Source organism: Vicia villosa, linkage group LG7 (genome assembly GCF_029867415.1).
Source record: "Vicia villosa cultivar HV-30 ecotype Madison, WI linkage group LG7, Vvil1.0, whole genome shotgun sequence".
Taxonomy (NCBI): Eukaryota; Viridiplantae; Streptophyta; class Magnoliopsida; order Fabales; family Fabaceae; genus Vicia; species Vicia villosa.
In genome coordinates, this window is record NC_081186.1 from 1598605 (window position 1) to 1670693 (window position 72089).

The following is a 72089-nucleotide window of genomic DNA, read 5'->3' on the forward strand; positions in this document are numbered from 1 at the left end:
ATCATCACCAGTCCGGCTCCATTTCTATACTCCTCAGATAAAGCTGTCTCGTGGAGTTATGACGCTAATGTTTATGTCCATGGAGTTAAACAAGACACCTTGACTGAAGAGGCCGTGAATTTTACTAATCCAGCTGTTGATAATATCGTGGGGACTAGTAAGATTACAAGAAGTGAAAGGATCTTTTCACCAGAAATTTCTCCAAATGTTGCTTCTAACCCAGTCCAGGTCCCAGTTCCTAATCAAGATATCAACGCTCGAGGCAAAGAGCCACTAGTTGAACCAGTTCAAGTACCTGTGGAAGTCACCGTTGAAGATCCTTCGAGGCAAGAAATGGAGGAAATATTGAAAATCATCTGCAAAAGTGATTACAATATTGTCGAACAACTGGGGCACACGGCTTCAAAGATTTCAATGTTGTCTCTGCTAAAGTATTCAGAAGATCATGCCAAGGCCCTGATGAAGTTCTTGAAAGCTGCACATGTACCACAGGAGATTTCAGTCGATCAATTTGAAAATTTTGTTGCCAGTCTAACGGTGGATAACGGTCTCGGTTTCTCTGATGTTGATTTAACCCCTGCTAGGAAAAATCACAATAAAGCCCTGCACATCTCTATTGAATGTAACGGCATCACTTTGTCTCATGTGTTGGTAGACAATGGTTCCTCGTTGAATGTGTTACCAAAAGTAGTACTGGAAAAACTTGACTTCGAAGGAGTTGTGTTACAACCAAGCGATGTTGTGGTAAGAGCCTTCGACGGGTCAACAAGAACAGTATACGGAGAAGTTAAACTCCCAATCAGAGTGGGCTCTCAGATCTTTGATTCTACCTTTTACGTGATGGAAATTCATCCAGCATACTCCTGTTTACTAGGACGTGCTTGGATACATGGGGCAAGCGCTGTAACTTCTACCCTGCATCAGAAGTTAAAATATCCTATAAAAGGCAAGGTCATCACAGTTTATGGCGAAGAAGAATATGTGGTTAGTCACCTGAGTAACTCCAAGTATGTTGAGATGGATGGCGAATTCATCGAAACCCCCTGCCAATCTTTTGAGGTGGTCCCTCCAGCTATCTCTACTGCCAAACATATCTCTGCTACTCCTGCTACAAAAATAACTCCGACAATGGCTTCTCTCAAAGATGCTAAAGCTGTGATCGAAGAGGGTGGTTGCACAGTATGGGGACAACTCCTTTATGTGCCTTACAAGTTCGATAAGCTAGGTCTGGGCTATGCTAATGAAACTCAGAAAAATGATCAAAGTCCTCGTTCTGGAGGATTAATGTCACATTTCATCAGCCAAGGAGTGAATGCTATTGAAGACGATGGAGTGATTTTGAACCATATTATTCAGCAATATCCAAATGAAGTTCCACCTGTTTCCAAGGAAGTTTGGGATACTTTGGGAGAACCAAGCGGCAGGTATGATTTTCTAGTGAAGTACACTGCTCCTCAGAGTTCTTTTATTGCCATTGAAGACATCGTCCCAACTGGATGGGGTGATCAGTTTGGAGATTGCAAAAGTTTCACAAGTTCCATTATTGAGCAACACCAAAGTCCACCTAGTCCAAAAGAAGTCTGGGATACGCTGGGAGAACCAAGTGGTAAGTATGACTTTATGGTGAAGTATTCCGCTCCCCTGAGCTCGCAAGTCGCTATTGAAGACATCACCCCAACTGGATGGGACAACCATTTCGAAGATAATATGACGCTCACAAGCCCTGTCACTCCTGAAGAATTCTGGGAAACACCAAATGACGAGAATGATTTTCTGACGGAGTACACTACTCCCCAGAATGCACAAGTCTCTATCAAAGATATCATCCCAACTGGATGGGACAATCTTATCGAGTATCTCTCTCAGCCAACAGAGGTACCTCAGCCTGGGCTCTCATATCCAGCAGAGCATCTTCCTCATCCTGAAGGATCAACACCTCATCTCGTCACCAAAGAAGTCAATGCTGTGGAAGACGAAGAAGACAACTGCAACTGCAACTGGAGCAACTGGATATTCCCTACTCACAACAATGGATTGAACAACTGGGAAGCTGAAGATGTTATCTCCTTTGATCAGGAGTAAATACAATTTCCTGTTTTCGTTGTCTATATGTTCAAAAATAAAAATGGTTCCTGTACTATCGAACCATGAACTTAAAAGCCAAGTGCCTTTCCCGAAGCACACTGGTCCTATTTATAAGGGTTTGTCATACCATGATCATGTTCATTCAATAAAATCATGGGACGTTTCAAATTTTGTGATCCTTTTTGTTTCTTTCTTTACTTTATTCAGTTTCAAATAGCTATGTGTTCTTACACACACCCACATAATAAATGCAGATTCACATTCACTCTGGATCCTGTTGATAACGATCCTGCTATTGCCAGTCATGACTTTGAAAATCCAATCTACCAAATTGAGGACGAAAGTGAGGAAGATTGTGAAGTACCTAGGGAACTTGCAAGGCTGTTAGAACAAGAAGAAAAGACTATACAGCCGCATGAAGAGCCAATTGAAGTTATCAACCTGGGCAGTGACGAAGAAAAGAAAGAAGTCAAGATAGAGGCTGATCTAGAAGACAGTGTCAAGCAAAGACTGATTCAAATGTTACAAGACTACGTTGAGATATTCGCTTGGTCCTATGAAGATATGCCTGGCCTCGACACGGATATTGTGGTCCATCGCCTGCCGATCAAAGAAGGGAGCACTCCAGTTAAGCAGAAACTACGGAGAAGTAGGCCCGACATGTCCAAGAAGATTAAAGACGAGGTTGAAAAGCAATTCAACGCCGGTTTTCTAAAAGTTGTGAGTTATCCTCCATGGATAGCTAACATCGTGCCTGTGCCTAAAAAAGACGGAAAAGTCAGAATGTGTGTAGACTACAGAGATCTGAATCGGGCAAGCCCTAAAGATGATTTCCCTTTACCTCACATTGATGTACTGGTTGACAATACTGCACAATGCAAGGTATTTTCCTTTATGGACGGATTCTCAGGTTACAATCAAATCAAGATGGCACCCGAAGACATGGAAAAAACAACTTTCACAACACCCTGGGGAACCTTTTGTTACAAAGTGATGCCCTTTGGTTTAAAGAATGCAGGAGCTACATATCAGCGCGCAATGGTAGCTCTGTTCCATGATATGATTCATCAGGAAATAGAGGTTTATGTGGATGATATGATTTCAAAGTCCAACACCGGAGAAGAACATCTCGGTCATCTGCACAAGCTGTTTGACAGACTCAAGAAGTATAGGTTGCGACTGAATTCGAACAAGTGTACCTTTGGAGTAAGATCCAGTAAACTCTTAGGTTTCATCGTCAGCAGCAAGGGTATTGAAGTTGATCCTGCCAAAGTCAAAGCCATTCAAGAAATGCCCATACCCCGTACCGAGAAACAAGTCAGAGGATTCTTGGGACGTTTGAACTACATCGCCAGATTTATTTCCCATATGACTACTACTTGTGTGCCGATCTTCAAACTGTTGAAGAAAGATCAAGTGGAAAGATGGAACGAAAAATGCCAATTAGCCTTTGATAAGATCAAAGAATATCTTCAAAAACCGCCAATTTTACTACCACCAGTGGAAGGAAGACCTCTGATAATGTACCTAACAGTATTAGAAGATTCAATGGGGTGTGTACTGGGGCAACATGACGATTCTGGCCGAAAAGAGCATGCGATCTACTATCTTAGCAAAAAGTTTACCGATTATGAAACAAGATACTCATTGCTCGAGAAAACTTGCTGTGCCTTGGCATGGGCGGCTCGCCGACTAAGATAGTATATGCTAAATCATACCACTTTCCTGATCTCCAAAATGGATCCTATCAAATATGTGTTCGAAAAACATGCTCTCTCTGGAAGAATAGCAAGATGGCAAATGATCTTAACAGAGTATGACATCCAGTACACTTCACAAAAAGCGATCAAAGGAAGTGTGGTAGCTGATCATCTGGCTCATCAAGCGGTGGATGATTATCAAGCGTCGAACTTTGACTTCCCAGATGAAGACATTATGCTAGTTACTGACTACGAACAACCAGGACCGGAGAAAGGACCCGAGTCGGGATCCCGATGGACTATGGTTTTTGGTGGAGCCTCTAATGCGTTTGGCAATGGCATCGGAGCTGTGATCATTTCTCCTACAGGAGGACATACACCATTCACTGCCAGATTATGTTTCAACTGCACTAACAATATAGCCGAGTATGAAGCATGTATTCTGGGTCTCAAAGCTGCAATCGATCTGAGAATCAAGTTCCTGGAGGTCTACGGAGACTCGGCCCTTGTAATTTATCAAGTCAAAGAGGAATGGGACACGAAGCACCCGAATATAATTCCTTACAAAGAATATGTGCTGAGTTTGATTCCTTATTTTGAAGAAATCACTTTTGAACATATCCCGCGCGAAGAAAATCAACTAGCTGACGCTTTAGCTACCATGTCATCTATGTTCAAAGTCAGGTGGGACAATGAGGCGCCAATGATCACCATTTACAGACAAAATGAACAAGTCTATTGCAATAATATTGATACCGAAGGAGTGGAAGAAAAACCATGGTTCCATGAAGTAAAAAGGTATCTTGAAGCCCAGGAATACCCTGAAGGGGCGTCCATTAATGATAGAAAGTTTCTAAGAAGATTTGCTGCTAAATTCTTTCTAAGTAATGGAATCCTGTACAAGGGCAACCATGACTCGACTTTGCTTCGTTGTGTGAACAAGAAGGAAGCAGAACAGATTATGGAAGACATACACGATGGTGCCTTTGGTACTCATTCAAGTGGACATACAATGGCTAAAAAGATTCTGAGAGCAGGTTATTACTGGTCTACCATGGAGACGGACTGCCATCACCACTCCAGAACTTGTCACAAATGCCAGATATATGCCAACAAAGTACATGTACCTTCAGTCCCATTAAACATCCTGACGGCTCCTTGGCCTTTTGCAATGTGGGGAATCGATATGATTGGAGAAATCAAGCCTACTGCTTCCAACGGACATCATTTTATCCTGGTCGCTATTGATTACTTCACCAAATGGGTAGAGGCAACCTCGTTTGCTTCTGTCACCAAGAATGTGGTGGCCCGGTTTATCAAGAACAATCTCATTTGTCGGTATGGCATCCCTGAAAGGATCATCACAGAAAATGGCACAAATTTAAACAACAGGATGATTACTGAACTCTGCACGCAGTTCAAGATTAAACATCATAATTCATCCCCATATCGGCCAAAGATGAATGGTGCCGAGGAAGCTGCCAACAAGAACATCAAAAAAATCATACAAAAGATGACAGTAACCTACAAAGACTGGCATGAGATGTTACCTTTTGCTCTTCATGGTTATCGCACATCAACACGTACTTCAACAGGGGCAACTCCATTCTCCTTAGTCTATGGTATGGAGGCAGTTCTTCCAATTGAAATTCAGATTCCTTCCCTAAGGATTATGAAAGAAGCCGATCTAGATGAAGACGATTGGATTCAGACTCGGTTGGACCAGATAAACTTGATTGATGAGAAGAGGCTTGCGGCTATTTGTCATGGTCAGTTGTACCAGAAACGTATGATCAAAGCCTTCAACAAGAAAGTCAAAAGTCAGGCATATCAAACCGGTGATTTGGTTGTCAAACGTATCATCTTACCACAGGGCGACCCCAGGGGAAAGTGGACTCCCACTTATGAGGGACCATTTGTAATCAAGAAAGTACTCTCCGGCAGAGCCATGTTTCTTACCACTATGGATGGCAAGGATTTCCCACACCCTGTAAATGCGGACATAGTCAAAAAGTACTTCGCTTAAAGAAAAGCTCGCTAAGTTGAAAACCTGAAAGGGCGACTTAGGCAAAAAAATGAGCGTCTCGGTGGATTGAAAACCTGAAAGGGCGATCCAGGCAAAAATTAGAGACTAAAAAAAAAAATAATTATCCCGGTAGGCTGAAAACCTGAAAAGGCAGCCTAGGCAAAAGTTAGGGAATAAAGCGTACGACTATGTCTCGTTTGGCTACCTACTCACCTTCAAGATTCAACACATCAAAGGCACTAATCAGTCCAATCACTTTCTTCCAACAAGAGAGGGATGAGATACTCGAAGACATATTGGCAATAGCAGAGTTGAAACTTGACTAGATTGTTTTCACATAGCTATTTCCCTTTATAAGTACTTTTCAAAGTTTTATGACAACTTCCTACTACTAGGATTTTTGTCTCCTTGTACTAATCCGCCTATTATGGCTCTATTTCAAAATCAATACAGTTCATGCTCAAAATCAATGTTTTCACTTTTTCTATTTTGAACGCGTAAACGTCCCAATCATAATTTTGAATGAACATATGCATTTAAATATGATTGATGTTTATAAGAAAAACAGGAATAGCAGTCAGGTAATGTCCCAATCATCTGGACATCATCCCGAAACCAGCATCAGAAGAAAAGTTCCCCAACAGAGATACGTTTCTCAGCAGATTCCTCAATGAGATTTTTCTCTCCAACAAAGTGATTCGAGAAACCTTATTCCCAAGCAGGGCTGTTCAAGATCACTATCCCCAGAAGGCGTGATCCTCCACACCAAGGTTTGATCAAATAGTGCATCGGAGGATTACACATCTTTCTTAATTCCCATTCAAAGTGCATCAAAATCAGAACTTTCAAAATTACCTTCATCCTCAAGCGGTAGTCAAAGATCTCTCAACAGAGCACCCTGGTCCGTAAGGAAGTTCCCCAGCTGAGTATACTCGAAAAAAGATAGCAAAGATCATCGACAGTCATAATGTCATCATTTCTGAAATAACAAACAGGGATTTATTTTCCCAACCGGAAGTTTGATATACTCTAAATTGCATAAGTCATGTCCATACATCATACATCATACGCATATTCATGCATAGCATATAATGATTCATGACAAACGCATACATAACATGCACGATTCTAACTTAGTTTGAAAATTTCAACATATACATTACATACATCATGGTATTGCATGTCACTAACTTGGTTTTCAGGTAAACGAATATCCCCAGCAAGTTATTCTCAATCACATGCAACATTCTCCTGGGTTCTATTCAGACAGGCGTTCTTCTCAGAACCAAAGATTCAAACTGAAGAGTTCTATCTTTTCAAACCACCTATCAACTCAAAACAAGCAAAGCAGATACGGTCTAATGGTGACTCATTCTGACGCTTCCAGCCTATATTACAGTCGAATAAACAACTTCAAATCCTTCAGATCTAAGTCGATACCTTGAACGGTTCCTTAATGATCTACCTTCAGATCTAAGTCAGTACCTCAGACGGTTCCTTAAAGTAGTCAATCTTCAAGATCTAAAGCGGATACCTCATACGGTTCCACAACGATCAACCTTCAAAGATCTAAAGTGGATACCTCAGACGGCTCCACAACGATCAACCTTCAAAGAACAAAGCAGATACCTCAGACGGTTCCACAACGATCAACATTCAAAATCTAAAGCGGAAAAACTTTGGACAGTTCAGTAACGATCAGCCTCCAAGATTTAAAGCGGTAACCTCGGACGGTTCCGTAATGGTCAACACAGAGGTTTTCAAATCCTTCATCAAGATATAATCAATGGATTCATTCTGATGGACAAACCATCAACACATTCGCTAGATGGCATCTGGAAGCCCATCTCAGGTAATGTTTAGATCCACCAACTATATTTCTCAAGCCACATTCAATGCAATTTCCAACATCACTTCCGGTGAAGGTAAGTGCAAATTTTCAGGGCATCTAAATATTCAATCATCTTCTACCTTCAGATTTCAATCGGTCTCTTCAGGTTTAAGAAGATTGAATAGGGGCAACTGTTATACCCCAAAATTTGCCCACATCTTTTTTCAGAGAGAAGGCAACAGAATTCTGTCTAAAAATCGGGAGTTTCATATAATCTTGGATTTTATTTCATAAATATCCTGATTTTATGAATACTCAGTTTTAGAAGGTTTTATACGGTATTTTGGTTCGCTGTTGAATTTATTCTTACACAAACGCCAAGTACTGTTTATCACTTCACACACGCTGTTTATTTGAGATTTATTTGCAGATAAATAGTACTGACGTAATTGGTACAGAATTAAATTTTTGCAGGCGCAGAGTCCGGGGATTCAGACTGTACTGGTAACAATTAATTTATTATTGGTTTTGTTTCCCACTAATTTTTGTACTATACTATATTATTTTCAAATCTTTTCCTTTCTTTTCAAATCTCTTTATTTCAAATCAAATCCTAACTTTATTCCATACATCTCTCTTTTCAAACCCTACCATACACTTTCTTTCAAATCCTACTACCACTCAAATTTTCCTTTTTTGTACGGTATCACTTCATTCCCCAACGTCTCTATCCTTCTTTTCACTCTATAAATACCCCTCATTTTTTCCATAAATTCTCACATCAAATTTCACTCATTTCTCAAACTCCTACCTCATAATTATATTTTCTCTTCTTCCCCGGCAAAAATGGCAAAGTGGATGGATACGTTTTTTCTTATGGTCATCACTGTTTTGGTGGTGATCATGTCCTTTTTCTGTCTGCATAGTCCTGAAAAATGCGGACCTGGGTTGCTTACACTCCCGTTCATCTATATGTTGTTATTTATAGCATGGGTTTTTAATCGTCATTTTTAAAGTTTGTCGTATCTTTCGCTTTCAAATAATGTACCGTTTATTTTATTTGTCGTACTGTTCATTATATTATGTAATATTTGTACTGTCAGTATTAAATGTTGTACTATCTGTCGTACTGTCGTTTAATTATCAAGATAATATTATGTGTTTTCTGCTAGTTAAATATTTATTTTTCTGTGCATTAAATATTTTTCAAGGTTATTATCGGTAATTTCGTTCGCGTACGGTATATTTTATTTATTTATTATGTTTGTGTTTTTCTAACAACTCATGTAAATAAATTTTCACCATTAACACAACAAAAAAAAACAAAAAAGAAAAAATTAACTTTAACTGTTAAGTTTTCACTTTAACTGTTACGTTAATGCCCGGACAGCCAGTTAACAGTCAAACCCGCTGACAACACGTTTCTTCGTGTTTTGTACCATCATTCAAATCAATCTTTTGCATTTCAAAATTCCAAGATTTTTGTTCTAGAAGTCTTCTGATAATCACATGATCAGCAGGGACTCAACACTGCACAAAAATCAGGTACGCTTAACTGTCTCCTACACGAACAGTCCCTAACTAGTGTTTTTGTTTTTTCAGGAGAACAAGTTTTTTTTGAGACCTCAAATGGATTTCATGGACCTCCATATGTCTCAAAGTACCACCAGACAAATTTTCAAACTTCAATTCGCTCGGACGCACAATCAGCAGCTCAAACTGTCAATAGACGACCAGTTTGACCGAAAAGTCAACAGACAGTCAAAAATGAAATTTTTTTGTCAACATCTATATTTTGTCAAAAGATTCATCATTTGATCAATGGTTGATCATAATTCATCAAGAAAAGATCAGAAATCAACAAAACCCTAAGTTTCAAAATTAGGGTTTTCTCCTAAAAAGTCAACTGAACTTTGACCGGCCATAACTCTCTCCTCGTTCATTCAAAAAATTCCAACCAAAGCTTGTTTTGAAGGAAATTCAATTATCTTTCAAATGAAATTGATCCCATGGTCATTGGATTTACCATTTGGAAAATATGAGCTCAGACATTACAGGTCATTTTCAAAGTCAACAAAAAGTGGTTTTTTGTCAAAGGCCATAACATCAAGATAACTTCTCCAAATGAAAAAAAGTTTCCAAAGTAGCTTGTAAAGTACATCTTGAGGTTTCTAAAAAGTACCAGAACTCCTTCATATGATCAAAATTGAGGGAGATATGCCTTGTTGAAGTTGGCTATTTTTTGGGAAAATGCATGAAACCAACATTGATCAAAAATGTTTTTTTTCCAAAAGAGGCCAAGTATTCATGATCCAAACATGTTTCTAATGATATTAAAGGGCTCCCACGACCAACTTGAGGCCCATGGCATTTTTATTTCTTTTTTAATTTAATTTTATTCCATTTAAAGTTAAATTAAAAGAGAAATGGTTCAAGATAATGATTCAAGGCTTTTGTCCTTAGCATGAGCCATCAAAATTGATCCAAACTCTGCAGCATAGAGGTACATGGCAGGCCTAGAGCAAGAGGGATGAAGAAAATGGAGCCATGGTCAAGAAATTCAAACTTTTTAATATTAAAATAACCAAAAGTTCAAAAGCATTCAAAGCTTCTTAGCTTAAGTTTGCAGCACCAATCTTGCTTATATAATGCTTAGGATACTTCAGTAAGAGGAGGGACACAAAAGCATAGCCTAGAAAACACCTTCAAAAAATCCAAAAATATCAAAAACCTTGTAATTTTCGTTTTGTAATTTCTAGCTTACATCAATAAAAAACAATCATTCAAATCTTCTTCTGGGATCATATAGAGTAAGATTGAGACCTTCACTAAGACCTACAATACCCTGAACGCATATATATGGTTCTTCATGTTCATACATATTTGATTTTCGTTTTCATATGTATACTTAGTTTTAATAAGAACTAACCGTTTTAATGTGTTCATGAGGTAAAATATAGCAGGTCTAACGTGGAACATGTAGGGTTAGACGCCTGAAACAAGTTCCACCATTTTTAACCGAGTTGATGTTGAAAGCTTCGTATTTCATAAATCAGGAACTTTCAGGCCACGAAACCAACACCAATGGAATCGCAGCCCTCGAATTAGGGGGGTAGGGTTCCTTTTGTACGTTTATTGCTCGTATTTTTGCAGGTGGGAGGTTGAGGCTGCCGGAGAAGACGACCGGAGGTTTGACTCCGGCGTCGCTGACTTTCCTTGACTAGGTCAAGGCTGGCGTGGCAAAATAGAGAGTTTTGGTTGGCTCTGTTTAAAATTATGGCCCCACGTGAAATGTTTTAAACTGATAGATCCAGTGCTCTCAATCTCATACACCTATGATGCGCCCTATCATCTGAAGCCCTCAGATCTCATTAATTCAAAATCCAATGCATCTGATCACGCCTTCCATATCATAGACTCTCCAGCCAACCACACCAGATCACAAATTATATATTTTCCATTTTATTTTATTTTCTTTGCAAAATTAATTTAAAATAGTTTTAAAAATAAAAAAATATAATAAAAATATTTTTAGGTTGATAAAATAATATATTATTTTTTGACACAAAAAAAATTTATTTTTCTTCATAATTGAAATATTTTGTTTAATTAATTAGATAATATTGTTATATTTATCTTTTAATTATTTTTAACCTATCAAAAAATCAGGAAAAAGAATATTTTCTTTTTATTAAATTAGTTTATATATTATAAACTAATTTTGTACATATTTAGAATATTTTTCTTTTTAAGTTTAATTTATGTGTATAATTATTTGTATAATTATATGTTAATTAGCTTAATAATTTCCAAAAAAATTTCAAAAATCCCAAAAAAATTAATTTTATTTTAAAATTAATTGACACACAATTTGGAAATATTTTAGAAATAATTTCTTAGGTTTAAATTTTATTTCTAATTCCTAACCTTTTAATTAAATTAATTATGCATTAGTTTTAATTAAAATCAACCATCCAAAAAATCAAAAAATATTCTCCTTTTATCTTATTGCAATTTAAATTCATAGATAAGTGTATAGGTTGTCAAATTCATGTAAATAGCGTAGTTTACATTTCTCGCACAATCGATGTAATAGCGTAGATTTATTTTCCGCATTTTACATTCCCGCATTTTAATTTCTGTACATATAAAACTGCGTGTATGTTAAAGATATTAACTGAAGCGCTAGATCACTAATTTCAAAGACAAAAAAATATCTAAAAATAAAACACAATCACACTTGCACATCTTAGGGTAATCCCTCTGTTACTCTTTTCAAAACCATTTCTACTGTTTCAAATACAATTCAAACAATTTCTTTCTGTATCCAGTCAAAGAAAATTTTCTAAAAGAAAATAGGAAAGGACCTTATAAATTTAGGGTAGATCTCCTAATTGCTTGCTTAAATCAAACAAAACAACAAATGTTTCACATATCACTGTTTTTCCAAAATAAAACTTTCAAAAAAGACAACATTTTGTATGTATCCAAACAAGGATCATTATGAAGTTAAAGATCTTTTTTTCAAAATATCTTACAAAAGATAGAACATTTTGTATACATCCGCACAAGGATCATTACAAAGTTAATTTACAAAGGTATTTAAAACCACATACAAGCATTTCAAAGCAAGACAAATGATTCAAACAAGTGAGCTAAGCAATTAAGAGCCCATGGATAACCATGGATAAAAAGGGGTGCTAACACCTTCCCTTTGTATAACCTACCCCTGAACCCAAAATCTCTTAAAGGTCTTTTTCTGTTTCTTTTATAAACCTTTCCTTAATTGGATAAAATAAAAGTCGGTGGCGACTCTCTGATTTTCAAAACTCAAAAATAAAAGAAGAGTCAGTTCGTATCCCTCGAGAAAAACCGAGGACGACAGATGGGATGGTAGTATCTTCCATCATCATACTCCAGAAGGTAACTAGAAGGTCCGGGAGCTGCAGCAAGACACTCTTTCTGAAGATTCAGAAAGTCAGAATGAATTTCCCTTCTAAAAGCTCTCCAGAGCTTCCCAGCAGCTACATGATCCATCTTGGAGTCATGAGCAACCTTTAGAGTATCTAACCCTGTTCGTACCTTATATTTTAATAATTCAAAACTCATGTCAACAGAGGGTTCAGGAGGGTGGCTTCTGAAATGGGAGAAACGAGAGTCTGGGTTAGGAACAAAGTAGGGTTCAAGTTCTCTAGAAAGGAAAACAGAGGTGGAAGAAGAAGAAAGAGAGGATGAAGAATCTGCTGTGGAGGTGGTTGAGGGATCATGTAATGGGGAGATAGCAGAAGGAATGATGGTGGTTGAGAAAATGTTTTCAGAAGGAATTTGGGGAAAGACAACATTTAGAGGTTGGGGAGTTGGTAGTGGATGATGTCTTTTAGAAGAGGTGGAAGAGGATGGAAGGTCAGAAGGAGGTAGTTTTTTCTGAGGGGAAGGGTCAGAGGTAGACTGTAAACTGGAGGTGTATAAATTGTCTATATCTTCTATGAGCTTCTGAAGTTGTTCAGAAGTTCTGGGTATTTTCAGGGATTCTGTTGATACTTGTTCAGAATTAGTATGAGTAGATACAAAATCAACAATAGGATTCCTTCTTGTCACAACATCAGAAGGAGCTTGAGGAGTTTTGGTTACTTTCTCAATAAGCTGCATTCTCCTTAGAGTGTGAGCATTCAGAATGCTTCCACAAACTGCAGTCAGATGTTTAGAGCCAGCTGCTCTCAGAGTCTCAATCAAACCACTCTCAGTCAGAATGTCTGAGATCAATCTACCCAAAGGAATTGTTTTCTTCTTCAACTTGGGATTCTTCAGACGCACTTCTTCCCTTGACTCTTCAACATTAGTCTTCAGATGTTCATAAAGAATATGAGGAAGATTGAATCTCATACCTTTTCCAATGCAGTACAGAATGACCTGCTGATCTTGACTAATGTAGGTTGTATAGTTTATTGGTCTTCTATGATACAGAGATCCCATAATAATCTTAGCCCAAACTCTGTAGGTAGGCTTGAGATCAGTGGTGTGAGGAGAGTGTGTGCCAGAGGTAAATAGTTCTGGATTAATCTTTTCCCAATTAGATCTTCCAAGGAGAGCACTAGTTATTCCCCTTGTACCTTCAAGATTATATACATTCCTTATCAGCTTTTCAGAGATAACCACTTCATGACCTAGTACGAAGGAGATGATAGCAGTTGGAGTAACAGTAGCATGAATCCAAAATTCCTTAACCAGTGCAGGGTAAACTGGTCCAATAAGACGATCAAAGTAGTTTACCCATCCTTGAACCATCATGCCTGTTTTGATTTTGAAATCATGTGCTTGCAGATTCTCAAAATCAACCATGGATTCACAGAGAACTTCCAGTTCATCTTGAGGAACCAAACACGTCTTCAGAGGAGCAGTTATAGATTTCTTATGTTGTTCTTGTCTTGAAGATGAAATCTTGCGTTGAGCATTTGTTGAGGAAGCCATTGATTTTTCTGGATTAGGGCGGCGTCTCATCAACTGCACACATGCTTGTCCCTTCAGAAATTTTGAATCAACTTAGACATATGAAACGTTAGCAATAATAGAATCAGAATATCTAATTGATAAACAAGTTCAGAATATCTGATAAGAAAATAACTGAGCATTTCAAATCTAATCCATATATCAGAACTTCTCATCCTTTCATTATGGGCATAAATCCATACTGATATTCTTCAGAATGAACTTAAACCTATCTTCAGCAAGGGGTTTTGTGAAGATATCAGCCCACTGATGTTCTGTATCCACAATGTTTAAAGAAAGAACACCCTTCTGAACATAGTCCATAATGGAGTGATGTTTGATCTCAATATGTTTAGTTTTGGAATGTAAGATTGGATTCTTAGATAAACATATAGCAGAAGTATTATCACAGAAGATAGGGATGTTACTCTCATATATCTGATAATCTTCTAGCTGACTTTTCATCCAGAGCATCTGTGTACTACATCCAGCAGCAGCAACATATTTTGCTTCTGTTGTAGAGAGGGCAATTGTGGCTTGCTTCTTGCTGTACCAAGATATCATATGACTTCCCAAAAACTGACAGCTTCCAAAAGTACTTTTCCTTTCAACTCTATCTCCAGCGTAATCATCATCACAATATCCTACTAAGTTATACTCTTCAGATCTTCTGTAGACTAAGCCAACATTAGTAGTACCTTTCAGATACCTCAGAATTCTCTTAACAGCAGTTAAGAGAGATTCTCTAGGATCTGATTGGAATCTAGCACACAGGCATACACTGAATAGAATATCAGGTCTAGAAGCAGTAAGATATAGAAGAGATCCAATCATACCTCTATAGAGCTTCTGATCTACCTTCTTACTTACCTCATCCTTACCTAATACACACGTTTGATGCATGGGAGTCTTTTCTTCTTTGCTTTCTGAAAGATTAAACTTCTTCAGAAGTTCTTTCACATACTTGGTCTGATGAACATAAGTTCCTTCAGAAGTTTGATTGATCTGGATCCCAAGGAAATACTTGAGTTCTCCCATCATGCTCATTTCAAACTCTGCCTGCATAGACTTAGCAAACTCCTTCCCAAGTGTAGCATTAGATGTTCCAAATATAATATCATCAACATAAATTTGGAAAATTAAAATATCCTTTTTAAAGGTTTTATAGAAGAGAGTTGTATCCACTTGTCCTCTAGTGAAACCATTATTCAGAAGGAAAGAACTTAATCTTTCATACCAAGCTCTGGGAGCTTGCTTCAGGCCATATAATTTTTTTTTAATTTGAAAACATGTTATGGAGACTTAGAGTCTTCAAAACCAGGAGGTTGGTGGACATATACTTCCTCATCTATATAACTATTTAAGAAGGCACTCTTAACATCCATCTGATATAGAGTGATGTTATGTTGAGTGGCAAATGAAATTAGAAGATGAATAGATTCTAACCTGGCCACTGGTGCAAAGGTTTCTGTATAGTCAATGCCTTCTTGCTGACTATAGCCCTGAGCAACCAGTCTGGCTTTGTTTCTTACAACTTCTCCTTTTTCACTTAGCTTGTTTCTGAAGACCCACTTAGTTCCAATGATGTTAAATCCTTTTGGTCATGGAACCAGATCCCAAACATCATTCCTTGTAAACTGATTTAGTTCTTCTTGCATGGCAGTTATCCAGTCAACATCCTCCAGAGCTTGATCAACAGTAGTTGGCTCAATCAGAGATACTAGACCAAATTGACATTCTGCATTGTTCTTAAGGAATGCTCTTGTTCTTATAGGATCATCCTTCTTTCCAATGATAACATCTTCTGGATGAGCAGAATTGAGTCTAGAAGATCTTCTGGGTGTTGGCTCTTCAGATATTATGAGATTCTCTAAAGAAGAAGCAACTTGATCTTCTGAAACTTTGCTTCTGGGTTCTTCAGAGTCTGCATTAGAGATTTCTATATCTGCAAAATTCTCAAACTGCTTTGGCTTTTCAAGACCAAGCTTATCATCAAATCTGATATTGATTGACTCTTCCACTACAAGAGTTTCAGTATTGTATACTCTGTAGCCTTTTGAGCATTCAGAATATCCAAGTAGAAAACACTTCTGAGCTTTAGAGTCAAACTTATGCAGATGATCTTTAGTGTTCAGACTATAGCATATACATCCAAATGGATGGAAATAAGAAATGTTGGGCTTTCTGTTCTTCCACAATTCATAAGGAGTCATATTTAGAATAGGTCTTATAAAGATTCTATTCTGAATATAACACGCTGTGTTAATTGCTTCTTCCCAGAAATGCTTAGCCATATTGGTTTCATTGATCATGGCTCAGGCCATTTCTTGTAGAGTCCTATTCTTTCGTTCTACAACTCCATTTTGCTGTGGAGTTCTAGGACAAGAGAAATGATGGACAATACCATTTTCTTTGAAATAAATCTCGAAGAATCTGTTCTCAAATTCACCACCATGATCACTTCTGACCTTTATGATTTTGCATTCCTTCTCAGATTGAATCTGAGTGCAGAAGTCAAAGAACATAATATGAGACTCATCCTTGTGTTTCAAGAACTTTACCCATGTCCATCTGCTATAGTCGTCTACGATGACTAATCCATATTTCTTCCCTCTGATTGATGCAGTTTTGACTGGGCTAAAAAGACCAATGTGCAGAAGTTCTAGTGGCCTAGAGGAAGAGACAACATTTTTAGACTTAAATGCAGGTTTTGTAAACTTCCCTTTCTAACATGCTTCGCAAAGAGCATCTGATTTGTATTTCAGATTAGGGAGTCCTCTGACCAGATTAAGTTTGTTAATCTGAGAAATATTTCTCAAACTATCATGACCTAATCTTCTGTGCCAGACCCACTGCTCTTCACTAACAGACATAAGGCAAGTAACCTTCTGATTCTTAAGATCATGAAGATCAATCTTGTAAATGTTGTTCTTTCTCATGCCTGTAAATAGGATTGAGCCATCCTTCTGACATATAGCTTTACAAGATTTTTGATTGAAGATAATGTCATAACCATTTTCACTTAATTGACTTATGGACAATAAGTTATGAGCTAATCCATCTACTAAAAGAACATTAGTTATAGAGGGAGAGTTACCAATGCATATGGTTCCAGAGCCAATGATCTTGCCCTTCTGGTTCCCTCCAAACTTAACTTCTCCAGCAGATTTAAGCTCCAGGTCTTGGAACATAGACCTTTTTCCCGTCATGTGCCGCGAGCACCCAAAGTCCAGGTACCATGACATGTTTTCCTTTGTCTACATGGTTGCCAAGGATATCTGCAATAGGAATTATCTTTTCCTTAGGTACCCACATTCTTTTGGGTTAGTCTTCCTTAAGTTCTGATTGAACTTAGGTTTAGCATGAAAATTAACAGAAGGTACAACATGATATTCCCTGTCACTACGCCAAATTTGGCTTTTAGCAGCACATCTATGAAAGCGCTTTTAGGCAAAAGCGTTGCTATATGTTTCCCTAAAAACAAAACTAAAAAACAAGGAAAAAAAGCGCTGCTATAGGGGATCCTACGAAAGCGCTTTTCAAAAGCGCTTTCTAAGGCTACCTTAAGAAAGCGCTGCTATAGGGTAAGATATAAAAGCGCTTTTACAAGCGCTGCTATAGGGGTAGGTTACGAAAGCTCTTTTAGGAAAAAAAAAGCGCTGGTATAGGGCTAGCTACGAAGGCGCTTTTAAAAGCGCTGGTGTAGCTTATTTAAAATTAAATTTTTTAAAACAAAAATAACAAACACGCGTTTTTCCTCAAATGCATCTTATCGAACCTCCAACTTGGGTTTCTACTTCACCTTTTCCTTTTTTCTTCAATCCAATTCCAATGGACGACGAATCCTAATACGACGCTACTCCACCCTCCCTCAAACGCAAGTACGACGAACCACCTCCTCACTCCAGACCCACCGGTTTCTCCGACGGCCCTCCTCCTCCTTCCTATAACAACGTCCTTCCCCTCGCCACCACCGAATTCGATAACAATGCTTGAGATCCAGAGTTGTTCCTCACAATCAGAGTCAGCAGAAGTAAGACCCAACAATAGGTCAAATTCCGATGCTTCTGAAACGACATCGTATACTTATTCCCAATTTCAAAAACCTAAACCTAAAAATAAGGGAATACTATGCAAACGACCGGAACCCTAGAGTTACTGTTCGTCGCGCAAGGGTTAATAATGTTGCCGTGATCGGTAAAATAGCAAGTGTACTATTTTGCCTCTGTAGTAATAATAGGGAAATTCCCCGAATGTCGATCTCAAGGACTGCGTAGTAATATCGAGGTCAAATTATAGATCAATTAAACAAAAACTAATATTGGGGTTTTGTTTGCAAATTGTCACTAAACAATAATTAAAATAAGCAGAAAAGTAAATTAGCTTTTTGACAAATATGAGTATTATGCTAGGGGTATAGTGTGTGATTGTTCCTGTAATAACCTTGGATTTAGATCTCTTCAACAAGTTCATAACCTTTAATTACCGCCCTTTAGATTATTTTCCCCTAAATCCTTAGTGGGAAAACCTTTGAACATTCATCCTAACTCCTAAGTCCTTAGAGAATTATGATGAAATCAAGCCTTTATGTTATCAAGAGTTAACCGGTAACTATAGGGTATCCCTAGTCCTAGGTGATATCTACTATAGTCTAATCGTACAAAAACTTTAACAATCGCTGTCCAGCTGGTTGTTAACCGTAAATCAATCTTGTTGGTCCGACAAAGAAAGCATAAAAACCTTGTACAATTAAATTAAATAAGAAAACAAATCTATTGATGAACTCAGGAATTCAAAATCATTACAGAGTCAAATCAGGGACACCCCCTAGCATTAGGGTTTAGTTACTCATAATGTTCAAAGAAAACAAATTATAAAATAGATACATTACAAGAATTGAGATGAAAGTTGATCTTCAATCACTTCCGTTCATGAAGACCTTCTTCTCTCCCAAACCCTTGTTTTCTCCAATCTTCAATCGTGTCTTCTCCTCGCCAAAAAGTCCCCTCTCTCTTGCCCTAAAGTTGTTTTTATAATCAATCTTCCATTCCGGTTGAAACCAAATGCCAAGAATACCCTTAATGATCCCATTTGAGTAAGGAAGCTTATAAACACATATTCAGCCCGCGCTCATCAACACGGGCCGTGTTCCTGCACACGGGCGCCCGTGTTGATCCTCTGACTTTGGTTCAAACTCGCACTTCCAGCCACATTTCAACACGGGTGGCCGTGTTGATTAACACGGTCCGTGTGAGCCCTTAACTTCATAATTTGGCTTTGTGTTCTTCATCAAAGTTGTAGCCCTTTTCGTTAGCGAAATTTTTCCACCGGAACCGCGTCATTCCGAGTTACGAAGCTCTAGTTATGATCAAAATACTACACGCATATCACGATGAGAAACATGCTAAAAATTTCCATATCTCACACTTGCTAACACGAGCCGTGTCAGCCCCGTGACTTTCATCTCTTTTGCATTTTCTTTGCCACACTTCATCCTAACATGCCCATTTTCAGGTGACACAGGTGGTCGTGTCAGACCTCATGTAGCTTGACTTTTCACTTCCTTCGAAACTCCCCTTTTTGTACTTTTTGGCATTGATTTGTCTCGATTTATTCCTTTAAGCCTGCAAACAGTAAAATACACAACCAAAGCATAAAATGTAGAATAAAGAAATAAAGCACTCAATAACATAACTTAAACATACTTAAAAACAACGGTAAATATATGTGTGAAAACCACTGGTCAAACTCCCCCAAACTTAAACCGTTGCTTGACCTCAAGCGACAATTACAAAAGTTAATGACCCTCAAAGCACACGGTGTTCATACGTGAGATATCCATCTGTATTGATCAAGAAACAGTTGGTTCGGTATTCACATGACGCGACGAGTTTTGTTACCACATTAAACCTCAAGCTCCCGTTTCGGATACCTCTCCAACTATGCTTTGCACTTAAGTCTCTTTTCGATTTTCCTCCTCTTTCATTCGGACAATCATATTAAGGCACTGCATCTCTTATAATACTCATCACCTGCATGAGACGAATCAAGGCTTCTTATTTTCTTTTCGTGGCACCAAACTACAGCATTGGCTACTTTTTATTACCGATGAAATTTTCAAACTTTGCAGTTATATATTGTCCTTTTGGACGACGTTTGGGGATCAATCTCCTTTGGGCTGAATAACCGGGTGAGGGTTACCCAACTTAGCGAGCCGATTGCCTTTTACCGCCTTTTCATCATTTGGTGCCAACTTTATATCTCTTTTTTTTTCTCAACCAGTCACCATGCAAGTGAATCTGAATTATGCCCGACTGTATCAATAAACTACTCGAGAAGTACTTCTCAGGAGACAAGTACTATGGTGCAAATCTACACGTTAGACTCGTATTTCTTTTAGGGAACCAAGGGTGTTTAAACAAACCTCTTCTTGTCACATTATTCCGCACTTCCTGTCCTCAAACAAACCTCGCTTCATCTCTATATACTATTCCCGATCACTCTTTAGGATCAAAACTTCTTCAACAAAAATTAAAATTTCGGTCAAAATTTGGGCAGAATTCACTTTATGGTTTCACATCATACCAATAACATAAAAATAACATAAAAATAAAATGCAAAGAGAAGAGCCTCCCCCAAACTTGAACTAAACATTGGCCTCAATGTTTCAGAACCAGCCTGAGAGAGGTGACTCACAGAGGGTAATGCACTCTGATAATCACTTCCAAGCTTTCACCAGAGACGTCCTCTTTTATTTCCTGAAAATAACAAACAAACAGAAAAATTAATTATTAAAAGTGTGGGTTGCCTCCCACAAAGCGCTTCGTTTAACGTCGCATGGCTCGACGGTCCAATACCCTTTATTAAGGAGGGTACTTCCTCCTCCAAACTTGGTTGCTTGTCACTTCCGCAACCACAAACTTATGAAGCCGAGAAGTAGGGATCACTTTTCTCTTCAAGTTACTACCCACTTTCATCTTCTCACCTTTACTTTCCACTGTTTTCTTCTTCTTGATTTCTTGAATTACCGCAGGAATTTTTATAGGTGTATGAGCTGAGGCCACCTTAGAGATGATACTTGAAATTTTTTCAGGATGATGTGGACTTTTGTTGGCTCCCTCACTTCTGATCATACCAACTTTAGATTGATTATTCCCACCAGCATCTTGTTTTTTGACTTCTAACACCTTCAGTGTTACCTCCTCATCAAATGATTTAACTACGAGTTCCCCTTTTTCAAGATCCAAATTGCAGCGACTAGTAAGCAGAAATGGTCGCCCAAGAAGGATTGGAGTCTCTTCATCCTCAGGAATGTCCAGGATGTGGAAATCAACTCGGAAGACAAACTTATCAATCTCTACCAATACATCTTCAGCTATCCCATATGACTGCTTAATGGTATGATCAGCGAATTTCAACTTTGTCTCACTCTCGCTTATCTTTCCAATGTCAAGCTTTTTGAAAATAAACAATGGCATTAAACTTACACTAGAACCAGAATCAATTAACACCTTCTTGAACGATCTGTCATTGATAGTGCAAGGAATTGCCACTGCTCCAGGGTCTTTCTTCTTGATTGGGATCCTCCTTTCTGGCGAGACTCTACCACACTTTTCAGTTACCACTTCAGGTTCCCCTCCTACAGGTCTCTTTTTAGAAATCACTTCTTTCATGAATTTCTTGTACAAAGGCATATTCTCCAGTGTTTCAAAGAAGGGTAAGTTAATCTCTAACTTTTTGAACATTGCAGCAAACTTCTCAAAATCCTTCTCTTTCGAATCCTTCTTGGCTACTCTAGAGGGGAATGGTAATTTAATCACCGGTTTATTTATTTTTCTCTTCAAGTGGCTTAACCGGTAGTACCACTACTTCAGGTTCTTTCACATTCTCTCTTATTTCAAGATCTACCTCTATTACCAAGTTGTCATCTATTTCCTTTTTTTCTTCAGACTCTGGTATTTTATGACTTCTTGTTGTGACAGCATTGATATTCTCTTGGTCTTTTGAATTTTTCACAGTTGAGCTCGGAAGGGTACCTTGTGCCTGTAGAGTGAGATGTTGTGCTATCTGACCCACTTGAACTTCCAGATTTTTGATTGAAGTTGTGGTGTTCCTATGGTTGTTTCTCGTCTCTTCTTGAAACAGAGAACATTGTTCGACCAGTCTCTCAATAACTACTTCCCATTCTGCCTTCTGAGACACTTGTTGTTGCTGATCTTTCCAAGAGAAGTTTGGATGATTCTTCCACCCCAGATTATAGGTGTTAGAATAAGGATTGTTCTGCTTCAAGAACTTGATCTCTTCAATTTGTTGAGGAGTTGTAAAACAATACACAGTTTGGTGAGGGCCGCTACAAATCTCACAGCTGACAGTCTGAGCCGGTTGAACTTGAGCGACAGTTTGAGTCTCAACAGTCATCTTCTTTAGTCTTCTCTCAACTTCAGCTGCAATTTGGTCTTCCATTTTTATAACTTGATTAGCCAACTTCAAATCAATTATCCCTTCAAGATGGCTTACACTACGGTCATATAATTCCAAATGCTCATTCGCCGCAATAGCTTCAATGATTTTCTTGATACCAGTGGCTGTTGAGAAATTAGTTGAGCCACCGGCTGCCGTATCAATCAACTGCTTTGTCTTTATTTTAAGCCCATTAACAAATACTTGCATCTGTTCAGTATGATCCATGTTATGAGTTGGGCATGCTACGAGGATCCTCTTGAATCTTTTGTAGGCATCTCCCAACGGTTCACCCTCTTTCTGCTTAAAGTTCAGAATTTCTTACCTTTTTCTTAGGAAGACTGATGCTGGAAAATACTCATTCAGGAAGGCCTTTTCCATCTCTTCCCACGATGTGATACTACCCGCTGGGAGGGAATAGAACCACTCTTCTGCCTCTTCGGCAAAAGTGAAAGGAAACATCCTTAGCTTCTTGACTTCTTCAGTATGACCATCAATTTTCAGAGTGGTGCTTATGGTCAAAAATCTTTGCAAGTGCTTGTTTGCATCTTCATTAACCTTTCCGGTGAAAGGCTTTCTTTCGAGCTGAGTGATGGTGCTTGGATGCAATTGAAAATTAGGAACATTCACCGGTTGGTTGACAATTGTTAGTCTCCCACCCGGTGTGTTCGCAACACCATAGTCTCCGAGAAGTCTCTCGGGTGGAGGTGGATTCTCGCCCATAACTTCCTCTTCAATTTCAGAATCTGAATGAACTGTCACAACTTCCTCTTCAGATTCCAGTTTCTCTTGACGAGCTTGTCTACGCCTTGCGTGCAAGGTTCTTTCAATTTCTGCGTCAAAAAGAAATTCAGCTGAGGCCTTACCTCGCATGCACAGCTTAGACAAATATTAGAATTAGAAAAAAAAATAAAAATAAAAAGTGCAGAAAATAAAATTTTAGTCGCAGAGCAACAAAATTCTAATTGAACTCAACTTAAACTCAATATTATGGCAGTCCCCGGCAACGGCGCCAAAAACTTGATCGGTAAAATAGCAAGTGTACTATTTTGCCTCTGTAGTAATAATAAGGAAATTCCCCGAATGTCGATCTCAAGGACAGCGTAGTAATATCGAGGTCAAATTATAGATCAATTAAACAAAAACTAATATTGGGGTTTTGTTTGCAAATTGTCACTAAACAATAATTAAAATAAGCAGAAAAGTAAATTGGCTTTTTGACAAATATGAGTATTATGCTAGGGGTATAGTGTGTGATTGTTCCTGTAATAACCTTGAATTTAGATCTCTTCAACAATTTCATAACCTTTAATTACCGCCCTTTAGATTATTTTCCCCTAAATCCTTAGTGGGAAAACCTTTGAACATTCATCCTAACTCCTAAGTCCTTAGAGAATTATGATGAAATCAAACCTTTATGTTATCAAGAGTTAACCGGTAACTATAGGGTATCCCTAGTCCTAGGTGATATCTACTATAGTCTAATCGTACAAAAACCTTAACAACCGCCGTCCAGCTGGTTGTTAACCGTAAATCAATCTTGTTGGTCCGACAAAGAAAGCATAAAAACCTTGTACAATTAAATTAAATAAGAAAACAAATCTATTGATGAACTCAGGAATTCAAAATCATTACAGAGTCAAATCAGGGACACCCCCTAGCATTAGGGTTTAGTTACTCATATTGTTCAAAGAAAACAAATTATAAAATAGATACATTACAAGAATTGAGATGAAAGTTGATCTTCAATCGCTTCCGTTCATGAAGACCTTCTTCTCTCACAAACCCTTGTTTTCTCCAATCTTCAATCGTGCCTTCTCCTCGCCAAAAAGTCCCCTCTCTCTTGCCCTAAAGTTGTTTTTATAATCAATCTTCCATTCCGGTTGAAACCAAATGCCAAGAATACCCTTAATGATCCCATTTGAGTAAGGAAGCTTATAAACACATATTCAGCCCGCGCTCATCAACACGGGCCGTGTTCCTGCACACGGGCGCCCGTGTTGATCCTCTGACTTTGGTTCAAACTCGCATTTCCAGCCACATTTCAACACGGGTGGCCGTGTTGATTAACACGGTCCGTGTGAGCCCTTAACTTCATAATTTGGCTTTGTGTTCTTCATCAAAGTTGTAGCCCTTTTCGTTAGCGAAATTTTGCCACCGGAACCGCGTCATTCCGAGTTACGAAGCTCTAGTTATGATCAAAATACTACACGCATATCACGATGAGAAACATGCTAAAAATTTCCATATCTCACACTTGCTAACACGAGCCGTGTCAGCCCCGTGACTTTCATCTCTTTTGCATTTTCTTTGCCACGCTTCATCCTAACATGGCCAGTTTCAGGTGACACAGGTGGTCGTGTCAGACCTCATGTAGCTTGACTTTTCACTTCCTTCGAAATTCCCCTTTTTGTACTTTTTGGCATTGATTTGTCTCGATTTATTCCTTTAAGCCTGCAAACAGTAAAATACACAACCAAAGCATAAAATGTAGAATAAAGAAATAAAGCACTCAATAACATAACTTAAACATACTTAAAAACAACGGTAAATATATGTGTGAAAACCACTGATCATGCCGCCATTGGTTTTCCTCTCAGAATGTCATTCGCCGCTGTTATGGCTTAGGTAACGGAACTCGCTAAAGCTCTTTTTTTTAAAGAAATTTGCTTTCTCCTAATTATGTACTGGTTGATGTTCAAAAGCTTAAAAATTGATGCTTTCAATCAAATCTGTTATTTTTTTCATTGATACTGTTAAAAATTATGATTTTGAATGGATTGATTTTGTAACACTGATTTTAAATTGAAAGCATAGAAGGAATTTTTAGTTGAAATAAGTTCTAATCGAAATTACTCAAATGTCAAAACCAATTTTAGGTGTCTGGAATCACCTTCGGCTCTCGCTAATGTGAAGCCCGAACACACTAAAACAATCAATTCTAGTAAGTTTTATTTTATTTTAATTTCTACACAGTTATATATTTATTGATCCTGGTCATGAAAAGCATTTGTTTTTGTTTTTAGGTGTTGTATAAAAGAGATGATGCAGCTGATAGTATCTCTCCCAGTCATCTTTCGTCAGTAATTTTATTCACTGATTTTAACAAGTTTTGTTTCTGGCCTGTGTAGATATTCATTGTTACAATGAATTTGATTCATTTGTATGATCAATCAATTGCAATTGGCAGATCATTAAAAACGTTTGACTCAAATCTACTTCTATTGCGATTTTGGCAGATCATTTCCTCTCCTTGCAGAATCATGGAGTCCCAACTAGTCACAGGCCTGAGCTTGTTTTGAACAACTTCACAACACGTCTAGGGTCTCGAGTTAGAAGGTTACTCTTTTCTCTTATTTTATATCTTATTTGTTGTTAATCCTTGATCTGTTGCTTGCATTGTTTCAAACAATTCGCGATATGCCCATGCTATGTCTGACTGAAATAGTACTGCCTATAAGTTTTTTTTTTGTTTTTTTATACCAGTACTGCCTATAAGTTATTTTTTAAGTAGTAAGTAATATTATGGAAAGAAACTAGTACAATTAAATATAAAAAAGAAAGAAACAAGTACAAGTCTAACGCTGCCTTTCCTATATTGCTAATATGATTTTTCATTAACAAATATCTTGTATGGTGGCTTTTGATATCTATTATACTTCCATTTATTTCAAATTATTGGTGGCTTTTGATATCTATTATACTTCCATTTGTTTCAAATTATTGGTGGCTTTTGATATCTATTATACTTCCATTTGTTTCAAATTATTGGTGGCTTTTGATATCTTGTGTCCTATCATATGTTTTGGTATATTTTTGAGAAAAAAGAAATTAAAAAGATTGAGTCTAAAGGTAAAAAGGGTCAAGATGGTGAGAGTGAGAAAGTTCCTGACCATAAAACAATTGCCCGACTTCAGGTTAGTGTGAATTTCTTTTTACGTATTATTTACCTGCTACTTTTTATTGCTTTTTGTTTCATTATACTTTCCCTGCTACTTTTTATTGCTTTTCTTGTGTGGCTGATTGGATGTCATATTAGTGGTGGGCTGGTGGCATGGCACCTTAAAGTATATTAGTTTATGGGTCTTGTGGTTCAGATAGTCAACTTCTGTAATTTAGGCTAGTATTATTATATAACTTGCGTCTAAAGTAGATAATAGAAGATAAGTAAGATTCAAGAGAGAATGATTCTTGAAATGGTATCAATACACTCCATACCTCTGGCCACCATACTCGTACTTGGTGGATACGGCATCCTCGGGTTGGTTGAGTACCGGTAAACTCCCGAATTCGACAACTCTCTAAACTGAATACTTTCTAATATCACTGTTTTTTATAAACCCTTTTCCAGCCTTCCCTTGGTTAGTTATTCAGTTATAAATTATTTCCCGGTTTTTCCCCTCTGTCCCTCAATTTACACTTGATTAATAAGATGTTTTCTAACTAATTAATAACTATACACTCCTCAAAAGAGCCACCTTTTCCCCAGTTGCACTTGTATGGTACTGAGTTGAAAAGTGAAAACTATCTTAAATGAAGTCTAATATTTACTCCAAGTGGGCCATGAATTATTGCGCATATTTTTTACTACAGGGTGTTAGAAACTACCAACACAATCTATGTATTTTGAGCATGACTAATGTTATTAATAAGGCATTGTTGGAAATTGGAAATCTAAGACCGACTAATCTTTACATATTATTAAAAAAAATGAAACAATCAAACATAAGTGAATTCATATTAAAACCTTCTGTTATAATAAGTTATCTTTGAATATTTGAAAAGGAGATTGGAAGTGTAATAACCATAGATCTTGATAATTTTGCTTGAATTTATTAAAAAACTAGTGACTCTGTTCTGTCTAATCAATCTTTTCTAATTCAAAATCAGAGGCACGTCTATAGTTTATAAAAGATAAATATCTCTCAGGTTGAAATGTGTAAAAGGTATTAGAGAAAACATCACTAAGAATACATGCCATTCACATGCCACATAAATTTACAAACACTTGTAGTTTGTGGTAGTTTCTTTCCCCCAAAATTACTAATCCTTTCAAAGAAGTAAAACTTAGATTATTATCCAGCATCATCAATCTAGTACAACAACTACAAATAAAACAACAAAATTATATGATAGTTTTGACAAAGTTTACAATAGAGAAAATAAGGGTGGGGCCACAGAAAGTGGAGCAAGAAATGGGGCCACAGAGAATCACCTGCACACCCCCAAGATCCTAACTAATTAGTGTTGAGGGCATGACTAAAGAGGACAGCTGGCATAGGAGTGCACTACTAAAGGACAGCTGGCATAGGAGAGAGAAAGTAGATCTCAGACTACATATAGGAGAAGAATTAGTGCCATCAGTATGCATAATTTGAGTGAAGAAATTCCCTAGGAGAGTCAGGCCTCTCGAAGTGCCTATTTTTATCTTTTTCATTTACTTTTTCATGCATCTGTGTAGCAGCTAGATCCCGTTTGAACTCTAGCTCTGAATAACAATCAAATATTCCCCTTTAATTCTCTGTTTTACTGTTTTATTCGTATTCTATGCTAAATTGATCCTATCAATTTGGTATCTAGAGCCTTGGTTACGTTTACCTACTGAATGGTCATTACCTACTGAATGTTCATTACACGAAGCATTATGGAAAATAGAGTCAACACAATCGAACAGAGGGTGGATAGCTTTGAAGGAACTATGGCACAAATTTGTGAGTTGGTGTTGGAGCAACAAGCACGACCGCAGGTGACGGTGGAGCAGATTAGACAACTGATTCAAGAGCGACCTGCTCGGAATCGTAGACGAAATGGGAGAGGTTACGAGGAGGAAGAGGACGATAAAGGTAGTGACCGGAGTACGTTGTCAAGGGAGTCACGACCACGTCACAACCGTCATGGAGGTGGAACCGGTCCCCTATTCTTCGGAAGTAGGCGGAGGTTGGAGATTCCACTCTTCAAAGGAGAAGATACATATGGTGATGAGAAGAACGAGGTGGTGATGAGAAGAGGAGCCCCATGGAAGGATAGAGGAGGAAGTGTAAAATTCAAGGACCCCTGTAATTTTAATGGAGCCAGGAAGGACATGGAAAAAGGGGGTCCAGTTACCCATGATAAGTTAAAGGGTAGAAGGTTAAACCCAGTTGAATTAGAGGAACACCGTAAGAAAGGCTTGTGTTTCAAATGTGGTGACAAATGGAATAGGGAGCGTGTTTGCAGGTTCAAGCACGGGAAGTTAATGTTATGTGAAGGGAGCAATGAGGAAGAGGCGGAAAAAGAGGTGATGACTGACCATAAGGTTGAGAAAGATGAAGGAGAAGAATTGAAAACCTTGAAATTGTCCTTGCAAAGTAAAGAAGGGTTCACTTTCAACAAGTCCTTGAAGGTGTGGTGTGTATTAGGGAAAGAAGAGGGCTAACTTTAATTGACTCAGGAGCCACAAGTAATTTCATAGCTTATGGGTTAGTGACTGAGTTGAAGTTGAAATTGGTGGATACTCCTGCATATGTGATAGAAGTAGGAAATGGAGACAGGGTCAGAAATCAAGGTGTGTGTGAAGGGTTGAAATTTCAGATTCAAGGAGTGGAATTTCAACAACATTTCTTCTTGATGGAGTTGGAAGGATCAGAGATGGTACTAGGCACGGACTGGTTAGCCAACTTGGGTAATATTGAAGCAAATTTTGGGGAACTCTGTTTGAAATGGGAAGTGGCAGGGGAGAAGTATAACATACAGGGCGACCCTGCCTTATGCAACCGAAAAGCTTCATGGAAGGCCATGTTGAAGGCTCTAGCAAATGAAGGAGTAGGTTTCTATGTGCAGTCAATGAAAGGGAGTCGGATTAAGGGTCTAGAGGTGGAGGCCTCATCTGAATGGGATGCACTTTTGACAAAATTTGAGGATGTTTTTAACATGCTTGCTGGTTTACCACCTATCAGAGAGCATGACCATGCTATTGTGCGGAAAACTGGTGCCACTGTTCCAAACCTGAGACCGTACAGGTACCCTTTTTACCAAAAAAATGAAATAGAAAAGATAATCAAAGAAATGCTATAAGCAGGGATAGATACCATCATGGTGGTGGTGGACAGGCTTACTAAATATGCTTACTTCTTACCAGTGAGTCATCCCTATACAACCAAATACATAGCTAAATTATTTGTCAAGGAGGTAGTGAGACTGCATGGGTTCCCTAGTTCCATAGTGTTTGAGAGGGACAAAGTGTTTTTGAGTAGTTTCTGGTCAGAGTTATTTAAGCAAGTTGGAACAAAACAGAAAAATAGTAGTGCATATCACCCTCAGTCTGATGGACAAGCTGAAGTGGTCAATCGATGTGTGGAGACATTTTTAAGGTGTTTGACAGGGTTGAAACAGAAGCAATGGCTTAGATGGTTAGCATGGGCAGAGTGTTGGTATAATACTAAGTACCATGCTTCTCTAAATATTACTCCTTTTGAAGCACTTTATGGTAGAGTCCCTCCTGTCATACCCTAATTTTTGACCCCCCTGAGATGACATATCTTCAGGATTTTTCATCAGGTCAAGACAAGTACCCAGAGCAGTCATTTCTCCATCTGGTACCTAATCAAGGATACTCAAAGACAAGAAAGCTCAGGCAAAGGATCAATCAATACAAAGACTAGTCTCTAATACAATCATGGGGCTCAAAAACTTCACTTTTCTCATCTATGATTGATTAGACATCCAGTCATATGAGTACAGGTTTACTCAGGTCACCAGATTAGGGTTTTGAGCCTATCAAGGACTAAAATCAGGGATCACTTTTGGGAAACCCTAAAAATCCTCAGAGGGTCATTCAAAGACATCAATCATCTTCAAATAACTCATATTACAAGGTCTACTGGACATCACACTTCAATTCAAAGTCTACAGTCATTACTTTCACATGGTCGACAAATTAGGGTTTTGACCTAATTCACCAAGATAGTTGACTTCTGATCAGGGCATGAATCCAAAACTCAAGACATGATTTAAGGATCTCTACTACCTCCATATAATCCATTTATATCATCCATTTGGGGAGAAGATCTTATTTCTACACAAAAGCCCAAAAATTCACTTTGTCAGGAAAAAGTCAACTGTGAAGGATCATCATTGACTTTTAAGGTTTTTGGTCAAAAAATGACTTTCAAAGATCAATATCATCAATATATGGATGTCAAAGTCATTTGGCCAAAGAAATTCAAAGAAATTCATCAAGGAGCGAAAAGTCGGGAATTAGGGTTTTTGAAGGCATGGTGAGATCTCAAAATTTCACCTACACAACTCAAAAAACTTCCAACATGAAAGTTGTAGATCTTGCAAAATAAAACAACATCTTACAAAGGAACTTTTTTTCAAAAGATCAACCATTTATGAAGTTTTGGAGATTTTGAAGTTTAGGTCATAAACACTTAGAAATTTTTCTAAGTGTTTTAACTTAGTTTTCTTCCAACTTTGGCCTCATTTTTCACAAATTTCCCAAAGGATTCTGAAGAAGACATAAACTAATGAATTGAAGTAGATGTTTAGGGCTTTCCAAATTGTGTTCAACCTTCTCCAAATTCAATTTGAGCTAAGAGTTATGCTTGTTCAAAGTTGGCCTCATGAAGTAAAATTATAGGTCATGTGCAAATTGGACTTTGCAAATTTTGTGCAAATAACCTCTCTTATGGATGCTACACGACCCATAACACATCTGAAACCATGCCATACATCCATTTTCATCATTGCATAAGGATTAGAGAAGATTCCAAAAACAAATGCATGTGATTATGTAATGATTGCATTTTTGAATTTATGACAAATTGGTGATTCATCAAAGGAATCTTCTCCCAACCAATTGGAGCTCATTTCTGCAGCAATTTGGTCCCCTAAGATCAAGCAAAACCGATGGCTAGGGAGTGGTATCAAAGAGCTCATCATTGCACTTGGGATATTCTTTGAATTTCTTCATGGCTAAGAAACCAAACTCTCCCATTAAGCAAGCTCACACTCTCACTCAGTACTGAACCAATTGCCTATAAATAGAGGCCTCATTCTCATTCAAAGAACACACCAAAGCAACCATATTCCTTGCTTTCTCTTTCTCTCCTCTTGTTCATTGTTTTTCAAAGTTCTTTGGCAAGAAGAATCGATTTCTTCAAACCAGAGCTTATCTTTGGGAAGTGAGCATTCTAACATCTCAAGGGAGGTCATTTGAGGTGATCCAAGCACATGGATCACTTCTGTAGGTGGAGGAACACCATTGTTGCTCTCACTTTGGAGCATTTGCAGTTGGAGGTCCATGGAGTGATTCAGAAGGTTTCAAGGCAAGCCAATCATCCAGACACACTCCTCAGGTCATAGTGAAGCTAACCAGATGGCTGCAGCTCATCTGTAACTCAGGATTCAACAACCTCCATGTCCACTTGAAGCTCAAATCGAGGGAGGTCCATAGAACAATTCAGAAGGATTCAGGCTACAATAAGCATCCAGTTAGCATCATTGAGTCTCAGGGAAGCTATTGAGATCATTCATTCAAGCCCAGGTGCTCTCAATCATCCTCACGACCTCCATTTTCAGAGGTAAGTTTCTGAACTTCACCTCTCTAATTTAAGTACTCTTTGTGAAATAGCTCGATTCTATCTTGTTCAGCATCATCAGAGGATTGAAAACCCTCTATCATCATCCATTTATCTTTCAGTATAGTCATTTAATTTGATTTTGAAATTTTAGGGTTCTTCACGATTTCTGGTAAATTAGTTAGATGTAGTTAATGTTAGTTCATGTTAGTTACATATTTAGAATCGTGAGTGAAATTAGAGCAAGTTTCGTGTTTACATCATGGCAAATGATTGAGAAATGAGTGAGTTCAGAAATCCAAATTCATGGAGCTTGAGGTTGAAGACGAAGATGGTGGTGGCGCGCAAAATTCAAATCTCAGGGCAGAGTTTATTTTATTTTGAGTGATATGCGTTTTATTAATAACTAAACAACTTGCCCTAGTGGCCACACATGCGCCCTTAGTATCATCATGCCACAAGTCTGGGGTTCGAATCCCCCTCGCCCCAGACTTTTTGATTCTTTTATTTTTTTTAAGGATTTACAACTTGTTTTGAAATATGACCAAATGGAGGCAAGTCACTAACACTGAGCGCGCGTTGGCTCAGTGGTGTTGTTTTGGACTGGTGACCTCAAGGGCGTGGGTTCAAACCCTCCAAGGGCCAAAACTTATTTTTTTAACACTAATTTCTTTCATTTCTCTTCACAACTTCACATATTTATTTAACCTATCAAAATAAATCATTTTCACTTCATTTTTCACACACTTTTTATTTAACATACCTATTTTGTGAATAATCAAAAAAATCATAAAAATATTATTTTTTTCATGTATTTTTATTAGGTTTAAAATAGTATGTTTTAGGTGTTTTTCTTAAGATATTTGAATACATATTTTTCACTTTGTTTTAAACTAAATCACTTTGTAAATAATTCTATGATGAAACCCTAATTGTTTAGGTCTTAATTAAGTAAAAATCTTTATTTTTTACTTTAATTAAGTTGACTTTTGTCAATTTTCAAAGCTGTTATCAGTCTCCGATTAAACGGATGATTAGGGTTTTCAAACAACAAAACCTTGTATCATTCAAAATCATTTTCAAATTGCTCTCATAACCAGTACTGTAAAGTACTGGGCCTCTAATAGAGTGTAAGTCCCAAAAACCTTCTCTTCTTAGCTTGTTTTCAAAACTGTATTTTCAAAATCTTCTTTCTGTTTTCAAAACATTCTTCTGGTATTTGAAGGGCATTATTCCCGGTGAAACTCTTCAGATACCTATGTGACCTTTGTCCATCTTCACTTCTTCTATTTTCAAAAACCATTAACTGTTTATCATATATATATCCAACTGTCATCAACAAAACAACAAAATTACTGTTGAGGCTCTGTACATACTTCTTCAATGGCCTCCACTCCATCCAGGTTAGGCTTTACAAGCTTTCAATTTACAGTCTTTGTTTAAATTACTGTCAAATATAAACTGTGCATATATTAGTTTAGAACTACGTTTGAGTATAAACCTTAGGACAGTTAAACTATATATATATTATAGGAATATGGCCTAGGATTGAGAATGTCTTCCCGGTGAAGGCTCTTTCCTAATTAGAGATCTGTAGTTCAAACCCCCAAGATGAATTATTCCCGGTGAAACATCTTGGCAAAAACCTTAGAATCCAAATAAATAGGACACATCCACCCAAAGAGGAATTATTCCCGGTGAAACCTCTTACCCATTTGCTTAGAGCCAAACTAAGTTCAAAACCACATAGCTTTCTCTTGTGCTATAACAAGGACCCTCGATGACCCTCGGTTAGCCTCCTCTTGGGCTTTGTACAAGGACCCACAGGCTTCTTAAAAGCATTTCCAGCTTCCTCTTGAGCTTGTATACAAGGACCCATCAGGTTTCTTATAAACATAGGAACAGGTCTTTAGTCACCTTTTAGCCTAACCTGGTGAGTTTCTTCCAATTTAAAACCAGACTTTAAACAAGCTAAGTTTGTCTCAATTTTGCATTGAGTACATTTTTGGAATGAGAGACATGGACAGTCTCTGTCACCCTTATCTTCATCAATCCTCCTTAGTAGAGTCTAGGATCCATGTTTGGTCATCCTCAGCATTGAGTCAGCCTTCATCTTGGGCTTTAAACAAGAAGTCTCCACTAGATAATCTTTCTGCCAATCTTTTCATCCTTTAATAATTAATGGAGTGCTACCCAAATCATTCATTTCAATAAATCCCTGGAAAGGGTTAGCTTCCACACATTCCTTCATTTCAATTAACCCCTGGAAAGGGTTAGCCTCCAACATCTGTCTAAAAATGTCAAAATCCCTGGAAAGGGTTAGCTTCCACACAATCATTCATTTCAATTAATCCCTGGAAAGGGTTAGCCTCCAACATCTGTCTAAAAATGTCAAAATCCCTGGAAAGGGTTAGCTTCCACACATTCCTTCATTTCAATTAATCCCTGGAAAGGGTTAGCCTCCAAAGTCAATTAATAAAAAGTCAAAGGAATAATTTCATTCTCTTAGGAGATAATTTCCCCAAAAGAGTCAAAACCCCTGGAAAGGGTCAGCCTCCAAAAATATGATAAAAGTCAGTCTTTTAACAGACAAATTCACCAGCTGAGTCAAAATCCCTGGAAAGGGTTAGCTTCCAAAGAAAAACAGTCTTTTTAATCTCCAGTAGAGTCAAAACCAACAAAAACAGTTAGCCTCAACCTTGGGCTTCATACAAGGCACCCAAACAATAAAACTCCCCTGTCAAGAGTCAGCCTCAACCTTGGGCATTGTACAAGGCAGATAATAGAGTCTCCCCAGTGAGTTCTTCATCATTCAGTAGCCACAACCTTGGGCTTTGTACAAGGCAGATAAACCATATCTTTCATGTGTCAAAGATTCCTAACACTTAGGATCTTTCCCCATATAGTCATCCATACTCAATTCATTTATTTAAGAGTCCGCCACAACCTTGGGCTTTGTACAAGGCAGAAAATAATGTTTTTTTTCATAGCTAGAGTTAGCCACAACCTTGGGCTTTGTACAAGGCACATAAATAGATTCTCCCTCAGTAGAGTCAGCCTCAATTCTGGGCTTTGTACAGAACACCAGACAAAATCCATCAAATAAACACTCTCCAAGTAGAGTCAGCCTCAATTCTGGGCTTCGTACAGAACATAAAAATACCCTGTAATTAATCCCCAGTGGAGTCATCTCCCAGAGTCAATAATATTAATTAATCAATCAAAAAAGCCTCAAGCTTGGGCCTCATACAAGCCAGCTAAATTCAAATCTTTTATACAGTAGATAGACATAGCTTATCTCCATAGAGAGATATTTTTACTACTCTACCACATTCAAACAAACAAACATTTCAATTTCAATTTCAATCAAAGTCTCCCATTTAGGACTCTGAAAGACATGCTCTGGCACATCCCCAGACTTGTACACTTTCCCTAATTTGGACGAGCATCTTTCTTTCATTTAAGAGGCATCTGACTGGCATACTTGCACACACACAAGTAAGGTCCCCCTCTTGAATGAAATGAATTCAGTTATTCTGTCACTCTTTCAAAATGTTTGTGGTAGAATAGTACAAATACCTCTCTGCAGAGATAATTTCATGTCTCTTTACTGTAAACAGAGATTTAATTCCAAGCTTCAACCTTGAGCTTCAAGCAAGGCACCAAAAACAATTAATTTCCCTAGTTAGTTCCCCGAACTACATTAAGCTCTGACTTCCACTAGGGATATGTAGGCATGAGGTTCACAAGGAATCTCAGCGAGCTAATAAAATACCAAAAATAGTCAGTCTGTCTATCTGTCTGTCTTTTCAAATCAAATCAATTCCTTCTCCTAACACAAAGGAGAAACTTTCCCAATCATTAGCAGCAAACACAAACACAATGACACAGAGAAGGTTCCTGTAGAGTACTACAGATATGTAGGGTGTTTAAACACTTCCCTATGTATAACCGACCTCCCGGACTCCAGAATTTCTAGTCTAGGTGAAATCCCCACACTTAGCAAACTCCTAGGGTTTAGTTGAGATCTTTTTTTCCCTTTCCTACTCGTAGGACAAATAAGAAAGTTCGTGTGATATCGTAGGAAGAACTGAAATAAAATTCATCCCACCACGGGCGCATTCTCCTTCCAAATTTCGCGTGAAGGGTTTAGCGTGCCGTCCTCCCAAGTGAAACGGGGAGGTAAAAGAAAACGACACCACAGAAAAATGGCGACTCTGCTGGGGATATAAGTGTTCAAAACCTTGGTTTTTCATCCAAACCAATGGTTGACCTGTTGCTGGTCCAACCCCAATGAGGAATTAGGGATGCCAAATTCCCCCTCAAACAAGAGAGGTCCTGCCTAACCTCTGTGTCATTTCATGTGTTTGTTGCATATATATTTGTTTATTTTGTTTATTCTGTATCGGGAAAGGGCTTGATTCCCCCTTGTGGTGAGAAATCCTATACCCGGATTTGAGTGCAACATAAGATAGGATGGAGGATGTCTTCCCGGTGAAGGCCCTCTAATCTTGGTTTCCAAGTCTACTCTTGGGATTTGCCTGGCTGGTTGTGATTAACTGCGCCACTGCATTCCGAGACTGATTTGTACCAGGAGGACCTAGAAACACATTAACCCCACTTAAAGCCTTTTTTTTAGGACGTAGAGCGGTGATTACGGAAGTAATTGTCACGCAGATACTACACTCAGAGAAAACTCTCTTATAGATACCAATCAACGTATCTTTAAGGTTGAGCAAAAACTCTGAGACCCCTAGAACCCGTTCTACAGGTACAAAAATCCGTAACCTTAGTTTACCATTGGGGCGGGAGATTGCGTTTTGACTTCATGACCACTATACCCTTCAACGCCATATTTGTTTAAAACTCTTGTGTGTGCATTCATGCATTCATGCATCATTCATTAATAAACAACTAAAAACAAAAAGAGTCTTTTTTGAGTCGTTTTTCAAGGAAACTAAATAACGAACGTTTTGAACTTCATAGAAAGAGAGAAACGGAGAAAGGACTTAAGGATCTATACCATGGATTACGGAAGAAAGAGAGCTAGGAAATACACCTTCAAGATTCCCCAGGTCGAGGAACTGGGAAAGCTCGGAAAACTGGTGGTCAACCCCCAGGCTTTCAAGGAGAAGTATGGAAAACTTCTGCCTTTGCTCAATACCAACATGGTGGATGGGATCCTTCCCACATTGGTACAGTTTTACGATCCAACGTATCACTGCTTCACCTTTCCAGATTATCAGCTCATGCCTACGTTAGAGGAGTACTCTCGTCTGATTGGAATACCCGTGTACGCGCAAGATCCGTACTCAGGTTTGGAAAAGAATCCTGACGACATTATCATTGCTGCAACCACTCCTTTGAACGTAGTCGACATCAGAACTCATATGGTGAGTAGAGGAGGAATTCAAGGATTGCCCTCCAAATTCCTGTTTGATCAAGCTCGGTACTTCGTCAGCATCCAAGATATGAGCGCTTTTGAGGAAGTCTTGGCTTTGCTTATCTACGGATTGTTTTTGTTCCCTAACATTAACGATTTCGTCGACATCAACGCAATTAAGATCTTCTTAATTGGAAATCCAGTTCCAACCTTGCTTGCGGATGCTTATCACTCTGTGCATTCAAGAAACCTGCAGCGAGGAGGATTAATCACATGCTGCGTACCGTTGTTATACGAATGGTTCGTTTCGCACCTGCCGAAGTCTAGCACTTTCTGGAACATGAGGGATGGCCTTTACTGGTCACAGAAAATCATGTCTCTCACTCATACAGACATTGATTGGTGTAGTCCTGACAACGACGAAACCAAGATCATTTTCAGTTGCGGAAATTTCCCCAACGTACCCCTTATTGGAACTAAGGGAGGAATCAGTTACAATCCAGCTTTAGCCCGTCGTCAATACGGCTATCCTATGAAAAACATTCCAAGTAATATTCAATTGGAGGGTCTGTTCTTCAAGAACATCGACGATCATGGCAACATGCTGAAGAAGGAAATTGTCCAAGCCTGGCGTCTTGTTCACAGCAAAGGGAGAAGATTGTTAGGAAAACATCTTTGCATCTCCCTGGATCCTTACCTTCAATGGGTACGCGTCAGAGCATTCAAGCTCAGGATGCCATATCAACATCAAGAACCTATTCCCCTAAGGGAACCAATATACCTTTTCTCCACCGATGTTGAAAAACTGCAAGAGGCATTAAACAAGGTATGCCAAAAAAGGAATGCTTGGAGGAACAAGTATCGAATTGTCAACACGGAAAATGTTGAGATTCAAAACATCCTAAGAAGGAAGGATGAGTTACTTGAAGTACTCGATCGACAAGTGACACAATCGTCACTTTCTCATCATATCCCTCCTGCTTCCTGGATCATCGATCAGTTCACGTCAGAGAACGCTCAGCTCAAGAAACAGAAGAAGATGTTAGAACGTGAAGTCGGCTCTTCATCAAAGTTTTAGAGTCCTTTCTCTCAGTTTCTCTGTATTTCCCTTTTCAAAGTGTGTAAAAACGGCGTTTTCGCTTAATTAATAAAAGTTTGATGTTTCATAACGTAATTATGGTGTTTCCTTGAAAAATAATAACTTAATTGCATATCATACATCGCTTTAGTCGTACGCACTGACACAAGAATTGTCGCGGATCTAAGAGTTACTTTCCTTTCTCCAGAAAGAGAGGAGGAGAAGGAGGTGAATCAAGACTTTCAAGCTGTCTCATCCATACAACACTCGTTCAAGTCGCAAGAAAAGAATGGAAGACTTTGAGCAAGAGAATGAAGAACTCAGGGAAGAGATTAATACTCTCAAAGGTACTGTTGAAAGGCTCAATAGTATGGTAGAAGCCCTGGTAGTTGCGCAGAATCGACCAACGCCAGAAGAACCACAAAGGACTGTGGTTTCCGAGATTGTTTCTACTCCTATTCCTCAGTATACCATGCCGCCTGATCGACCTTGGGGCATGCCGTATAACTTTACTCCAGAAGGGTACATACCTCCAGCTTCTGAAGCTCCAAAAGTCACCATGGATATGCGTCCACCGGAGGGTTACAAACCTCTGGAAATTGAAGTTCCAAGAGCGACGGCAATGGGTTTCGCACAACAGAATGCTGAGATACCAAGATCTTGAAGGATAGAAAAACACTTAGAAAGGGGGGGGATTGAATAAGTGTGACTTTAAATCTTGGACGATAAAAATAAATTGCACAATTATTTTTATCCTGGTTCGCTGTTAACGAAGCTACTCCAGTCCACCCCCGCAGAGATGATTTACCTCAACCTGAGGATTTAATCCACTAATCGCACGGATTACAATGGTTTTCCACTTAGTCCGCAACTAAGTCTTCCAGAGTCTTCTGATCACACACTGATCACTCCAGGAACAACTGCTTAGATACCCTCTAAGACTTTCTCTAGAGTCTACTGATCAACACGATCACTCTAGTTACAATCTGCTCAGCCAACTGCTAAGACTTCCTAGAGTATACTGATCACACGATCACTCTAGTTCCTTACAACTTAATGTAATCTATTCAAGAGTTTACAAATGCTTCTTAAAAGCTATAATCACAACTGTGATATTTCTCTTAATCGTTTAAGCTTAATCTCACTAAAATATTACAACAGCAATGTAGTGAGCTTTGATGAAGATGAAGATTCTGAGTTTTGATTTGAACAGCGTTTCAGCAAGTTAATTTGAATTGTCTTTTTTCAGGATCGTTAACCTTGCTTCTCATCAGAACTTCATATTTATAGGCGTTGAGAAGATGACCGTTGAGTGCATTTAATGCTTTGCGTGTTCCGTACAGCATTGCATTTAATGTTATACGCTTTTGTCAACTACCTCGAGCCTTGTTCACGCTGTGTCTACTGACGTTGCCTTTAGTAGCTTTAACGTTCCTTTTGTCAGTCAGCGTAGTCTGCCACATGTACTTCCTTCTGATCTGATGTTTGTGAATACGACGTTTGAATATCATCAGAGTCAAACAGCTTGGTGCATAGCATCTTCTGATCTTCTGACCTTGAAGTGCTTCTGAGCGTGATACCATCTTCTGATCTTCAGTGCTTCTGATCTCATGTTCTTCTGATGCTTCCATAGACCCATGTTCTGATTCTGCTTCGACCATCTTCTGATGTCTTGCCAGACCATGTTCTGATGTTGCATGCTGAACCATTTGAGACACAACTTCTGAGCGCTGAATTATGCGTACTCTTTATATATATATTTCCTGAAAGGGAAATTGCATTGGATTAGAGTACCATATTATCTTAAGCAAAATTCATATTATTGTTATCATCAAAACTAAGATAATTGATAAGAACAAATCTTGTTCTAACAATCTCCCCCTTTTTGATGATGACAAAAACATATATAAATGATATGAATTTGCGATCAGAAAGAGTAGACGGCAAAAGACAAATTACACAGCTATAGCATAAGCATATGAATATGTCTCCCCCTGAGATTAACAATCTCCCCCTGAGATAAATAATCTCCCCCTGAAATAAATACTTGAAGAACTTTGATAAAAGACTTCCCTGATTATTTCGGTAGAGACGATCATATAAGCTTCTGCCTTCAGAGAATTCATAGCTTCTGACTTCTGCTTCCATTGGACAGCTTCAGAACTTGAATTTCTTTAGATCCTTAGAACACTCACAGCTTCTGATTCCTGCTTCCATCTAGGACAGCTTCAGAACTTGAATTTCTTTGATCTTCAGAACATTCACAGCTTCTGACTTCTGCTTCCATTCAGGACAGCTTCAGAACTTGAGTTTTCTGGATCTTTTTAGAACATTCACATCTTCTGATTTCTGCTTCCCTCGGATAGCTTCAGAACTTTGAATGTCTACCAACATCACTTCATGCTAGATTTGTATCAGAACATTGTTGAATGTACCAGAGCATCATCAGAGCATCTCTACATCCTGAAATGTTACAGAACAAAAACTAAACGACAAAAGTCAGCATGAACGAGTTAGAACATAAAATGTATGTTTGAACACATTATATGTATCAGAGCCATATAGGCTGATATAATGTATCAGAGCAAATAATGTATCAGAGCCATAACATTATATGTATCAGAGCAAATAGAATTTTGTCAGAACAGGATAGACAATGATATTCAAATTCTATTATCAGTGCTTCTGATTCATTCTTCTTTCTTGCTTCTTATCTCTGAAGCTTGACAGCACTCAGCTTGCTTCAGTTTCCAAGAGCTTATTCCTTTTACAGAATAACGCTTCTTATGGTTTTGCTTCTAGTGTTTGCTTCTGAAGATTCACTTCACTTCTCTGTACCTGCAAAACACTTAAACCATATAGAACTTGCAGTTCTTGTTAGTGAATGCAACTGATTAAATCAAATCATTTATCACAGTATTTCTCCCCCTTTTTGTCATATCATCAAAAAATAGAAAAGATTCAGATGAAGAAAACAGAACACATGGAGGGAGAAGATGATTTCATTAATGTTCAACCATTGGGTACAGAAGTACAAAATGAAAAGATCAGATGCACAGAAACAAAACAGATGCAAAGAAGGGAAAGAAACAGCATAGACTCAATCTAAGATGGCCCTAGTCTTGACAAGATCTTGGCCAGCATCTCTTTCATCACGTTGTTGTGTCCTTCTTGCCTCTCAATGAAAGCATCATACTTGTCATTGCGTGAGCTTTGCTCATCCTGTCTCCTCTGAATTTCTTCCAGCGTTTTTGCAAGACGAGAAGGTTCATCAGAAGAAGCTTCACAGCTTTGATCCACAGGAATGACAACTTGATCTGCAGCTTCCATAGAAGTATCATTTGCTGGGATATCCTCAACAGGGTCTGATTCAGCAACATGATCTTCAGCATCTGCTTCTTGCATAGAAGCATCTCCATATTCTGCAGCAGGAATTTCAGAGTCTCCATTCTCTAGTGCCTGAAGAATGGCAGCAAGATTCCTGGGAGCAGAAGGACCTTAAACTTCTGGTGGGTCAACAACTTCTGGAATGACCAAGTTTGGATCTTTCTCAGACGGGTTTTCCCTCAGATAGTCAAAGAGAGTCTTGAAGTCTCCTAGCAGAACAGGATACTCAGGAATCCAGATAACCATGTCCCTGCATGGGTTTGCTTCCATTGCAGCATCCAGTCTTAATACTTCCAATTCATCCACAAAGGGCTTCTCTTCCAAAAGATATCTTCCTTTGAGGCGAGCAAACCAGAAGTCTTCATAATTCCTCAGAATTCCACGAGGCCGTGGGGCAGCAGCTACACAGGCTTCCTGAAGTTCTAAAAACAGAGCATCTGATTTTCTGCGAAAGATCCTCCAGAAGTTCCGCATAGCAACATCATTCAATCCAGAACTTTCAGCAATTCTGAGAGTATCAAAGGTACTTCTGAGATTCTTCTTTATGTTTTCAAAAACTACACCAATAGGATATACAGGGCGGGATTTTATTTGGGTTTTTGAAAAGGCAGGGTTGGAGGTGAAGTATGGAAGAGGTTCTCTATCCAACCTATAAGAAGATTCTGCTTCAGTATCAGAATCTAACACTACCACTTCAGCTTCAGGACGAGGCTTGGGAGTGTAGTTGCAATCACGGAGCAGCTGCTCATGTGATGCAGAGGTTGGAAAAGGAGAATCACAAGGATTGTTTTGAGAGGTGGAGGGAGTATGTTCAAGAGTGGTATTGAGAGAAGGTTGAGATGGAAAGAGAGTTTGAAGGGGTTGTATATCCAGAACAGGATCTATGGTAGGTGGAGAGGAAGGAATGGTTAAAGGAGAAGATGGAGGTGTAAGAACATGGACATAAACAGGTGATTCTGATGAGGCTTTTTCTGGTTCAGGTGTAGGGACAATCTCTATTGGTGCAGCTTCTGAACAACAAGCAGGAACAGACTTTGGTTCAGAAATGCATATACCTTTGGAACCCCTCAGAAAAGCTTTGGCCACATCCTCAGTCTTTTTCTGCTTCTTACTCTTCGGCTCTTCAATAACCTTTGCTTTGCCGCTAGCAATTTCTTTCCTTCTGACATAAGCCAGAACTTCTGGTTGATTCTCAGCCTCTTGAGCAGCATTTTCTTCATTTGAGCTTTGAATAATCATCTTCCTTTTTCTGATTTTCTTCTTCTCAACAACTTCAACAACTTCAGCATTGTTATTTGACTTCTTCTTCTTTTTCTCAGCTTCCTTCTTTTTCTTCTCAAAATCAGCAGAGACAGCCTTAACAACCTTTGCAATCACTTCTTCTGGGACCACTTCTTTCTTGGTGGTAGCAGCAGGATGATCAAACTTTCTTTTGGTCCTTTCCTCCTTCTTACGATTCACTTTAATAGGAGCACCTTTGTCTTGATCTTTAAGACTCTTATCCTCTTTTTGTGATTTCAGATACTTAGTTCTGACTTGTGGTACCTCACTATTGAAGAAGGTTTTGAATTCAGCTAGAACTGGCTCTCTTCTGATTGTTGTTCCAGCAAGAGGTTGAGGAGTCTTAATGATAGCCTTAATCACGTTCATCCTCTTTAAAGTGAATGCGTTCAGACAAGCCCCAGATGTGACAGCAAGGTCTTTCACAATGCCTTCAGATTCCAGACTCTCAACAATCTTGGAATGCACCAGAAGGTTTGTAATAATTCTACCAAAAGGAATGATTGTTCCACCATTTTCTTTTCTGAAAGCGTTTCTGGAATCCTTTACTGCTTTCCACATATGGTTGAAGATAATGTAAACCACATCAACCTTCTTCTGAGTGGCAATGCAATAAAGAATATATTTTTGCTCATTGTTTATGAAGTCAGCGGCATGTGTCGCTTTCCTATGGTAGAAGCACCCGAGAATGATCTTTGTCCAGATTTTGTAGATATCTCTCAACTCCTTGACGTGTTTTGTTTTCTTGATATTTGAATAGAGAGTGGATAGAACAACTTCCCAATCTTCCCTTTTATCGATTTCAAAAGCTCCTTCCGCGTTCTTCAAATCAAACATCACTCTTAGGATGTTTTCAGTAATAACAACAAACTTTCCATGGACGAAGGAAAGTATTGATTTTGGAGCAACCACAGCATGTGCCCAGAACTCCTTGACAAGATCTGGATAAACTGGGCCAACGAACTCAGCAAACAACGAGGTCCATCCTTGAAAGATGATGTCTTCTTTAAGATTAAATCCATGTTCTTCAAGGTTGTCAAAGTCAACAATAAGTTCACATAGAACTTCTAATTTGTTCTTGGGAATAGAGCATGCAACAACAGGAGTAAGTTGCAACGTTTCTTCTTGGAGATGATGAGAAACAGACGACTCAGCATTTTGGGATGAGAAGGCAGCCATTGATGCAGAATGAACGAAAACGAGCAAGAGAAGCGAACTGGGTTTTCGATTAGGGTTTTTAGAAAACGGCTAAGAACTTTTCAAACGAGAGAATGCAAGGAGAGAAAGAGAGACAAAGGAGCGAAAAAGATGTATGATATGATTTGAAAAGCATATATAGAGACGGATTTGAAAAGAAATAAAAATAAGAAATATAAATTGAACAGTTCCAGAATCAAAGGAAATCAATTTTATTAAATGATGAGTGACGTGAGGAGAGAGAACGTGGTAAATGAAATAATTTAAAACAGTTACCTAGGTCGGCGTCTTTTCAACTGCACACTTTGTACAAACCGTACAGACACGTGTTCATCATCAGATAATAGATGACAGCTGTAAATATCAGAGAGATTTTACGCCTTCAAATTCTGATTACTGCTTCTGAATAGATCTAATTTCTCTTCTGGAAATACTCCTTCTGAAGTGTGCTGGTATAAGTCTGAATGATCTTCTGATCCATTACTTCTGATGTACACAGCTTCTGGAGGTTTACTTCTTTGTTCTGCAGCTTCTGATAAGATAAAACTGTATCTGCAGAAATTCTTAAGCTCTTTGTTTCATCAGAAACAAGTTTATCATCAAAACAGATGTTTATTGATTTGTCCACAATCAATGTTTCAATGTTGTATATTCTGTAGCATTTAGAGCATTCAGAATATTCAAGAAAGAAACATTAAAGCCTTAGAGGCAAACATCATAGATGGTTCCAAGACTAATAAGCTTCTTTTCTGAATTCCTACAAACATAGTTTCTTCAACAGATTTAAGAACCAGAACTTGGAAGACAATCTTTCTTCCCTTCAAGTGTTGAGAGCAACTTGATTCCAGGTGTCATGTCATGTTGAATGTTGTCTTCTTTGTTATCAAGAGAATCTGCAAAAGAAATAATCTTTTTCTTTGGTACCCACATCTTCTTGGGTCCTTTCTTGTTAGATTTTCTCAAGTTCTGATTGAACTTGGGTTTGACATTATAAGCAATAGGAGGAACAGCATGATAATTTTTAATGTGAGTTTCATGATATTTCCTAGGTTGTGTCACATGCTTCTTAGTGTGTGTAATGTGAAAACTTTGAGCATGTGAAGTGTGCCTAATATCATGTGAGTGGCCATACTTGAACTGATCATACAATGGCTTGTATGTGATTTTCATCTCATCAACAGGTTCAAGTTTGTATGGGATTTCACCCTCAAAACCAATGCCGACTCTTTTGTTTCCAGACACAGCATATATCATAGAAGCTAGCTGACTTCTGCCAATACTTCTAGATAAGAACTTCCTGAAACTTAAATCATATTCTTTCAGAATATGGTTTAGACTGGGAGAGGATTTTTCTGAATCAGAAGGAGATCCAACATTATTGGATAATTTTAAAAGTTTTTATTTTAATTCAGAATTTTCCAATTCAAGCCTCTTTGTTTCAAATTCAAATAGCTTTTTCAGCTTTTTGTATTTAATACAAATCTGAGACTTGGATTCCAGAAGTTCAGTTAATCCGGAAACTAACTCATCTCTAGTAAGTTCAGAAAATACCTCTTCAGAATCTGATTCTGATGTAGATTCTGATCCGTCATCTTCTGTCGCCATCAGCGCACAGTTGGCCTGCTCATCTTCTGAATCATCTTCTGACTCATTCCAGGTTGCCATAAGACCTTTCTTCTTATGAAACTTTTTCTTGGGACTTTCCTTCTGAAGATTTGGACATTCATTCTTGTAGTGTCCAGGCTCATTGCATTCATAGCACATGACCTTCTTCTTGTCAAATCTTCTTTCATCAGAAGATTCTCCACGTTCAAATTTCCTTGAACTTCTGAAGCCTCTGAACTTCCTTTGCTTGGTCTTCCAGAGTTGATTTAGCCTTCTGGAAATCATGGACAGTTCATCTTCTTCTTCAGATTCTGATTCTTCAGGATCTTCTTCTTTGGCCTGAAAAGCGTTAGTGCATTTCTTGATATTTGATTTTAATGCAATAGACTTACCTTTCTTTTGAGGCTCATTTGCGTCCAGCTCTATTTCATGACTTCTCAAGGCGCTGATAAGCTCTTCCAGAGAAACTTCATTCAGATTCTTTGCAATCTTGAATGCAGTCACCATAGGACCCCATCTTCTGGGTAAGCTTCTGATGATCTTCTTCACATGATCAGCCTTGGAGTATCCTTTGTCAAGAACTCTCAATCCAGCAGTCAGAGTTTGAAATCTCGAAAACATCTTTTCAATGTCTTCATCATCCTCCATCTTGAAGGCTTCATACTTCTGGATTAAGGCTAGAGCTTTAGTCTCCTTGACTTGAGCATTTCCTTCATGAGTCATTTTCAAGGACTCATATATGTCATAGGCCGTTTCCCTGTTAGATATCTTCTCATACTCAGCATGAGAGATAGCATTCAGCAAAACAGTTCTGCACTTATGATGATTCCTGAAAAGCTTCTTTTGATCATCATTCATTTCTTGCCTTGACAGCTTTGCGCCACTGGCATTTACTGGATGTTTGTAACCATCCATCAGAAGATCCCATAGATCACCATCTAGACCCAGAAAGTAACTTTCCAGTTTATCTTTCCAGTATTCAAAGTTTTCACCATCAAATACCGGCGGTCTAGTATAACCATTGTTACCGTTGTATCGCTCAGCAGAGCCAGATGTAGATGCAGGTGTAGGTGTAGTCTTTTCACTTTCATCAACCATCTTTTACTGAAGCGTTTTTCTCTTCCTGAATCTTTTCTAAACACGGTTAAGTGCTTGCACCTTAGAACCGGCGCTCTGATGCCAATTGAAGGATAGAAAAACACTTAGAAAGGGGGGGGATTGAATAAGTGTGACTTTAAATCTTGGACGATAAAAATAAATTGCACAATTATTTTTATCCTGGTTCGCTGTTAACGAAGCTACTCCAGTCCACCCCCGCAGAGATGATTTACCTCAACCTGAGGATTTAATCCACTAATCGCACGGATTACAATGGTTTTCCACTTAGTCCGCAACTAAGTCTTCCAGAGTCTTCTGATCACACACTGATCACTCCAGGAACAACTGCTTAGATACCCTCTAAGACTTTCTCTAGAGTCTACTGATCAACACGATCACTCTAGTTACAATCTGCTCAGCCAACTGCTAAGACTTCCTAGAGTATACTGATCACACGATCACTCTAGTTCCTTACAACTTAATGTAATCTATTCAAGAGTTTACAAATGCTTCTTAAAAGCTATAATCACAACTGTGATATTTCTCTTAATCGTTTAAGCTTAATCTCACTAAAATATTACAACAGCAATGTAGTGAGCTTTGATGAAGATGAAGATTCTGAGTTTTGATTTGAACAGCGTTTCAGCAAGTTAATTTGAATTGTCTTTTTTCAGGATCGTTAACCTTGCTTCTCATCAGAACTTCATATTTATAGGCGTTGAGAAGATGACCGTTGAGTGCATTTAATGCTTTGCGTGTTCCGTACAGCATTGCATTTAATGTTATACGCTTTTGTCAACTACCTCGAGCCTTGTTCACGTTGTGTCTACTGACGTTGCCTTTAGTAGCTTTAACGTTCCTTTTGTCAGTCAGCGTAGTCTGCCACCTGTACTTCCTTCTGATCTGATGTTTGTGAATACGACGTTTGAATATCATCAGAGTCAAACAGCTTGGTGCATAGCATCTTCTGATCTTCTGACCTTGAAGTGCTTCTGAGCGTGATACCATCTTCTGATCTTCAGTGCTTCTGATCTCATGTTCTTCTGATGCTTCCATAGACCCATGTTCTGATTCTGCTTCGACCATCTTCTGATGTCTTGCCAGACCATGTTCTGATGTTGCATGCTGAACCATTTGAGACACAACTTCTGAGCGCTGAATTATGCGTACTCTTTATATATATTTCCTGAAAGGGAAATTGCATTGGATTAGAGTACCATATTATCTTAAGCAAAATTCATATTATTGTTATCATCAAAACTAAGATAATTGATAAGAACAAATCTTGTTCTAACAGATCTGCTGTCATGACTTCTCCACAGCCCATTATGCATACTTTTCCCCCGCAAGGCGGACAAGTATATCATCACGCTCCAAGTGAGGATGCTGGCGTGTATGAAAGATTGGACGAGTTCCAGGAACAGTTTCTGCAAATGCAGAAGGAACTCAAGACTCTCCGAGGACAAGATCTATTTGGAAAGAATGCTGCGGACCTCTGCCTGGTTCCAAATGTTAAGATTCCTCACAAATTCAAAGTACCAGAATTCGAGAAGTATAAAGGGAATTCATGCCCACAAAGTCATCTTGTGATGTACGCTCGAAGAATGTCAACTCAGACTGATAATCAACAATTGCTTATTCATTATTTTCAAGACAGCCTGACTGGTGCTGCACTCAAATGGTACATGAACTTGGACAGTTCAGAGATTCGTACTTTTCGAGACCTCGGAGAGGCCTTCGTCAAAAAGTATAAGTACAATCTAGATATGGCTCCCGACAGAGATCAACTCCGGGCCATGACTCAAAAGGACAGAGAAAGCTTCAAGAAATACGCTCAGAGATGGCGTGAAGTTGCTGCTCAAATTTGTCCACCACTTGAAGAGAAAGAAATGACAAAAATCTATCTCAAAACTTTGAGTCCATTTTACTACGGACGAATGGTTGCAAGTGCACCAAGTGATTTTACTGAGATGGTAAACATGGGTGTGCGTTTAGAAGAAGCAGTTCGAGAAGGACGTTTGAACAAGGAACCAGAATCTTCTGTTGGTCCAAGGAAGTATGGAAGTTCTTTCCAGAAGAAAAAGGATCAAGATGTCAGCAATGTCTTACACAAAATCAAGAAGAAATTCCAACCTCAAGTTGCAACAATAACTCCGGTTGTTAATTCAGCGCCAGCTTATCAACCTCAGGTCTCGCAACAACAAATTCAACAAAGGTCGCAGCAACCTCAGCAGCAGGTTCGACCTCCAAATTACAACAATCGGGCTCCAAGGTATCCTGCCTTTGACCCCGTACCAATGCTGTATGCAGAATTATTTCCAACATTACTGGCAAAAGGACTCATTCAGACAAGGAGTCCTCCAAATCCTACAAACAGTTCCTCACCATGGTATAAGGCTGACCAATCTTGTCCCTATCATCAGGGGGCACCAGGTCACAATATTGAGAACTGTTTCTCTTTCAAGATTGACGTCCAACGATTAGTGAAGAGCGGAATGCTATCCTTCAAAGATACTAATCCAAACGTCCAGGCAAATCCTTTGCCGCAGCATAAAGAAGCTTCAGTAAATCTGGTAGATCAGCACCCCAACGTCATTCAAATCTACGACATTCGTCAGATAGGGGAAAATCTTGTCAAGATGCACGCTAAACAAGCTGGGTACGGTCATGTACCACCTCACAACTACTTCACATGTGAAATTTGTCCAAAGAATAATCAAGGATGTGCCGTAGTTCAAGCTGCATTACAAGAACAAATGGACTTGGGATGGATTCAACATATCCGAGTCAGAACTGAACATGACATCAACATGGTTCAAGGATGTCCAGGAGAATACAAAATCTACAAAGTTGAAAACCTTGAAGGATCGGTAGTCAGGTTCCACAAAACTTTAAATGGACTTGCCTACTTTGGAACTGATTTCCACGCTTACAGTAGATGCAGAATCTGTCGAAGAAATTCACGAGGATGTTTACGTGTTCGCAACGACATCCAAAAGCTGATGGATGACAATACCATTACTGTTCTTGCCAATAGAGAAGATGATGAAGTCTTTACCGTATCTCCTCAAATTAATCAAGTTGAACCTATGCAAGTTAAGTATGATAGCAGGAAGACAGCAGTTGCACCGCTAGTCATCTACTTACCAGGTCCTGTACCGTATGAGTCCAGCAAGGCTATACCATACAAGTACAACGCTACATTCATTGAAAATGGTAAGGAAATACCATTACCGTCTGTTGTCAACATTGCTGATGTTAGTCGAGTCACCAGAAGTGGACGAGTCTTCAACAGAACAACAGAAAATGTGGAGAAACCTTCGGAGGAAGTACCACATAGGCAAGACAACCATCCGACCAATGCTGTTCAAGCGAAAGAAAATGATGAGATCTTGAAGTTAATCCAGAGGAGTGAATACAACATTGTAGACCAATTACTACATACTCCGTCTAGGATTTCTGTTCTTTCCCTGCTATTGAGTTCTGAAGCTCATAGGGAAGCTCTACAGAAAGTTTTGGAACAAGCTTTCGTAGAACCAAGTGTTACTATAAGTCAATTCAACAACATCATTGCCAACATCTCCGCCGGAACTAGCCTAAGTTTCTGTGACGAAGATCTTCCTGAAGAAGGAGTGGACCACAATCTTCCACTTCACATCTCAGTTGGCTGCATGGGTGATGTACTCACAGGAGTCCTAATAGACAATGGATCCTCTCTCAACGTCATGCCTAAATCAACATTATCAAGATTATCTTTCGAAGATTACCCTCTAAGAAAAAGTCATGTCATCGTCAAAGCATTTGATGGATCAAGGAAGTCAGTTTTCGGAGAAGTAGATCTTCCCATAACTATTGGACCTCAGACGTTCAAAATCACTTTCCAAGTTATGGACATTCCAGCACAATACAGTTGTTTGCTAGGTCGCCCATGGATTCATGAGGCTGGGGCAATTACTTCAACACTTCATCAGAAACTGAAGTTCATAAGAAATGACAAATTGGTAACCGTATGTGGAGAACGAGCTCTGATCGTCAGCAACCTGTCATCTTTCTCCGACATAGAACCAAAAGAAGTTGTTGGAACTAAATTCCAAGCACTTTCCTTAGACAAAGGAAAGGAGAAAGCAGCGTCTATCTCTTCATACAAAGATGCAATCCAAGTTGTGAAGGATGGCACTACCAGTGGTTGGGGTCACATTAATATTCCTACCAACAACAAGAACAGAACAGGAATTGGATTCTTTCCGACATCATCAAAAGCTATCCCAGGGATTGAAGTAGTTCTCCCAATTCAAGAAACTTTCTGCAGTGGAGGTTTTCTTCAACCTGTTCAACAAACGGTCAATATCATCGATACAGAAAACACCGATGAAGAGGAGTGGTTATCCTATCTTAACAAAGCAGGATACATCTCCCTATCAGAATCTGAACCACTTTGCTGTTATCCGACTAAAGGATCTGAAAGTAAGACTCAACCAAGCAGTGATGAAGTTACTGACAGCTTCACCACCAGAAGTCATGGTTCATCAGAAGAAGTTCCTCCTATCCCCGAAGAGACTTGGGATACATTAGGAGAACCAAGCGGAAAATTCGACTACATGGTAAAATACTCCGCTCCTGAAAGTTCAAGAATCTCTCTTGAAGACATTGTTCCAACTGGATGGAACAGTGATTTTGAGTACCTCTCTCAGCCAAAAGAGATGTATAACCCTTGCTATTCATCATCATCTACTGGTGAAGTCATCATTGAGGATTATATCCCCAAGTCACCTTCCGAGGCTACGGATTTAGAGTTCACATATCTAGTCAATGCCATCTTGGGAGAAGAGCAAGACCAAAATACAGAAGAGGATGATCTCGAAAGTGTCTCCGACAACGAGTCTCTCCATTCAGAAGATTGGAAGTTTCCTCAAAAGAAAAACCGACATACTCCACTCGGAAATGGGTATGCTCACACCGCTCAGTCTGCTGAAGTAGAAGAAGATCGTCTGAGTGTTGCAAAGACAGTGGTTGGTAAATCAAGACCTACCACAGGCCAGCTTAAGCCTAAGGTTCCAGATTACTTAGTGCACAATGGGGTTCGCCACTACTGGACAGCTGTTGAAGTTTCAACTGTTGTTCGCACTCCTAAGTAGGAACTTTCACCGTTATTTTGTCCTCTCACCATAGCCCAGGGTGAAGAGATGTTTCATAAGGGCTTTGCATTTTACTATTTTTTAGTTAAATGTCCCTCTTTGCTTCGCCCAAAGCAATAGAGTTTTGTTTTATAGGGTCTTTGTTTCAAGAAATGACTGTCCATAAATAAAAATGTCATTCTGTTCCTTCGTTTAGTTTTCCCTTTTCTTTTTTCGGAAATTGGTAATCCTAAAAAACACCCTTAAAAAAACATCAAAATTATTAACTGCATACACCGAGTCTTCCCTCGTTGTCTAAATAAAACTTATCACACATATGCAGATTAATCATAAAATACCCCGTTGAAACGTGCGACCGTATGACTTCTCCAAGCTTTGAGTTCCCTGTATTCGAGGCAGAGGAAGAAGAAGACGAAGAAATATCAAAGGAAATTTCACGATTACTTCAACAAAAGGAAGAGGCCATTCAGCCATATAATGAGCCTCTAGAGATCATTAACCTTGGTTCCGATGGAAACAGAAAAGAGGTTAAGATTGGAGCTTCGCTCAGTTCAGAGATCAGAGAGAGTTTGATACAGCTGCTCAAAGAATTCTCAGATGTCTTCGCTTGGTCTTATCAAGATATGCCAGGGTTGGATACCAGTATAGTGGAGCATCACTTGCCATTAAAAGCAGAATGTCCTCCGGTCAAGCAAAAATTAAGAAGAACTCATCCGGAGATGGCCATGAAAATCAAAGAGGAAGTTCAAAAGCAGATCAACGCAGGTTTCCTCGTCACTTCAGAATACCCTCAGTGGTTAGCTAACATTGTTCCCGTTCCTAAGAAAGACGGAAAAGTCCGCATGTGCGTCGACTACAGAGATTTGAACAAAGCTAGCCCTAAGGATGATTTTCCTTTACCACATATTGATATGTTGGTTGACAGTACAGCAAAATCCAAAGTTTTCTCATTCATGGACGGATTTTCAGGATACAACCAAATCAAAATGGCACCTGAAGACATGGAAAAAACAGCTTTCATCACCCCCTGGGGCACGTTCTGCTATCGTGTCATGCCTTTTGGACTAAAGAACGCAGGGGCAACTTATCAAAGAGCCATGACTACACTTTTCCACGACATGATGCATAAAGAAGTGGAAGTCTATGTGGATGACATGATTGCCAAATCAGAAAATGAAGAAGATCACATACAGAATCTGACAAAGTTATTTCAGCGCTTACGGAAGTTTCAGCTTCGCCTGAACCCCAACAAGTGTACCTTTGGTGTCTATTCAGGAAAACTCCTTGGTTTCATTGTCAGCAAACGAGGAATTGAAGTAGATCCAGACAAAGTCAAGGCAATTCAAGAAATGCCTTCACCCAGAACCGAGAAACAAGTTAGAGGATTTCTTGGACGTCTGAATTACATCTCGAGATTCATATATCTCATGACAGCAACTTGTGCTCCTATTTTCAAACTTCTACGGAAAAATCAAAGTTGCGTCTGAACAGACGATTGTCAGAAAGCGTTCGACAGCATTAAGGAATATCTGCTCGAACCACCCATCTTGTCTCCTCCAGTGGAAGGAAGACCTTTGATAATGTACTTAACCGTCTTAGAAGACTCCATGGGTTGTGCCCTGGGACAGCAAGACGAGACAAAGAGAAAAGAGCATGCCATTTACTACCTGAGCAAGAAATTCACTGACTGTGAATCCCGCTACTCCATGCTCGAGAAGACGTGTTGTGCTTTGGCCTGGGCTGCCAAGCGTCTCCGCCAGTACATGATTCGACATACTACTTGTTTGATCTCTCATATGGATCCAATCAAGTACATCTTTGAGAAGCCTGCCTTAACCGGGAGAATTGCCCGTTGGCAGATGTTGTTATCAGAATATGACATTGAGTATCACGCACAGAAAGCCGTGAAAGGAAGCATTCTAGCTGAGCACCTGGCTCACCACCCACTCAATGGTCATGAATCAACCAGTTTCGACTTTCCGGACGAGGACGTCATGTACCTCAAGATGAAAGATCACGACGAGCCACTACCAGACGAAGGACCTGAGATAGGATCCCAGTGGGGCTTAATCTTTGACGGAGCTGTCAATGCTTATGGACGAGGAATTGGGGCAATCATTGTTACACCTCAGGGTACCCATATTCCATTTACTGCCAGATTAACTTTCAAATGCACAAACAATGAGGCCGAATATGAAGCTTGCATCATGGGTCTCGAAGAAGCCATGGATCTAAGAATCAAACACTTGGATGTATATGGAGATTCTGCTTTAGTCATCAATCAAATCAAAGGAGAATGGGAAACACGCCAACCAGGGCTAATTCCTTACAAAGACTACGCAAGAAGATTGTTACCATTCTTCGACAGGGTAGATTTTCATCATATTCCTCGTGAAGAAAACAACTTGGCTGACGCATTAGCCACACTCTCTTCCATGATTGGGATAAATCATTGGAATGACATTCCTCGGATCGATGTTATGCGCCTGAATAGGCCCGCTCATGTGTTCACAGTAGAAGCAATCATCGACGACAAACCGTGGTACTACGACATCAAGAACTTTCTTCAAAAGCAAGAGTACCCTCTTGGGGCGTCAAAGAAAGATAGAAAGACTTTAAGAAAGTTAGCTTGTAGATTCTTCCTGAATGAAGATGTTCTGTACAAGAGAAACTTCGACATGGTTCTGCTCAGATGCGTTGACAGAAAAGAAGCAGAAATACTCATGAGAGAAATACATGAAGGTTCCTTTGGTACTCACACCAATGGACATACCATGACAAGGAAAATACTGAGAGCAGGATATTATTGGCTGACGATGGAGTCAGATTGCTTCCAGTACGCAAAGAGGTGTCACAAATGCCAGATCTACGCCGATAGAATTCATGTGCCACCATCTCTGCTCAACATACTCTCTTCCCCTTGGCCTTTCTCCATGTGGGGAATCGACATGATTGGAATGATCGAACCAAAAGCGTCCAACGGACATCGCTTCATCTTGGTAGCTATAGACTATTTCACCAAATGGGTTGAAGCAGCTTCATATGCAAACGTTACAAGACAAGTTGTCGTCAGGTTTATCAAGAATCACATCATTTGTCGCTACGGCATTCCTAGCAAGATAATCACTGACAATGGGTCAAATTTGAATAACAAAATGATGAAGGAGCTTTGTGAAGAATTCAAGATCGAACATCACAACTCATCTCCTTACAGGCCAAAGATGAATGGAGCTGTAGAAGCAGCTAACAAAAACATCAAGAAAATCATTCAGAAGATGGTCATCACTTACAAAGATTGGCATGAAATGCTCCCGTATGCTCTTCATGGTTACCGTACATCAGTACGTACTTCGACTGGAGCAACTCCTTTCTCTCTTGTATATGGCATGGAGGCAGTCCTACCTATAGAGGTTGAGATTCCATCAATGAGAGTTTTGATGGAGGCAAAATTAACAGAAGCCGAGTGGTGTCAAAACAGATTCGATGAATTGAACTTAATCGAAGAAAAGCGCATGACAGCTTTATGCCACGGACAGCTATATCAACAAAGAATGAAGAAAGCTTTCGACAAAAAGGTTCGACCTCGCACAATCAAAGAAGGCGACCTTGTACTCAAAAAGATTCAATCTTTTCTCACAGATTCGAGAGGGAAATGGACTCCCAATTATGACGGCCCCTACGTGGTCAAGAGAGCTTTCTCAGGAGGAGCCTTAATACTCACGACTATGGATGGAGAAGAATTCACCCGTCCTGTGAACATCGACGCAGTCAAGAAATACTTCGCCTAAATAAACAAAAAACAGCTCGCTAAGTTGAAAACTCGCAAAGAGCGGCTTAGGCAAAAAAGAGCGTCTCGGTGAATTGAAAACCCGAAAGGGCGATTCAGGCAAAAGTTAGAGACATAAAAAAAATATATATAATATCAATCCCGGTAGACTTAAAACCCGAAAGGGGTAGTTTACGCAAAAGTTAGGGATATATGGCAAGTAGCTGTGTTCAGGACACACTTGATCATTCAAAATCCATAGCGGAGTGTTCATCAGCAGTAGGTCATCTTCTACGAAGCACGAATACAGCGCAACTTGGAGTGGAAGGGAAAGATAACGGTCGTCACGTTTCATCGTAGCCCTTTTCCCGAAAATTACCAATTTCCAACTTTGTAAATACTCCATGGAATCAAGCATTTGGCTGATTACCATTCCATATATAATAATTTGAGCCTTGTGCTTTTCCTTTGCAATCTAGTCTTATTCAGTTTCTTGAAATGCATTTTAAGTTTAAACAGTCATTTTCTTGAAACAAATGTTTTCATAAAAATAAAAATGAATTTACTTGCAAAAATAAAGGTGAAATTTCTTTCTAAGGTTTACAAACAATAGGAAGGATGCAAACAGTTGCTCCAAGAATGGTTGAGACTCCGGGAACCAAGTTTTCCCCATGAGGTCGCTTTGCGAACATCTCCCAATGACGGGTCTTTACCTCAATTCATATTTTTTACTTCGGACAGCGGACAATTGATAGCCAGATATTCCAAACAGAGTTCGAACTACAAGAAGAGGACATCTTCTGATCAACAAGAATTCAAGTCGTATCATAGGATTTTTACATCCGCGACAATTCTATTCACATTCACTTTACATTTTATCATTGTCATAACATTCATGCATACATTACATCATAACTGCATAGTCAAGTCAGGCTTTGATCATGAGAATGCCCGAGTCATGAGGGCATGAACTTAAGTTTCCCCTGCAAGCCCTGGAGAAACTTTTTCCTTCAAGACAACGATCCATGTAGAGAGAATTCCCCAAGCAAGTCAATAGATGGTAGTCTCCCTCAAAGAGATAGTTTGTTCACTTTTGGAATTCCTCAGCCGAGAATCTCCTGCAGAGCGACATTCGACAGTCTTCTTCAGATAAGATAGTCTGCTTCACATTCCGGAACTCCCTACAGGTCTGGTATTTCCCCAGCAGGGTCAAGAGGTGCCATTTCTTGTCAAGGGAAAATTCAGAATCTCCCAGCAGATCGACAAATGATTCCCCAGCGGAGTCAGCAAATGATAGTCTTCATCCAGAAGATAGTTCAGATTCCCCAACAAAGTCAGCGAATGGCAGTCTCTTTCAGCAGAAGACAGTTTGCTCACTTTCTATCACGACAAAGTCAACGAATGGCAGTCTCTTTCAGCAGAAGACAGTTTGCTCACTTACTATCATAACAGAGTCAGCGAATGGCAGTCTCTTTCAGCAGAAGACAGTTTGCTCACTTTCTGTCACAACAAAGTCAGCAAATGGCAGTCTCTTTCAGCAGAAGACAGTTTGCTCACTTTCTTTCATGACAAGGGTCGATAAATGGCAATCTTCCCCGGCAGAAGACAGTTTGTTCCCCTAGCAATTGGCAAATGGCAGTCTTTTCCCAAGAAAAGACAGTTTGTCTGTTAAATACTCAAGAGATCGACAAATGGCAGTTTCTTCAAACAGTTTGTCTGCTCATGGGATGCTTAGCTCCCCACAGAGTCAATGAATGGCAGTTTTCCTCTTAGGAAAACAGTTCGTTGATTCCCCAGGCATCAGTTGACGAATGGCAGTTTTCACCCCAAAAACAGTTCGTCCGCCTTCAAACAAAGTCATTAGCCCCTCAAAAGATCATGAGGCCATATGACATTCTTTCAAAGACGTCAAGTCAAAAAGGAAGATGGTGAAGTTTCTTTACAACCGTCAAATGGCATCTTATCTCCAAGCGCTGATAAGAAGTTTGACGAGGAAACAAACCCTTGAAGTTTCTTTACAGCCGTCAAATGGCATCTTATCTCCAAGCGCTGATAAGAAGTTTGACGAGGAAACAAACCCTTGAAGTTTCTTTACTACCATCAAATGGCGTCTCGTCTCCAAGTGCTGATGAGAAGTTTGATGAGGAAACAAACCTTTGGAGGTTTTCTCTTTATCTGAGATATTGTCCAAACGCAGCCAAGACCAGTTTCGAGATATGGACATCCGAAACGAGGAAAGGTTGTTTACCTTTTTCTAAGTATCAGCACTTAGTTAAAGAAGATGGATTGCGCATCCCACATTGCCATCCATTCACCAGAATCTACATCAAGTATTTCTGCAGGAGTTTGTCTCCTCATCCCCCGCCAAGCGCGACAACGGGATCAAGTCATGCAAAGATTTTATCAATTACAACATCTCAGGAGCGCCCAAAATTCGGGCATTCTTTGATATTTAAGTCCCTTTTACGCAGGAGAGATCGAGATCTCAATCTCTCTCCCTCCAGATAAAAGAGACTTAAATAGGGGCATCTGTCATACCCTAATTTTTGACCCCCCTGAGATGACATATCTTCAGGATTTTTCATCAGGTCAAGACAAGTACCCAGAGCAGTCATTTCTCCATCTGGTACCTAATCAAGGATACTCAAAGACAAGAAAGCTCAGGCAAAGGATCAATCAATACAAAGACTAGTCTCTAATACAATCATGGGGCTCAAAAACTTCACTTTTCTCATCTATGATTGATTAGACATCCAGTCATATGAGTACAGGTTTACTCAGGTCACCAGATTAGGGTTTTGAGCCTATCAAGGACTAAAATCAGGGATCACTTTTGGGAAACCCTAAAAAACCTCAGAGGGTCATTCAAAGACATCAATCATCTTCAAATAACTCATATTACAAGGTCTACTGGACATCACACTTCAATTCAAAGTCTACAGTCATTACTTTCACATGGTCGACAAATTAGGGTTTTGACCTAATTCACCAAGATAGTTGACTTCTGATCAGGGCATGAATCCAAAACTCAAGACATGATTTAAGGATCTCTACTACCTCCATATAATCCATTTATATCATCCATTTGGGGAGAAGATCTTATTTCTACACAAAAGCCCAAAAATTCACTTTGTCAGGAAAAAGTCAACTGTGAAGGATCATCATTGACTTTTAAGGTTTTTGGTCAAAAAATGACTTTCAAAGATCAATATCATCAATATATGGATGTCAAAGTCATTTGGCCAAAGAAATTCAAAGAAATTCATCAAGGAGCGAAAAGTCGGGAATTAGGGTTTTTGAAGGCATGGTGAGATCTCAAAATTTCACCTACACAACTCAAAAAACTTCCAACATGAAAGTTGTAGATCTTGCAAAATAAAACAACATCTTACAAAGGAACTTTTTTCAAAAGATCAACCATTTATGAAGTTTTGGAGATTTTGAAGTTTAGGTCATAAACACTTAGAAATTTTTCTAAGTGTTTTAACTTAGTTTTCTTCCAACTTTGGCCTCATTTTTCACAAATTTCCCAAAGGATTCTGAAGAAGACATAAACTAATGAATTGAAGTAGATGTTTAGGGCTTTCCAAATTGTGTTCAACCTTCTCCAAATTCAATTTGAGCTAAGAGTTATGCTTGTTCAAAGTTGGCCTCATGAAGTAAAATTATAGGTCATGTGCAAATTGGACTTTGCAAATTTTGTGCAAATAACCTCTCTTATGGATGCTACACGACCCATAACACATCTGAAACCATGCCATACATCCATTTTCATCATTGCATAAGGATTAGAGAAGATTCCAAAAACAAATGCATGTGATTATGTAATGATTGCATTTTTGAATTTATGACAAATTGGTGATTCATCAAAGGAATCTTCTCCCAACCAATTGGAGCTCATTTCTGCAGCAATTTGGTCCCCTAAGATCAAGCAAAACCGATGGCTAGGGAGTGGTATCAAAGAGCTCATCATTGCACTTGGGATATTCTTTGAATTTCTTCATGGCTAAGAAACCAAACTCTCCCATTAAGCAAGCTCACACTCTCACTCAGTACTGAACCAATTGCCTATAAATAGAGGCCTCATTCTCATTCAAAGAACACACCAAAGCAACCATATTCCTTGCTTTCTCTTTCTCTCCTCTTGTTCATTGTTTTTCAAAGTTCTTTGGCAAGAAGAATCGATTTCTTCAAACCAGAGCTTATCTTTGGGAAGTGAGCATTCTAACATCTCAAGGGAGGTCATTTGAGGTGATCCAAGCACCTGGATCACTTCTGTAGGTGGAGGAACACCATTGTTGCTCTCACTTTGGAGCATTTGCAGTTGGAGGTCCATGGAGTGATTCAGAAGGTTTCAAGGCAAGCCAATCATCCAGACACACTCCTCAGGTCATAGTGAAGCTAACCAGATGGCTGCAGCTCATCTGTAACTCAGGATTCAACAACCTCCATGTCCACTTGAAGCTCAAATCGAGGGAGGTCCATAGAACAATTCAGAAGGATTCAGGCTACAATAAGCATCCAGTTAGCATCATTGAGTCTCAGGGAAGCTATTGAGATCATTCATTCAAGCCCAGGTGCTCTCAATCATCCTCACGACCTCCATTTTCAGAGGTAAGTTTCTGAACTTCACCTCTCTAATTTAAGTACTCTTTGTGAAATAGCTCGATTCTATCTTGTTCAGCATCATCAGAGGATTGAAAACCCTCTATCATCATCCATTTATCTTTCAGTATAGTCATTTAATTTGATTTTGAAATTTTAGGGTTCTTCACGATTTCTGGTAAATTAGTTAGATGTAGTTAATGTTAGTTCATGTTAGTTACATATTTAGAATCGTGAGTGAAATTAGAACAAGTTTCGTGTTTACATCATGGCAAATGATTGAGAAATGAGTGAGTTCAGAAATCCAAATTCATGGAGCTTGAGGTTGAAGACGAAGATGGTGGTGGCGCGCAAAATTCAAATCTCAGGGCAGAGTTTATTTTATTTTGAGTGATATGCGTTTTATTAATGACTAAACAACTTGCCCTAGTGGCCACACATGCGCCCTTAGTATCATCATGCCACAAGTCTGGGGTTCGAATCCCCCTCGCCCCAGACTTTTTGATTCTTTTATTTTTTTAAGGATTTACAACTTGTTTTGAAATATGACCAAATGGAGGCAAGTCACTAACACTGAGCGCGCGTTGGCTCAGTGGTGTTGTTTTGGACTGGTGACCTCAAGGGCGTGGGTTCAAACCCTCCAAGGGCCAAAACTTATTTTTTTAACACTAATTTCTTTCATTTCTCTTCACAACTTCACATATTTATTTAACCTATCAAAATAAATCATTTTCACTTCATTTTTCACACACTTTTTATTTAACATACCTATTTTGTGAATAATAAAAAAAATCATAAAAATATTATTTTTTTCATGTATTTTTATTAGGTTTAAAATAGTATGTTTTAGGTGTTTTTCTTAAGATATTTGAATACATATTTTTCACTTTGTTTTAAACTAAATCACTTTGTAAATAATTCTATGATGAAACCCTAATTGTTTAGGTCTTAATTAAGTAAAAATCTTTATTTTTTACTTTAATTAAGTTGACTTTTGTCAATTTTCAAAGCTGTTATCAGTCTCCGATTAAACGGATGATTAGGGTTTTCAAACAACAAAACCTTGTATCATTCAAAATCATTTTCAAATTGCTCTCATAACCAGTACTGTAAAGTACTGGGCCTCTAATAGAGTGTAAGTCCCAAAAACCTTCTCTTCTTAGCTTGTTTTCAAAACTGTATTTTCAAAATCTTCTTTCTGTTTTCAAAACATTCTTCTGGTATTTGAAGGGCATTATTCCCGGTGAAACTCTTCAGATACCTATGTGACCTTTGTCCATCTTCACTTCTTCTATTTTCAAAAACCATTAACTGTTTATCATATATATATATCCAACTGTCATCAACAAAACAACAAAATTACTGTTGAGGCTCTGTACATACTTCTTCAATGGCCTCCACTCCATCCAGGTTAGGCTTTACAAGCTTTCAATTTACAGTCTTTGTTTAAATTACTGTCAAATATAAACTGTGCATATATTAGTTTAGAACTACGTTTGAGTATAAACCTTAGGACAGTTAAACTATATATATATTATAGGAATATGGCCTAGGATTGAGAATGTCTTCCCGGTGAAGGCTCTTTCCTAATTAGAGATCTGTAGTTCAAACCCCCAAGATGAATTATTCCCGGTGAAACATCTTGGCAAAAACCTTAGAATCCAAATAAATAGGACACATCCACCCAAAGAGGAATTATTCCCGGTGAAACCTCTTACCCATTTGCTTAGAGCCAAACTAAGTTCAAAACCACATAGCTTTCTCTTGTGCTATAACAAGGACCCTCGATGACCCTCGGTTAGCCTCCTCTTGGGCTTTGTACAAGGACCCACAGGCTTCTTAAAAGCATTTCCAGCTTCCTCTTGAGCTTGTATACAAGGACCCATCAGGTTTCTTATAAACATAGGAACAGGTCTTTAGTCACCTTTTAGCCTAACCTGGTGAGTTTCTTCCAATTTAAAACCAGACTTTAAACAAGCTAAGTTTGTCTCAATTTTGCATTGAGTACATTTTTGGAATGAGAGACATGGACAGTCTCTGTCACCCTTATCTTCATCAATCCTCCTTAGTAGAGTCTAGGATCCATGTTTGGTCATCCTCAGCATTGAGTCAGCCTTCATCTTGGGCTTTAAACAAGAAGTCTCCACTAGATAATCTTTCTGCCAATCTTTTCATCCTTTAATAATTAATGGAGTGCTACCCAAATCATTCATTTCAATAAATCCCTGGAAAGGGTTAGCTTCCACACATTCCTTCATTTCAATTAACCCCTGGAAAGGGTTAGCCTCCAACATCTGTCTAAAAATGTCAAAATCCCTGGAAAGGGTTAGCTTCCACACAATCATTCATTTCAATTAATCCCTGGAAAGGGTTAGTCTCCAACATCTGTCTAAAAATGTCAAAATCCCTGGAAAGGGTTAGCTTCCACACATTCCTTCATTTCAATTAATCCCTGGAAAGGGTTAGCCTCCAAAGTCAATTAATAAAAAGTCAAAGGAATAATTTCATTCTCTTAGGAGATAATTTCCCCAAAAGAGTCAAAACCCCTGGAAAGGGTCAGCCTCCAAAAATATGATAAAAGTCAGTCTTTTAACAGACAAATTCACCAGCTGAGTCAAAATCCCTGGAAAGGGTTAGCTTCCAAAGAAAAACAGTCTTTTTAATCTCCAGTAGAGTCAAAACCAACAAAAACAGTTAGCCTCAACCTTGGGCTTCATACAAGGCACCCAAACAATAAAACTCCCCTGTCAAGAGTCAGCCTCAACCTTGGGCATTGTACAAGGCAGATAATAGAGTCTCCCCAGTGAGTTCTTCATCATTCAGTAGCCACAACCTTGGGCTTTGTACAAGGCAGATAAACCATATCTTTCATGTGTCAAAGATTCCTAACACTTAGGATCTTTCCCCATATAGTCATCCATACTCAATTCATTTATTTAAGAGTCCGCCACAACCTTGGGCTTTGTACAAGGCAGAAAATAATGTTTTTTTTCATAGCTAGAGTCAGCCACAACCTTGGGCTTTGTACAAGGCACATAAATAGAGTCTCCCTCAGTAGAGTCAGCCTCAATTCTGGGCTTTGTACAGAACACCAGACAAAATCCATCAAATAAACACTCTCCAAGTAGAGTCAGCCTCAATTCTGGGCTTTGTACAGAACATAAAAATACCCTGTAATTAATCCCCAGTGGAGTCATCTCCCAGAGTCAATAATATTAATTAATCAATCAAAAAAGCCTCAAGCTTGGGCCTCATACAAGCCAGCTAAATTCAAATCTTTTATACAGTAGATAGACATAGCTTATCTCCATAGAGAGATATTTTTACTACTCTACCACATTCAAACAAACAAACATTTCAATTTCAATTTCAATCAAAGTCTCCCATTTAGGACTCTGAAAGACATGCTCTGGCACATCCCCAGACTTGTACACTTTCCCTAATTTGGACGAGCATCTTTCTTTCATTTAAGAGGCATCTGACTGGCATACTTGCACACACACAAGTAAGGTCCCCCTCTTGAATGAAATGAATTCAGTTATTCTGTCACTCTTTCAAAATGTTTGTGGTAGAATAGTACAAATACCTCTCTGCAGAGATAATTTCATGTCTCTTTACTGTAAACAGAGATTTAATTCCAAGCTTCAACCTTGAGCTTCAAGCAAGGCACCAAAAACAATTAATTTCCCTAGTTAGTTCCCCGAACTACATTAAGCTCTGACTTCCACTAGGGATATGTAGGCATGAGGTTCACAAGGAATCTCAGCGAGCTAATAAAATACCAAAAATAGTCAGTCTGTCTATCTGTCTGTCTTTTCAAATCAAATCAATTCCTTCTCCTAACACAAAGGAGAAACTTTCCCAATCATTAGCAGCAAACACAAACACAATGACACAGAGAAGGTTCCTGTAGAGTACTACAGATATGTAGGGTGTTTAAACACTTCCCTATGTATAACCGACCTCCCGGACTCCAGAATTTCTAGTCTAGGTGAAATCCCCACACTTAGCAAACTCCTAGGGTTTAGTTGAGATCTTTTTTTCCCTTTCCTACTCGTAGGACAAATAAGAAAGTTCGTGTGATATCGTAGGAAGAACTGAAATAAAATTCATCCCACCACGGGCGCATTCTCCTTCCAAATTTCGCGTGAAGGGTTTAGCGTGCCGTCCTCCCAAGTGAAACGGGGAGGTAAAAGAAAACGACACCACACCTCCCACTTTAATCAGAGGTGATGCACACCCTTCAGCAGTTGAGGAAGTTAATAAACTGACAGCTGAAAGGAATGAAATGATCAAGAAGATGTGTAGCAACCTGCCCTAAAAATTAATGTTTTTAAAGTCACCACCTATTCTACCAAGGAAAATAGGAAACCTTACGCAGTTTAGAGATCGGGGTAAGTTATTATAATCAGGTCGAGGGAAGGTATTAGGCACCCTTAACCCTTTCCTATTGGCTTTGAATCTAAGGGTCAAGTTTTATGGCAAAAAGTTAAGGTTAATAGCTAAGGAATTGAATAGGGGGAAAATTGATATTTTAGGGAGGGGGACTCGCCTTGGTGATCCAAGTGCCTATGTATCTCCTTAGGGAGAATCAGAGTCAACGTAGTTCGGGCACGGGTTGTACGCTGTCGTCCTCGGTTTTTCTCGTGGGATACGAACTGAATCTTCTTTTATTTTTGAGTTGTGAAAATCAGAGAGTCGCCACCGACTTTTATTTTATCCAATTAAGGAAAGGTTTATAAAAGAAACAGAAAAAGACCTTTAAGAGATTTTGGGTTCGGGGGTAGGTTATACAAAGGGAAGGTGTTAGCACCCCTTTGTATCCATGGTTATCCATGGGCTCTTAATTGCTTAGCTCACTTGTTTGAATCATTTGTCTTGCTTTGAAATGCTTGTATGTGGTTTTAAATACCTTTGTAAATTAACTTTGTAATGATCCTTGTGCGGATGTATACAAAGTGTTCTATCTTTCGAAAGATATTTTGAAAAAAGATCTTTAACTTCATAATGATCCTTGTTTGGATACATACAAAATGTTGTCTTTTTTGAAAGTTTTGTTTTGGAAAAACATTGATATGTGAAACATTTGTTGTTTTGTTTGATTTGAGCAAGCAATTAGGAGATCTACCCTAAATTTATAAGGTCCTTTCCTATTTTCTTTTAGAAAATTTTCTTTGACTGGATACAGAAAGAAATTGTTTGAATTGTATTTGAAACAGTAGAAATGGTTTTGAAAAGAGTAACAGAGGGATTACCCTAAGAGGTGCAAGTGTGATTGTGTTTTATTTTTAGATATTTTTTTGTCTTTGAAATTAGTGATCTAGCGCTTCAGTTATTATCTTTAACGTACACGCAGTTTTATATGTACAGAAATTAAAATGCGGGAATGTAAAATGCGGAAAATAAATCTACGCTATTACATCGATTGTGCGAGTAATGTAAACTACGCTATTTACATGAATTTGACAACCTATACACTTATCTATGAATTTAAATTGCAATAAGATAAAAGGAAGTATTTTTTTGGATTTTTGGATGGTGGATTTTAATTAAAATTAATGCATAATTAATTTAATTAAAAAGCTAAGAATTAGAAATAAAATTTAAACCTGAAAAAAAATTAAGTCTAAAATATGTCCAAGTTGCTTGTTAATTAATTTTAAAATAAAATTAATTTTTTTGGGATTTTTGAAGTTGTTTTGGAATTTATTAAGCTAATTAACATATAATTATACAAATAATTATACACATAAATTAAACTTAAAAAGAAAAATATTCTAAATATGTACAAAATTAGTTTATAATATATAAACTAATTTAATAAAAAGAAAATATTTTTTTCTGATTTTTTGATAGGTTAAAAATAATTAAAAGATAAATATAACAATATTATCTAATTAATTAAACAAAATATTTCAATTATGAAGAAAAATAAAATATTTTTGTGTCAAAAAATAATATATTATTTTATCAACCTAAAAATATTTTTATTATATTTTTTTTTTATTTTTAAAACTATTTTAAATTAATTTTGCAAAGAAAATAAAATAAAATGGAAAATATATAATTTGTGATCGGGTGTGGTTGGCTGGAGAGTCTATGATATGGAAGGCGTGATCAGATGCGTTGGATTTTGAATTAATGAGATCTGAGGGCTTCAGATGATACGCATCATAGGTGTATGAGATTGAGAGCACTGGATCTATCAGTTTAAAACATTTCACGTGGGGCCATAATTTTAAACAGAGTCAATCAGAACTCTCTATTTTGCCACGCCAGCCTTGACCTAGTCAAGGAAAGTCAGCGACGCCGGAGTCAAACCTCCGGTCGTCTTCTCCGGCAGCCTCAACCTCCCACCTGCAAAAATACGAGCAATAAACGTACAAAAGGAACCCTACCCGCCTAATTCGAGGGTTGCGATTCCATTGGTGTTGGTTTCGTGGCCTGAAAGTTCCTGATTTATGAAATACGAAGCTTTCAACATCAACTCGGTTAAAAATGGTGGAACTTGTTTCAGGCGTCTAACCCTACATGTTCCACGTTAGACCTGCTATATTTTACCTCATGAACACATTAAAACGGTTAGTTCTTATTAAAACTAAGTATATATATGAAAACGAAAATCAAATATGTATGAACATGAAGAACCATATATATGCGTTCAGGGTATTGTAGGGCTTAGTGAAGGTCTCAATCTTACTCTATATGATCCCAGAAGAAGATTTGAATGATTGTTTTTTATTGATGTAAGCTAGAAATTACAAAACGAAAATTACAAGGTTTTTGATATTTTTGGATTTTTTGAAGGTGTTTTCTAGGCTATGCTTTTGTGTCCCTCCTCTTATTGAAGTATCCTAAGCATTATATAAGCAAGATTGGTGCTGCAAACTTAAGCTAAGAAGCTTTGAATGCTTTTGAACTTTTGGTTTTTTAAATATTAAAAAGTTTGAATTTCTTGACCATGGCTCCATTTTCTTCATCCCTCTTGCTCTAGGCCTTCCATGTACCTCTATGCTGCAGAGTTTGGATCAATTTTGATGGCTCATGCTAAGGACAAAAGCCTTGAATCATTATCTTGAACCATTTCTCTTTTAATTTAACTTTAAATGGAATAAAATTAAATTAAAAAAGAAATAAAAATGCCATGGGCCTCAAGTTGGTCGTGGGAGCCCTTTAATATCATTAGAAACATGTTTGGATCATGAATACTTGGCCTCTTTTGGAAAAAAAACATTTTTGATCAATGTTGGTTTCATGCATTTTCCCAAAAAATAGCCAACTTCAACAAGGCATATCTCCCTCAATTTTGATCATATGAAGGAGTTCTTGTACTTTTTAGAAACCTCAAGATGTACTCTATAAGCTACTTTGGAAACTTTTTTTCATTTGGAGAAGTTATCTTGATGTTATGGCCTTTGACAAAAAACCACTTTTTGTTGACTTTGAAAATGACCTGTAATGTCTGAGCTCATATTTTCCAAATGGTAAATCCAATGACCATGGTATCAATTACATTTGAAAGATAATTGAATTTCCTTGAAAACAAGCTTTGGTTGGAATTTTTTGAATGAACGAGGAGAGAGTTATGGTCGGTCAAAGTTCAGTTGACTTTTTAGGAGAAAACCCTAATTTTGAAACTTAGGGTTTTGTTAATTTCTGATCTTTTCTTGATGAATTAGGATCAACCATTGATCAAATGATGAATCTTTTGACAAAATATGGATGTTGACAAAAAATTTCATTTTTGATTGTCTGTTGACTTTTCGGTCAAACTGGTCGTCTGTTGACTGTTTGAGCTGCTGATTGTGCGTCCGAGCGAATTGAAATTTGAAAAATTGTCAGGTGGTACTTTGAGACACATGGAGGTCCATGAAATCCATTTGAAGTCTCAAAAAAAACTTGTTCTCCTGAAAAAAACAAAAACCCTAATAAATAAATGAGTTGTTAGAAATACATGAGTTGTTAGAAAAACACAAACATAATAAATAAATAAAATATACCGTACGCGAATGATCAGTCACCATTTCTACTTAATTTCGTCATAAAGTCGGCATAAGATCGTCATACTTGGTAACACTTTGTGGTTGTTTTTAAGTGTTTTTCTTTGATTCATCTAGTTCTAGTTATTTTGTGTGCATTTTGTTTTTGTGCCATTTATCTTTGTCTATTAGGTGCTTTTGATCTCTCTACTTGGTGGTTGTAGGTTAATTCTGGATCAGATGGAAATTGAACAAGTGTTGGTGTAAAAGAAGCTGAAAATCGTGACAGGCGTGTAGTATTTTGATCATAACTAGAGCTTCGTAACTCGGGATGACGCGGTTCCGGTGGCAAACTTTTTCTAACGAAAAGGGCTACAACTTTGATGTTGAAGTCAAAGCCAAAAGAGGCAGAGGCGGACACGGTCAGACCGTGTCAAGTGACACGGCCGTGTCCAACCTGCTGAAGAATTCTCCCCAAAAGTGGCAGAAGCTGACACGGTCAGCCCGTGTCAGCCTGTGCCGACAAATTTCTGATTTTCTATGTTTTTACAATTTTAAAGTTCTGGGGGCAATTTGGGTATTCCGGCTGAGATCTGAAAACCTAGAGGAATTAAAAGAGGATTGAGAGACAACGAGAAGGGACTTTTTGCATCATACGATAGAAAACCACAGAGGAGAGAAGATAGCTTCATCAAGGGTTTCGGAGACGGAGAGATTCAACGGTGGACACCATTGAAGATCAAAGTTCCCCATTATCTTTGTAATGTTTAAATTCTTTACTTTGTCTTTCTTGAATATTATGAGAGGCTAAACCCCCCAATGCTAGGGGGTGGTCCTGATTTGGTTTTGTAATAACGATGAATTTGTGATTTTGTCAATACATTGGTTTATGATTTTCAGTTAAATTATGCAATGTTCTTAATATTTTCTTTATCGGTCAAATAAGGATTAATCTACGGCTAACAATACAGGACTGTAGTTGTTAGGGTTGTGCATAGTTTGATTATAGTAGATATCACCTAGGACTAGGGATACCCTATAATTACCACATAATCTTGATTATATAAAAGCTTGGTTTCTATTTAGATTCCTAAGGACTTAGGATTTAGGTTGGAAGACCAAAGGTTTTCTCACTAAGGACTTAGGAGGAAACACCCTAAGGATGTGGTAACTGAATGTTATGAACTTGTTGAAGAGATCTTAATTCTGAGTGTTACATGCCAAATCAACCACTCACACTAGCATCTCATATATTTGATAACAAAAATCAATTTATTTTCTAATTATTTTTTCTTTGCAAGGATTTAATCCACCAAAACCAAAACATTAGTTTTTGTTCAATTGAATCATACTTTAAGAATCTGTATTTCCTACGCAGTCCTTGAGACCGACATTCGGGGAATTTCCCCTTTTATTACTACAGAGGCAAAAATAGTACACTTGCTATTTTTCCGATCAAGTTTTTGGCGCCGTTGCCGGGGACTGCCAAAAGACAGATTTTTAATTTAAGTTCAATTGAAATTTTGTTGCTCTGCGACTAAAATTTTATTTTCTGCACTTTTTAATTTTTTTTTCTAATCCTCATATCTGTCTAATCTGTGTATGCGAGGTAAGACCTCAGCTAAATATCTTTTTGACGCAGAAATTGAAAGAACTTTGCACGCAAGGCGTAGACAAGCTCGATTGTCAAAGCTAGAATCTGAAGAAGAAATTGTTACAGTTCATTCAGGTTCAGGTTCTGAAAGTGAAGAAGTCATGGGTGAAAATCCTCCTCCTCCTGAGAGGCTCCTTGGTGACTACGGTGTTGTAAATACACCGGGGGGAAGACAAACAATTGTCAACCAACCGGTAAATGCTGTCAACTTTCAATTGCACCCAAGTACAATTAATCAGCTTGAAAGAAAACCTTTCACCGGAAAGGTTAACGAAGACGCAAACAAGCATCTACAGAGATTTTTGACCATGAGCACCAATCTAAAAATTGACGGTCACACGGAAGAAGCAAAGAGGCTTAGGATGTTTCCTTTCACTCTAGCGGAAGAGGCAGAAGAGTGGTTCTATTCTCTACCAGCGGGTAGTATCACATCGTGGGAAGAGATGGAAAAGGCTTTCCTGAATGAATATTTTCCAGCGTCAGTCTTTCTACGAAAAAGGTATGAAATTCTGAACTTCAAGCAAAAGGAGGGTGAGTCTTTGGGCGATGCCTATAAAAGATTCAAGAGGACTCTAGTGGCATGTCCAACACACAATATGGACAAAACTGAACAGATGCAAATGTTTGTCAACGGGCTCAGAATCAAGACAAAGCAGTTGATCGATACACCAGCTGGAGGCTCAACAAATTTCACAACAGCCTCTGGTATCATCAAGATCATTGAAGCAATAGCTGCAAATGAGCATTTGAAGTTGTATGACAGGTATACGAGCAAACCTGAAGGAGTCATTGATCTGAAGCTAAACACCAACAAAATTCGGGTTGAAGATGCTATAGCTGCAGAGGTAGAAAAGAGATTAAAGGCTATGAATATAGGTACTCAACAGGTTGCTCAAGTCCAACAAGCTCAACCTGTAATCTGTGAAATTTGCCAAGGTCCTCACCAAACTGTGTGTTGTGTTGCTACTCCCAAGCAAATTGCAGAAATCAAATTCTTAAGGCAAAACAACACGTATTCTAACACCTATAATCCAGGGTGGAAGAATCATCCCAACTTTGCTTGGAAAGATCAACAACAAATTCCTCAGAAGGCGGAGTGGGAAGTAGCTATTGAGAGATTGGCTGGACAATGCTCTCTGTTTCAAGAAGAAACCAGAAACAACCATAGGAACACCACAACTTCGATAAAAAATCTGGAAGTTCAAGTGGGTCAAATAGCACAGCATCTCACTCTACAGGCACAAGGTACCTTTCCGAGTTCAACTGTGAAAAATTTGAAAGACGAAGAGAAGATTAATGTTGTTACTACAAGGAGTAAGAAAGTGGCAGAACCGGAAAAAGAAAAAGAGGAAATAGATAATCCCTTGGTGATTGAGGTAGATTTGGAGATAAGAGAGAATAAGAAAGAGCCCGAAATTGTGACACCACCGGTTACGCAACTTGAAGAGAAAAATAAGAAAGATGCTAAACCGACAATCAAGCTTCCTTTTCCTTCTAGAGTGACAAAGAAGAATTCAACAGAAAAGGATTTTGAGAAGTTTGCATCCTTGTTTAAAAAATTAGAGGTTAATCTACCTTTCTTTGAAGCACTTGAGCAAATGCCTTTGTACAAGAAGTTTATGAAGGAGGTTATCGGTAAAAAGAGGCCAATGGGGGGAGAACCAGAAATTGCAACAGAAAAGTGTAGTATAGTCTCTCCAGCAAGGAAGATCCCCATCAAGAAGAAAGACCCTGGAGCGGCGGCGATACCATGCACCATCAAGAACAGAATGT